Source organism: Psittacula echo (assembly GCF_963264785.1).
Source record: "Psittacula echo genome assembly, chromosome: 2".
NCBI classification, from domain to species: domain Eukaryota; kingdom Metazoa; phylum Chordata; class Aves; order Psittaciformes; family Psittacidae; genus Psittacula; species Psittacula echo.
Window position 1 is genome coordinate 29,487,503 of NC_137737.1, and position 60,948 is coordinate 29,548,450.

Sequence of the window (60,948 nt, forward strand, 5' to 3'; positions counted from 1 at the left end):
GTATTAAATAATAAAATTCTTAATATGTAAAAGTAAAAGCCTCTTTTTTTTTCTCTGTGATTAGTAATTTTAATAGGAGAATGGACTGGGTGTAGTGTCTAACTGTCAAGATCTGGAGAAAACAAAATGGAAAACATATTTTTCAGGCATCATTGACTTGCCTGCACATGCACTTTGAATACATTTTTAAATACAAATGAAAGATAAGTATTAACAAAGTACCATGCAAGGCTTGCTGTTTTTTAGCTCAGCATTCTTAAGGAGAGATAATACTAGAAAGAATAAAACAATTGTTAAATTGCAATATAACATGCAGATTGGGAAACAAATAGCATTGTGTAAGATGGTTCAGTCTGCAAATAAATTATCAATTGAGAACAAATACACACCAAAGTTTTGAAGACAACTTGTCCAGGGTTTTTGGGTTTCTAATGTGGAATGCCAGTTTCCCATAGTTTAAACTCTTAAAAGCATTCCTGAAAAATCATCATAGTTCACGTGTGAAGCCTAAGTGCATTACCCATTTTAATATTTCATTGGTTTATTTAAATTAAATAGGAAGCATAAGATATTTTGCCTGTTAGAGTGGGCTGGCAATTCAAGTAACTTTTAATGATGTAATGCAAACTTGTAAATCATTTTCAGTGAGGGCCTCATAGCTCAGCACAACTTTTCTGTAATGTACCAAATTGCTGGCATAGCTTTAAAATTTGTAATACTTGGAGATCATGAAAATTAGAACAGAATCCATATGTATACGGGAGAAGTAGCTGAAAATATGGATTCAGGCTTAAAGTTTTTATAGATGTGTTGTAGTTTTTAAAGCAAAAATTGTGCCTGATAAGTGTTAAACCATGGCACATGTAAACATTAAAAAGAGTGAAATGGAAGTACACCACAGAAATACAGTGTTAAAGTTATGTGGTACGTGCGGTGGGAGTGACATTTCTCACAAAAAAAGTGGGTTTGATGGCAAAGTACAGGGAAGATACTGGTATACCTTAGGTTTAGGAATGGTAAACGTGACTGCCATCACTCTTCAATAGTCAGGGATTCAGTATTTTTGCCAACAGTCAACAGATTATTCATTTTCTGTGCAAGGATTTTCAGTTAAGGCACTCAAGCATCTTTGAAATGATGCATAATCCCCAAACTTCATTATTGCTTGTATCAGTAGGTTTCCATTGCAGCACAGGTATCAAGAGAAACAAATTATATTGCTTCCGTAGGAGTTAAACAGGCAGAAATTAAGGGAAAAAAAGAAAAGTCTGAAAATAAACATACATCTGTTGTGAATCTGGATTGACTCTAAGGTTAAATAATGATGCCTGCCTTCACCAAATTGCCATGGAAAAATACGAACTGATCATAATTACAGTAGAATAAAAGCTCGTCCTTTTGCTTTGGTAGGCTCTTGAGTACAATAAAATCTTTGGCTAAAATAAACTGAATTCATATTTGTAAGCTTTCTCTTTGACAGTAAGGAGAATACTCTTCAATGGCATAAACTGCCATCTTTCTGCTGACTTCAATGAAGTTATGACAATTTATACCACTCAAAACATGGTCTCCAAGTATTTCTCTTTGTCTGATTTTACTGTAATATGCGTGTTGCAGATATGCAAACCACACATTAGAAATAACTGCTCAAGAATCCTACTTACATTCTGATAAATATTCCGGAAGATGCTTCTTTCAGCGTAAAAAAAATGAGCAAGGCTACAAAAGTCCTGAAGAGCAGGAATTGTACACTGGTTCATTCAGGTCAATTTTATATGATCTCTTTCCCCATAAATCGTAAGCTCAAAAATAAAAACCACCACCAAAAAAGAAAAACACAAAGTCAATGCGAATACTAGCCCGTACATGAAAATATAAATGATGTTCCAAACTGTGTTGGCTCCAGATGTTTTTATGAGTTAAACCGTTTACTGTTTTCATATATTTAAAACATTCTATTTTTTCACTTGATGTTATAAGCTTTGGTCAAACTTGCTGGCATTGATTTAAGTTATGCTTTTGTACCACATGTAGGTCAAACACACATTTTGAAGAGATAGAATGCGAACAAGAATTCAATCGTTAATATTGAGAGGTAATAACTGATTACACTTTCTTCAGTAATTATTTCCCTGGGAAGTTTTGCTCTGAAGCTTTCTTCAGCTGAAAAGTCACAAATTTTTACAAAGGATGGTATCATAGAGCCATAGTTGCTTGATAATTGCACAGCAACTTTCTGAATTGTTTCAGTAGGCTTTTGAAGATGTTTATTCGCATTAACGTTAGTTGCCTATATTTCTATTCTCCTTCTATAGTTTAAAATGAAAGCATAATGCTCTACAGAGATCTATGTTTCCAGTTTTTTGTGCTTGAAACCTCTTATTAAGGAATCAGTAAGAACACTTCATGTAGGACTTGTGTACTCACTAGGGGACTCAGAAGCCCAAGGAAGCCCAGTACCGAATATTCAGACTCGATTACAAAGTTAATGGCAGACTTAACCGTACCATTATAATTTTGTTATTGCCTTCTTCTATTTTTTTATTTCTTCTTCACCTTTTGGAGCCTGTCCTACATCTCCCTAAAAAGTGCTATTTGGCTCCATCTCTTATTTCTCTTGGAAACCTAATCTTTTCTCCCTCCCTCTTGCACCTTCTCACTTTCTTCATTGTGCTTCACTTATTTCACTTTTTAATTTTTTTTTATCCTGTGCGAGAAATTCTGTGCGGCCATCCCCTAGAATTAAAAAAAAAAAAACAACTTTTTTTTTTTTTTTTTTTTTTTAAAAAAAAAAAAAAAAAGGAGGAGGGGAGGCTTTTATTTTACACCGGTTTGGGTTTGGGACTTCCCCGGCCCCTTCGGAGCTGTGGCGGTGTCAGGGCTTAAGCGGCGGCGGCCTTTATAGGAGAGCTCCTGGCATTCCTGCCCCCCACCCCGAGCCCGGCCCCGGCCTCCCGACCCCACGACGGCGTCTGGCCCCCGCGGACTGACAGCAGCAGGTTGGACCTCTGCGGAGGGGAGCGGTGCAATGCGGTGCGGTGGGTAGCGGAGCAGCCGCCGGGGGGTGCCGCGCAGCCGCTCCCTGCGCTCTCACCTGGGGCCGCGCGGCCCGGCCCGGCCCCGCAGCCCGCCCCTGCAGCTCTCGGACCGCTGCCGCTGCCGGCGGGAGCCGGGCTGGGGTCGGCCGCGGCCTCGCAGCTCTCGCTCCATGGCACTGCTGTTTCCCAGGGACCCTCACAGCCCCGCCAGTCAGCGAACCCACGAGGTTCAATCCCGGAGCTTTCTTTGTGCTCCTCTCCTCTAATATTAGAGCACATATTGAAACGATAAACACAATGAAAAGCACAGAATATTTCATCAGTGGTGTAACTGTATATTTCCTTTATTCTGAAGAAATATCAAGTTTTGAACAGTGCACAGAGGCAGCAACTTCTGCTTTGGCCACCACTCGCGTTTTAAATACCACGTTGTTATATGTAAATCTAAAGACAATTTTTAAAAAAGCATTAGATGTCAGAAAAGGGGGGAAAATCTTACCGTCCACAGACTGCTGCAGGTTCCAGCCCAGCCTGAAACTGCAGGGAAAAGTGGAGCAGCTGCTGAACAAAAGTTTTACTTTTTTTTTTTTTTTTTTTTTTTAAGAAAGTCTGCAAAACTAATTTCCCACAAAATAGGAGTCAATTTCCGTTTAAGAAACTAGCTCTTGCAAATCTCATACAATTGCTGATTTTTTCCAATAGCAATTGAAATTCACTTCATCTTTCGCACATGGACCCAAGAATTTAGACTGAAATTGCAGGAGCGCAGTGGTCCTCCTTTCTTTTTTTCTGTTTTCTCTTTTTCCTCCTAACTTTCATTTTTAGAGCAGTCAGTGCATTACCCTCATTCAAATCAGTTAACAGCTGCCTTCGTGGCCACTGTGAATTCCACTACACGCGTGTTAAAAAAGCAAACCGAAAAAAGCCATGCCGGGCTCCCTAGGTTGTCCCTCGTGAGCCGCTAGAGCCCGCAACGAAGAAAGTGAAAATACAAGGAATAAAACTTAGGCTAGTTGTAGTTTTGAATGGGCAGGAGGCAAGAAGGAACACTTGACCTTTCCCTGCCTGACGCGGCCGCCGGTGAGCGCCGGTGGTGCCGCGGCAGAGTGGGCGCGGGCGCTGGCACACCTCGGTGGAGGCCGGGGCAGCGGCGCGCTCGCCCCAGGGACGGGCTGTGGATGCGGTTGGAGGGTCAATTCCCCGCACGAGGCACGGGACCCGCATGGCCGCGCTGCGGCCTCCCACCTGGGCGCGCAGGTGAAGCGCTGCCAGCGCCCTCCAGCCCCCGGGATGGACAGGGAGGCCGCGGTGGTCCCCACACCCCCGCCTGCCGCCCCGGAGGACACCTCGCGGGTGTCGCTTCACGTCTTTATTGCTCTCCCCTGCCTCCGCTTCCCTGGGGGTGGTGGCACCCTGGGCGTCCCCGCCAGCCCCGACGGGGCGGTGATGGCCCCGCGGGCGCCGCGCGACTTGCAGGGGGGCACCGCCGCCACCCGCCCTCCATCTCTTCCCCCCTCCGCAGGTCCGCGGAGGGGGAGGGAAGAGAAGGTGGGCGGCGGCCTGGGGCAGCCCCGCCGGGTTACGCGGCGGGAGGCGTGCTTCCCGCGGCCCGCCCGCGGGCAGGGAGAGGCGGGCTGCGCCCCCACGGAGCCGGCCCTCCCCCCCCCTTCAGATTCCCCCTTCCCCACCCCCCCCGGTGCCGCGGCGCCCGGGGCGCGGGCGAGCAGCGCTGCCGCCCGCTGACGGAGCGGCTCGGCGCGGGGACGGCGCTGGCGTTTTGGAGGGAGTTTGCATGTGGTCAGTGCTGTGTTGCTGAGCCAGCCCCCAGCTCACATTACACACTACTGTATTTATAACCTCTCGGAGCTGTTTCCCTCGTCAAGCAGTTCTCTGGGACCACCTTCTATTGGCTTCAACCTCTCCCACTTCTTGACATCTGAGCAGCTCTGAGAACGGCTCATCTAGGTCCGAGTGTTTATGCAGCGGAGACTGGCCACTAGGGCTAAAGACCTGGATTATCTGAGCTCAGCTGCCTGCTGCAAAGTCTGTCGTTGCCGTTTTGGAAAAAAAAAATCCCAACCCTGATCTGTTTACAGTGAAAGTTGACAAAGGGTGGTGAAGTTGGATCTTTCCTAAACTCTCCTGCGTGGAACCTGAGACTTGCATGCCATGGATCACACACTCTTTGGCTGCCTGCGCAGCCCCCATGCCACTGCACAGAGCTTGCATCCTTTCTCCCAGTCTTCTCTTGCCCTGCATGGAAGATCTGACCACATGTCCTACCCTGATCTGTCTTCTTCTTCTTCCTCTTGCATAATAGCGGGATACCCCAATGAGGAGGGCATGTTTGCCAGCCAGCATCATAGGGGGCACCACCACCATCACCACCACCACCATCATCACCACCAGCAACAGCAGCACCAGGCTTTGCAGACGAACTGGCACATTCCTCAGATGTCGTCTCCTCCCGCCGCGGCCAGGCACAGCCTCTGCCTTCAGCCCGACTCAGGAGGACCCCCGGAGCTGGGCAGCAGCCCCCCCGTCCTGTGTTCAAACTCTTCCAGCCTGGGCACTAACACCCCCACGGGGGCCGCGTGTGCGCCGGGGGACTATGGCAGGCAGGCTCTGTCCCCGGTGGAAACAGAGAAGAGGTCCGGCAAAAGGAAAAGCGACAGCTCAGGTAACGGATCATGCTTTACCCTGCGGGGAGGGAGGAGGGTGCCGGCGGGAGCTGCGCTGCCGGGAGCCGGGTCCCCCACCGCGGTCCGGCTCGGCTGGCCCTGGGCCGCCCGCGGCCGCCGTGGCGCTCTCGCTGCCCACTGACACCCGGCTGCCGGGTGGCTCAAACACGCTCCCGTGATCTCGATCACTAAAGCCAGCTTTAGTAGAGTTACGGGGGAGGGAAGGGGGAATAAGAAGGAAAAATCCAGCATGTGATAGAGCATGAAATCAAGGTGGTGGTGTGTGTGTGAGGAGAGTTTCCTACAGTTGAGGAGAAGTTCTGGTGAGGATTTTAGCATCTGGTCCCGCGACCCCCTCCCCCCTGCCCGACACGCCACCGCTGCTTCAAAATTCGGGATATCGCGCGCTCTTTCCCGCTCGCTCCTCTCCGCGGAGCCGAGTGCAGCTCCCAGGCGATGCCCAGCACCAGAGCTCGGCCTCGGACGTGGGGCTTGGAGAGGTGCCGGAGCCTCGCTGCCCCACAAGGTCTGCATGCGCTGCAGACAATCCCAGAACGCGTGGAAGGGACAACATTACAGGGCTGGAAAGCAAACTGGTGAATGGGAGGCTGAGTAGGCTGCTTCACTTCAGCTTGCTGGTGGCGGGGGCGGAGGGAAGGAAGGATCTGTCTGACTCCTAAAATCACTGCACTTCTTACTTAAAAGGCGAGCACAAAAAACATAGACCCACAGTCATTCCAGGGCGATGATTCGGCATCACTGAGCGTGCAGAAAGACTTGACATAATCTTCACTTTTTAAAACAGCAAAGCCTGTCAAAGTCCCACTCTGACAAAAGGCACTCGGTGAAGGCAGCGCGACTGACCGCACTTCTGTCAGGGCATGCATGAACTGAGGAGTCACCAAAAATATACTGAGACAGGCAGGACACACTTGAAAAAGAGAGGGCTCAACAGCTTGAAAACTCAAGAGCAGGCGTAGCGAATTGTTTGTTATCGAGGAAGAGAAAGTGAAAGGCTTTTCCAGATATATATGAAGTTCACAACTGAAACTGTGACCTCTTTCACTGTAAATGTTGAGCTTGGTAAAGTGGTAAGCAACAGAAGCTATCTTGAAAAATAACTTTCAAAGCTACCATAATTTTCTTAATTGTCTGTTACATTAACAAACACTGAGTAATGCAGCATGGGTTTAACTGAATCTCATTTCACGCAACTTGTGTACAGGCTGAAAACTGTCCCAGGACTGAAAGCCGTATCAAGTTAAAACACTGATGGCAAAATCTATTGTTGCATCTTCACTACATTTTATGATAGAAGGAAGTCTCTGATTTCGTGAGATGTATGAGCAATACTAAAATTTCCCAGTTACTACTGGGAAAAAAACTGGATGCCTGTTGGTGTTGGGATTTATTGTGTTTGTCAGTCTATTTAAAGCTGAAGGAAAAAAGGAAATTGGTCCCTTTCACTGTCAGGGAAGTATCTGTGTCGCTTTCTGGTTATTTCACTTGCAATGCAAACTAAAGAAACACTAGTGGGGAATGTTCCAGCTTCCCCTGGAGCAACTGGAGCTTTCCACTGGATTTAGTGGACCAGTGCTGAAGCCTTTAGCCATGGTTACGCTTATCTTGCATAGTACTCCACACCTCACTTTCTAAGACTTTTTGAAGATCAAGGCAGGTAACTATTTCCTCCTCCCTTACCCTAAGAAAAAAAAGCATTATGGCTGTTCATACAATTATGAATCTCTCAAAGTAAAAATAAGAGTCAGCAACAACACTGGGTAGCTGCTGTATCTTTGGGTTTTATTCAGGAAAAGCTTGAGTTTTGGACTGAACATTTGGACTGACCCCACCCCTTTATTAATCCTGACCTCTGGTGCTTGATATTCAATGCTCCTCTAATGTATGGCAGCAAGAACTACTTTTAAGTCGCTGCATTTCTATATCTGTCATCCATAATTGCCTCTTATTTGATTAAAAAATCATCCCCTTTATTTCTCATTAATCTGTGTTTTTTAAACAACTTACTGCACTTAAAAGAATTTTATCCATGGCTTCGCTACTTTTTGGAGACTTTTTCATCACACTTGGAACTACTTCAATAGGCATTTGTATAAAATCCTAATATTAAATAACTAAGAAGTGAAGAGAGACTGTTTAAGTTTCACTGCCAGCATTCTGAGAGAATTATTAATGCTCTTGCTTATTTACAGATATGTTTCCTCTTCTTAAGCATATCACTTAAAGCCACAGATTGTTCACTGTTTTCTTGAGCACTGAATCTGTTCCACATTTTGGAGCTGAATTAACCTTATGCTGTCCTTTTCCCACACCACTCTGCTTTTATTTCTCAATGTTTAAGATCAGGAGCATTGATTATTAAAGCTGAGTTTATAGATAGTTTAAAGAGAGTAAAACATGAACATGCCTTGTATCATTTGTCTCCCAAATTAGTAACTGTTGCTTAGACTTATAGATACTCTGAAAACTCACCAGCAGAGATATCTCATTTTACTTACTTGTTCCGATGGGCAGGAGTGTAATTTTTGTAGATTATCAAGAAAACTTCAGAGAGTGAACAAAAGTTTGGACGATGGACCATGTGCTTGTCCCTGTGCTTGCTCTTTTTTCCTTGGAATTAACATACTGCAGGGGAATGGGACAATAGATATATTTTGCGCTATGCTCAGTTATATCCTTCTCTTTCGGGATCGAGAAAGCAAGGTGAAATGTGCCTTCATGGTAATTTTCTAAACTGTCTGACTGACTGCTTTCTTTTGCCCTAACCCAGGTTTTAAGGAGTTTGTGAAGTTCCCTTTGAAGGTACTGAATAGGTTGCTACAGAACAGGGTGAAATTGTCAGCTGTTCTTGTTGTAAAGAACTGGGAAATGCTGCTTACTTTGTCATCAACCCCTGCATGATACAGCTGTCAGTGTCTCCAGGTTCAGTAGTTGCTCTCCCATTATCTTCAGAACATTCCTTTCAAGCTGCATAGGCCCAGAAGTGGGTCAGCAAACTAGGCTGTGAGTTGAGAAGCAATGCGCACAAATCTTTAGATGCTAACATTTTATGTTGAATAATGGCATTTGCATCCTTGCCTTTGTAACGCAGCTCGGCTTATGCCGAGGATGTAGGCGTAAAAAGACGATACTAAATTTGAGAAGAGGTTACAAATAAAATTACTTTATTTTAAAATGCACTAATGGTCAGAATTATCTGTGTGCTAATGAGGTGTGGATGAAAACCATGCTGAGTGTATAAAAAAAAATTATTGGAGTGCTTTGTTGCTTTGTGGTGCAAGTTGTTCTATATGGAATATTTTGGATTTTTCTAATGCTTCCCCTTTTCATTACTCGCCTGTGTTTTTTTGGGACTATTTTTTTTCTGTTTTCTTATGGAGTAGGTTTTGATTTTCAGACGATGCAGAATTCATCAAATGCACAATTACTACTGCGATTGCCTAAGTTGGCTTACTCAGGTCCAAAATTCCTCTAAACTTCATTCAGGACAAAAGCAGATTAATGCTTGTATAGAAAGTATAATCTTGGTTTACTGAGAAGTACGAAGAGAAAGTGAATCTGGTAGACTTAAGGAAGCCTGAAATGCTATGGTGAAAAGAATATCTGTACTATGCTGAAGAGAACAGGGGAGGCTGAGTACCATTGAAGTTCTTCTAAGCACTTCAGCTATTAAAACATTCAATTGCGATAGCTAAATATATGTTATAATTAAATTTGATTCCAGTTAAAGCCTAATGGAATTAAGCACATGCCCCCAGGCCTAAGAAGCCTTTATTTATTTTTTCTAATTTTTTTTTTTTTTCAGTTTGACATGGGAAAATGTTTTTATGTGGCACAAATTTCCAAGGCAAGGCTAGCAGGCAGTAACATCTATCCATAATTTTGACTATATTTACAATGGTATCATACAGAAACACTGCTGTTAAATCTACAAAAACATTTCAGGCATCCAGTGTTTCAAAAGCTGTTTTGCTGGGTTTTGTTCATTGGCAAATCACACAAAAAGAAAACGACCCTCTTTTTTTTCCAGTGTTATAGCATCTTTTATAACCTGTCTATTCTCAAAATGCAGCAGTAAAAAGTTAGAGAATTTATTTTAAACACATCTAAATAACATAAATCATACATGCTTGTTTGAAATGGTCTCTAAAAACCAGGTCATTTTGATAAATGATTATAAATACTGAGAAATCATGGGTTTTGAGGACTTCTGATTGGTTTCTGAAACACGTCAGTAAGAAAAATGAGCTGCACACTTGTAGTCAGAAAGAACTGTGTAGCTGATTCATCAATATGTCTGTGCTTTTCAGCGTGGTTGTAAACGGAAGCAAGAGAAAATACATAATAAAGCAGAGTTTTTCTGGGAAGAGTTAATTTGTTTGGTATCCAGAATCAAAGCATCACTTACTATTAAAAGAAAGCAACAAAAAAAACCTCAGTAGATTTCATAAATGAAACAAGTTCAAAATCCAATGAATAATAATCATAGTTTTAGGAGGAAACTTTTAAGGCTGATTGTTTAGCAAATGTTGAGCTACCTCATGGGCAATTTGCTGGATTGTTTAATAGATGAAAATTTGCACTATGTTCACTTTTGCTGTCAGGAAATAAAATCAGGAACTTTTCTAGAACTGTAAATTTTTTAAACAGTGTTTTATAGATACATTCTCAGAATTCCTTGCCCATAGCCAAAGAGTAATTTTGTGTGGACAGAAATAAGTATGGCCTCTAATTATGTATTTCTCTCTGTTTATATATATCATTCAGCAGGATTTACACTTCTTCCCCCCCAGTCGTCTCTCTTAGAAACATGGGGGTCGCAATCCAGACATTCGCTGGAGCACAAATGTTTTTGAGGGAGGGTCTATTGATTCTAGTTGAACTGCTGAAGTGCTCAAGGTTTTTTAAGCTGTTGGAGCTCAATCCTGTTACTCTGTTTTAACTCTTTAGCAGAGAAATGTAATTGCATGCTATTCTTTTATTGTTTGATATTAAGCCCTATCAAGGATCCCAGTCTTCAAAGAAAAGTCACTGATGGGTCTGGATAAATAGGAAGTGTGGTACTAAAACCAAATGCAGAAAGAGATATGGACACATGGGGATTATAGAGCCAAATATCCTTGCAGTATCTGGAGGAAATGTCACTAAAACCTTTCAAAAATGTCATCGTTGTAGTCACCTTTCAGAATTTTTAAAATGTTGTTGTATGGTAGGGAAAGGAAAGTGCTTTATAATTCTTGCAGATGTTGATAAAATATTAGGATTGTCTGATTGTTTGAGCATTGCCAATTCAGCATTATACATACAACTTGAATTTTAATTTCATTGATTTTAACATCCTAGGATAAAATTTGTCCTAACATATCTAGCATAACTTCTCTATTATTTTGCACAGTAAGTGATCAGATTTCAGATTCTTTTTTTTGTCATACTTGTTGCCCTTTTTAGACATGCTAATTATAAGTGTTTTTTAATTGAGCCTGTTAATCTGCATATAGTTTGCTGTTTTGAAATACTCATTCTTTAGTTATGCAATGACACAATATGCTGCATCTTTGAAGTCCTCAAGAGTAGAATAGAGCTCTGTGTCTTGAAATTCAAGGGAAGATGCCAACATTATGTTTGCTGCTGTCTGCTAACAACCTGATATTGCTCACTGGATTATTGCTTTCAGCAAATACAATGTTACACAGCAGTATGCATGGTCACTGTAGCACAGTTCTTTCAGCAGTAAACCGTACTCTACCAAGCAGTTTTGCTAGTCTCCGGAAAGGAAGTGGAATAAATCTGGTTTCATCTGCTAGAAGAAGCAAAGTTTAAATCCATCAGTAAAATGTAGTTACGATGGGGTTGGGTTCAATCCTTATTTTTGCTATTTTATCCAGTGTTCTTGTTCCAATACAGTTAAGAATGTAACTTGAAAGGGCACAAAAGGAAAGTCATATTTTTTAAATATAAATACTTGCATATGTCGCTAATAAGATTTCTAACTAAAGTGGTGTGGTGTTAGAGAAGTTTGATAAACAGTGCTTGGGGCTACTTCATTACATCAGTGCACAGCTGGGCACCGAATCTCGCCTCACGATCTGTCTCGAGCCTGTGCCTTGTCCTTTTATGTCTGTTTCCCCAACCTATACAATGGCAATACCAGTGCCTTCCTTCCATTTGTAAAGTACTGAAAGCTTTTATTAAATGAAAAGCTGTGTGTGCGTGTGTGTGCATGTGAGCTTTTTTTAGTAGGCTTTAAAGACTTACAGATCTGCATCACCATTTCTCAAGTACTGCTGGTGGCAGGATAGGAGCGAGATGGTACACAGTCACATTGCAGGCAAAGCCTTCTTCCCACTACTCAGCAGCGCAACTGCGTCACCTTCACCAGCATGAGCTTGGGTGGCTGCATAGGTGTGCGCAGTAAGAAGTCATTTGACTTCTTGGATGGGTGTCTGAGGTCTTTTCTGACCAGATGTCTGCTTTTCTATTGTATTTAATGAAAGTTTGAATAAAAAAATAGACCAGTGTAATTGTGTTGGATGCACACACTCAAGTCTTGGATGCATTTTAGGTATTGGAATCACTAAAAAAAAAAAAAAAAAAAGTGTTAAAATAAATTACTTTCAAGCATACATGCTGTGGGAAGTTTCACCTGGAAGATACTGATGACAAAACCACTGATTTTTGATAGTACCGGATTTTAAGGTGTGTGCTCTTACTATGAATGTAGCTTAGCTTGGGAGAAGGAGATAGATCAGTGAGCTGTGTTGGACTTATGCTTTTTTGTGATACTCTTCCAGCAGCAAACAAAGCAAAGAAATGCTTGTTTAAAAAGCCACTGCTGCCATCGGTCTTAGTTTTCTAGTGACTGTTCTCCTTTTAGTTTATTAATATATATTACAAAATCTGTGTCCTTTGATAAGTTTATCGAAACTGTGTGCATTTAACATGTTTTAATAGACAAAAATTTAAATCACATTGATGTTATTCAATCTCTGCTAATTTTATACATATATATATAGTTGCAATATCACTAGTGCAGAGTTGCATCATTGTATCCCTAGCATTCGCTCGGTGATGCAAAATGGACAAAAAAATTATTAATATAATGGGATGTACTAGTAGACAGCTCGATGTCGTACATGAAAAGTTGCTTCTGAAGTCTTCTACTAAACATTATAGATAGACAATTTAGGCTGTCAAAATTTTACTTGTTAACATCAATGATATTAAAGATGTAACATTCATTGTAGATTAGGGAGGCTGTATTTCATTTTGACATCTTGGACCTACAGAAGACTGCAACATACCTCATATAGACAGTAACATAACTCATGTCCTATTCAGAACGTGAGTTTATCTTCCATATAGAATTGTGAATTTTCCAAATAGTTTTGGGGGTGAGTTACTTGAATGGAAGTTGTGCATATTACTAAACAGGCATGTGATTATACATCAAAAGACAAAAACAAAAATCACATTTTGAAATTGGCTACTTAATATTTTGTTGCTTAATGATGAATATAATCATTAAATATTACACAGTTTGAAATCACTGGTGCTTCTTGATGAATGCAAAGAGAAACGCAGTCTGAACTTTGCATTAAAAATTACCTGTGCTGAATAAACCCTGCAGTACTGGGAAAAGGGGCCCTTAAAATACATGAACAGAAGAAAATATACATGAAAGCTTAATGGCCATTTGAAAGAAAAGTTATTTTATACTTGAACCTATGTTTCCTTTTATCTTTCAACAAATGAAACAAAATAATTGACCAAGCAGCAGAAGAAACAAGTCTCGAAGGAATGAGTCAAATCTTTCCTTTATGGTGGAAGAGCATAGTTTTACTAAACTAATAAAATCCAGTGGATTATGAAACCCTAACTGGAAGCCAAGTAATCTTTTTTCTCCCTCTCTTTTTTTATTTTTATAAAGCTCCTTCTTGGACTAGAGGAAAAATTGGTTGATTGAACATTATTTTATAGCAAATAGGATATGAAAAACTAAAACTGAAACAGATAACTTCAGGCTTTTAAAAATCCTTCTTCCTTCTGCATTCTCTCAGATCTCTAACAGCTATCTTTTATTTTTAGCAAGTGAGCTTGATTGAATGCTGTCTTACATAAACTGCGTTAGATGCACTTCAGTAGCCTCTGTCACCATTGTGAGTTTAATTCTTAGATTGTGGTCCTATGGTGATGCAAGTATAAGTTTAATTTTGCATGTTAGGAGATGACTGGAATCTTCAGTGTGCTGAAACTAACTACTGAGTGGTGCCAGGTCTTCACAGCAGAAGTAGTCATACTACTTTGATACAAACAAACCTGAAGTTAAGTGTATGTTTACACATTTTGGTAAACTGATGGCATTAGTTACTTTAATTTACCAAATGGAAAAAGTTGTTTCTCACTTTGGTCCTTCTAAAAATAGATACTAAAAAATCTGTTGGACATATGTGGTCTGACAATATACATTCGAAGAGAGTTGAATGAACAGTGGTGTCTTCTACCTGCCAAACCAAAAATGGCATAGTCTAGAAGTATACAGTGTACACTGAGCGTGCATGGGGGCTTCTTTAGAAGGAGGTGTTTTTACAGGGTAAGGCTCCTCAGGCATACTGATCTTCCTAGTTTTTCAAACCTTTCATTTTCTTCCAGCTGGTGCAGAATACCAGAACACTGTAGGCCCCATCCTCATAGGATATGTGGACGAGCAAAACCTACTTGTTAAAATGTGCTTATTACTGTAAAAAGAATGGTAAGAACATTCTTGTGACAAGATGTCTCCTAAATTAATGAAAATTATCAGTTGGTTTAGTGAAAGAACTGAAGTCAGATGAGTTACTAAACTATATGTCAGCACATTTTGAGAGGCTTTGGTACAATGAGCTGGTAAAAACAGTGTAAACGGAAGCCCAGGCAGGTGTGGCGGTGTTGGCTACTCGAAGATGCCGCATAGAGCTTTGTGCTTAGAATGCCAAACAGAATTTTCTGCCAGAAGACAGCAGTCTAATGGGGGCTAAGGTCTGTTCACTGCTTTTGAATTGATACTTTCTGAAATAGGCTTTAAACCTAGTGAAAGTCCACAAGTCCGACTTGCCTTACACAGGGCTTAGGGAGAACTTGAAAACATTGCAAGTCCTTTGCACTTTGGAATTACTGATTTGATTGACTCAGAAGTGACATAGTAGTATTTAGCTCTTGCTCTTTCTTTTCTTCTTTTTTTTTTTTTTTTTCTATATTCTTGTTTTGGGAGTACCACAATGACCTCAAGCTGCAGCTGTGTGTCAAGTCTTTGAGTTCCTGAGGACATTAGAACAATACACACTAATGGTCTCACTCCCGGTTCCCTCTCCCTCCCTCCCTCTCTTTCTTTTTTTATAGAAGTCCATTTCTGAAGGAGTGTATGCCTGTATATCCTTCTAATTTCCATTTACTATTGCAGAATGAGCACTTTCTTTACTGCAAAATAAAAAAAAAAACAAACAAAACAAAACATTCCAAAACCGCAGGATCCTTTACTTTAATCGGATTTCCATTTAGATGTTAACTGACAATAACTTAAGAACCAGAGTGATCCGATAAATAGAACAGTACTGTTAGGTAATGTTGGTTGGTTAAGCAATGCAAGATGCAACAGTTACAGATCAGTGAAGCAGTTTCAGATATGAATAGGAGGCTTCATTAGTAGTTGTCCATAAGGTGTCTGAAATCTGTAGCATTATCTTTTCTTGTATTATCACCACTTCACATGATCTTCTAAGACATTATATTATTGGGCTAATAAAAAGAATGACTATTATGTCTGTATTATTTGTTTTTATGAAACGATATCATTAAACGTAGCAACTAGAAGAACTTCTTTTCTTTTAACTATGTGAATATACACCGGAGAAAGAGCTGGAGGCAAGGGCAAAAATATTTTGGATTGGTTTTCTTATGAAGAGATAAGCTGCCAGACTTTCCTGTAGATTTGATTTAGCTTTGCATTTTAATTTTTTCTTCACTCATTCTGAGCCCTTTACATTTTACATTTTAATACATTGCTACAACTTTACAAGCAAACATCTTTATTCCTTTAATATGAGGGTCTAATAATATTCGAACCCTATAAAGCTATCTTTATTTCAATGGTTTCAGACTGAAATTTAGACATGCAGAGAAGGCACCAATCAAGTTTGCAGTCCACTGGCATGAGAAATATCAGATTTAATATTTTTACATTTGTAAATGCACCGGGAGGTCTTTGCCAGACATGGCACCCAGACAAACACTTTTTTTTTTTGATGGAGATTGTGTGTTTCAAGTACGGTAGCTAAATGCGTCCAGCGATTTTGAAGTATGTTTGGTGAAATGTAACTTAGAGGAGGACCCAATCATTCAAAGATCTTGTGAAAGCAGTTTTCTTCCCTCCTGCAAAAAGTCACTCAGTGCTTTGCCAGTCTGTGTACTGATGCTCTAATCCTGTCGAAGCTTAGGTTACTGCACATAATTCTCTTGGATTTAAGAGCATAATATTGAAAAAGTTAAGCACAGGCATGTCAGTTGCTATTCTGCCATTGATTTCTTCAGCTTGATGGTATGCGACTAAGAAATGTTTGTAATTCCACAGCAAATGGATAGATACCATGATTATATTATTTATGGGGGCTCTGACTTGCTTTGTGTTTTTCAAGCATGTTTCCACAGCTAATTGATAGTCTTAACTCACACACACACAAACTAAAAGCTGAATCCATGTTAACCTTGAAACATATGGTTGGCTTGATTATGTAGATAAGTAGAAAGCTTGATGCTACCCATACAGTGGAGTCTGGTTATATGTGACTGATGGCCTATTAATTAAAAAGACTTTGTTAATGTATCAGCAGAGTTTTACTACAAAAGGCATAGCTGAAATCCACACCAAGCTAGAAATGCAAGAGGTACTGCTTTTACCTGAGGTGTTCAGATGAACCTACATGGGGCCTTTGGAAGTTATTGGTGGAGGAATACGTATACCTTAAAAATCTCTGGAAGAGTATTTCTGCAAGTCTGGGAATTGAAACAAGACCAGGGTATGTGTGTAATGTTGCACAATGAGCACAAAAAGAAGGTCACACTAATCAGCCTTTGCAGCTTCCTTACCATGTCATTTAATGTCTCATATATCTCTGCTCTCTGTAAAGCCTAAGAGGTAGGTTTATGCAGTTAATGTTGGTTTCTTTATAAAAGCAGACAGCATTTCCTTTACTTCCAGGGTAAGAATGCACCGACATAGGAAAAAAAAGTTCACAAAGCATAAAGCACCTTTTTACAAGGGTAAAACAACTTTGTCCTTGGTTTCACCAGTACGAGACCATGGATTGCTGCTGGTTCTGAACAGAATTATAACCATGGTTTAGATCTTATTCTGCAATGAGTTTGCAAGTTGCTCTACCAGTCTCTCTCCAACATGTTTTCAGACTGCTTTGCAAATGACTTAGCACCACTTAGCAGAAATTGAATCCTGTTTTCCTGCTCTGGCCCTCTCTTGGCTCCTATTTTAACCCTGCCAAAACCAAAGCTGATTAAATGATCCCACCTTTCAGTCATGCGCTTTTGAAATTCCCTTCCTACAATCTTTCTGGTTTCAGCTTATCCTCTCAGAGTTAAACTTATTTCCCTTCATGGTGTTGCCCAATGTTTCAGCCAGTGTTTTGGATCCTGGTTCTAATCTACTTCAATGTTTTCTTAGTGCTGTCTTAAGTGTGTTCTTCCTTTTTCCATTCACACTCTTCTCTGTCTTCCATACGGCTCATGTACATGCATGAGACATCTAGAAGCAATATTCTGTTATTGTCCCATTGGCGCCAAACCATCAGTTGTTTTACTGTGAACTTACATTTGGTAACCGTAGGTCAGTCGTTGCTCTCCTACACATTTATGGTGTGTAAGAAAAGAGTGTGAGGCTGAGAGTAAACAGGGAAAAAAAAAAAAAAGAAAGAAAAGATGTTTTGTGTGCTCTTTCTTATCTTCTTGAGGCTTTAACTTCATAAGTGTATGTACCACAGATGTACTGGAAATCAAGCACGACCAAGGCATAGCAATGCTGATGGTTAATATTTAAGACCAGTGATGTACCCAGTGTTGAGCAGAGCCTTATGCAAAAAGGCAACATTTGAAACTAAGCCAAATGGGTGAAAAATAAAAAATATAACTTTCTTAAAATGCACTCTTTTAATTCCAAGATTTTAGGCAATAATTACTCGTGCCAGAAGGAATGTGCTTCAAAGAAAGTTAAGTCTCATTTTGAAGGAGCCTGTAAACTCTTTAACTAGCATTGGCAGTTTGTCCTTTCACTTTAGTCTTCTGTAAGAAGAATTTTGAAAACAGTACAATATTTTATTTGTGATTCCATCCCATTGATATAATAGACATGAACGAACGTGTTGTGTGCATGCATGTGTGTATCAAATCTAAAATAATAGCAGACAGGAACCTAGACAGTCCACTTGATTTGGCTTGACCAGCACTTTGGTTATAGTGTGCTATTTTATTCCTAAATGTGTTTCAAAAACAGTCTGGGGAGGATGACGGAGCTACAGGCAGGGAGAGAAAAGGAAAGGTACAGGAGCCTTGCTGGTAACTTTTGAATGCTTGGGCTTGGGAATTGTGCGGTTACATTCAATATCTATAGGGTTTGAGTGTAATATCAGCAAATAGAGTGCATAGTAAAATTACAGAAGATACTAAATCTGGACACTCTGGAGACATAATTCACATGAGGACCAGATCACAAGATTGGCTGCTCTCTGGCTAGTCTCCACTGGGTTTTTTTCCATATCACAAAAATTGCCATACAGTTTGGCACGACCTTCAGGCTCAATGAAGAGGGTTCTGTTCCAGGACTGAAATAGCCAAAAGCACTAGATGCCAGAACTAAGGTGCATTTGCAGTGTAGGACGGAGACAGTTTTACAGCTTTTGTCTAAACTCTTCTTTCCCCTTGCTGGGAATAAATCTCTTTGGCTTTTGGTAAGAGTCCTATCAGCTTTATAGAGGAAGGGGTAAGGAATGAGATGCTGAGCTTTGTATTTTTGACTTTATAACCAATGAAAACCTAGAAGTGTGTTGTGTCAGTAACTCACATTTCTGCAGCACACACTGGAATCTAATGGGTAGTATTCGAGAAGATTTAAGAAAAATTGGCAAGCAGATACTTTTCTGGTCAAAATTAGAGAAAAATTTAGCAAGAAAGTTGCAGACTTTTGAAAGTGATGGAGTCCCATTCACTTCCCCCACCTTCCACCAGCAAGCCGATGTTTCCAGCAACTTCAAAAACAGAAGACTTCTCTGTAATCCTAAATGTACATAAGGAACAGATTAAAGTCCTGATTTTTGAAAAGTTTTGAGCACATGCTTAAGAACTACTGACTTCAATGGGAGTTAAGCATGTCCTCACACACACTTCTTGAACTGGAGACTAATAAGGATATTAAAGAGGTTCAAGAGGCTGCCCCCCTTCAGGAAATGCTGAAAAAATGTCATACCTGAAAGCTTTTTTTGTCATAATCATACCAACTTTCATCGCTACCTTCCTCACCTCACCTCCAACCCTCATGAAATGGAAAAAACAACTCTTCTCTCTTCTCTTCCGCTCTCTTCTCTCTGCTCTGTGCCAGGCTTAGCTTTTCTCTGGCTCCAAAAAGGAGATGACCTACAGACTGCAGTGTCCATTAGGGATGCCATTATTTCCAGTGTAATGGATGTGAATATGGTCAGATGGTGGAGTGGATGGTGGTTGAACAATGCCCCTGAGAGAATTAGTTACATGATAATTAATTACATTGCAGTCTAGCTGTGCAGACCTAGGAATGATTGGAAGGACATAAAACACTGTACAGGTTAAAAAGAAAAAAGAAAGGAAATCTTGATAAAAAGTCACACATAATTTGCCTAGAGGAACCCTATTTACAGGGAAATGGTACCAGCCTGCCAAACAGCAATCCATATTAATATTCTTTTATTAGACGAGTGACAGATGGAGTGAAGTAGTGGTGACTAAAAGGCTTGAGTGTGGGTTGATTTTTTTCAATTCAGTATGACAAAACGAGTTATGTATATGGTTTGTGAGTGTGGTACTCATTTATTAAGTGCTCATTTGGACTTTAAAAAATAGCTTGCCTTCATTAGCAGTCTCAGGAAACAGACTCTATGGTGTAATAAATCTCACTTGCAGGAATTTTGGCCTGATACTCATCTTAAAATACTCCAAACCTTTTTCTTCCAAATCTTGTCTCAAGCTGTACTGCAATTCTAAGTAATTTATCCCTTCTCTTCACCATCCAGCTTTAGAAGGTAATTCTCATGTATTCTTACACTCAGGAACCGTTTGGGGATGAGCCTTTGTTCTTACCTTCAAGTCATTCTTTCCAAATTTTTCGTTTTATTTTCTTAATGAAAGTTCTTTCTATAGATGGAAGTCAGAGGTAACTTTGGCATAATGGCTGTTTAGACATTATAGTATCACTTATAGAAAATAATTTAAATGAGAATCATAAAGCAGTAGAAACTTTAAACCTAAATATAGTTTGGAAAAGAAAAACTGATGAGAAGAATGCTCATTAGGTGTAGGGAAAGATGAAAATGGACTCTGTTTCTTTCTGTCTCCCATATTTCATTAAATTAGCTCATGTAAATTAGTAAAGATGTTTCCTGCCAACTCTGTTTATGTGCTTCTTGAAGCGGCTTTCTTTCATTCAAGTCTGAAAAAAACAGAGATTTCCATCTGTGGTTTTGTGTTTTCACTAGTCGCTGTTTCTTTTGCTGCTGTGTGTGTTGTAAATCTAAAATGGGATAGTTTTACTTTTGTCCACTGGAGCCTACTTATTCATGAACCTGCTTGAAAGTGTTGAATGTTTCAGGATTCACCGTGATAAGCCTGCAGAATTTTTGTATTCTTAAGTAGAGACTTTCTTAAAATGTTTGAATTCGCACATTTCTGCAGAATGTGTTTTCCCAAAGTGGGAAGAGGACTGGGAACGGACCTTTGCTCTTTCAGGGTCAGTATCAGGTAATGCTGTGTATTTCCTATGTGATCTGTTTTAGCTGCAGAGGTGTGGCAGTACCATGTAGTTATATTTGCAAGTCTGTCTCAGTAGTTGCCCTCTAATGTTTAAATACAAAGTCTTATGACTGCTTAGCACAGCTTTCAATCATCTCAGGATGTATCAGGGTCCAGGCACAATGATGTATCCTGGGTTTTTGCAGAGCTTTGCAGCTCCTGCATCAAGTTCTGCATGACTGCAAGATGGACGTAATTGTCCTGAGCAGCAGGAATTATGTAGCCTTAGCACTTCGTTTAGCATGGTGTGGCACAGCACATGTTCTGCTTCCATATTATGATGTGATCTCCTGTATGTTTTCTTATATAATTTATGTGGTAATTTTCTGACTGTGCTATTGTGTTTTGTTTTATGATGTTCTGTCTGTTCTATCTTCAAATTTGTGAGTTAATCTGTGACCAGTTTTTGATAAACAAGTAAGATAGATTCATATTTTTAAAAATGTATTAAACCAAAAAAAAAAAAAAAAAAAAAGATCTTGTTCCAAAAGATACTGTTTTGAAAGATACATTTTTACAATGACTTTATACCAACATTATGTCTGCTACTAATAAAAAAGAAAATGTTGCAAATAGTCCCTAACAGGGCATTTTGCTAAGTTAGTGTTTTATTCATCTTATTATACTAAGGAATTTAAAAGCTAGAAAAGCTGGCATTAAACTGAAAGGGCAATGGAAAGTTGGTAGCCTAAACATTTGCTTTGATTCATATAGAAGGAAAGAATTTGGACCAGATGCTTGAAAGAGCTCAGAACCCAGCAGCCCCCATTGTTCTTCATTTAGGTGCCTAAATGGTAACAGTTGGATGTACAGCTTTCTTGAAAGCTGATCGTTTTGTGTTGAAGGCTTTAGCCTATCTCTTCCTGGCTGTAGAACTCTAACTGTAAACATTTTATTCCAGAACTGTCTCTCATCTATATCCTGCAAGCATTTGCTTATAGTTAAGAGACCTATTATTAATATTGCAGGGCTGCAATCCCTTTAGTGTGTCCTGAGGTTTAAAAATAACTTGTTCCTCACATTGCTTTCATACTGAGGACTTACTTCTCTGCATCTAATGCCTTGATAATACATTTTTGAAGGAGTTTAACCAATGTGTGGACTCGTAAAAAGCAGTGCATTCATATGCTTTTGCTTGCTTTAGGCTGGCAATCCCTTAAAATACAACATATTTTAAAGAAACCAGGTCTGTGCACTTTCTTCTATAAAGTAAGCTACCAGTCCTAGAAAAACTCTTGAGTGAGGTTAGTGTATAGGATACTTGCAAATCACTTTAAGGTTGATAATATACAGATGATCATAAACATGTAATTGCAGAATTGGGTTATATCAAGATCAAACAAGGCACCTAGTGCACCTTCTTATAGTTAGAAAAAGGTTAGTGAAAATTAGCTGTTGATTTTACACAAGTTCTGTACACACACACACAAATACATCACAGTAAAAATTCCATTTGAATTTTTATTGTGCTTCAGGCTGGATAAAATACTGTATTTGATTCAAAAGCATCTTTGGACTTAATTCTTTGATTATGAGTTTTTAAAATATAGCTATAATTACTAAAAGGAGGGAGGCTATTAGTAAGCGTAAAAGTCAAAGCCTAAATTTTAATAAATAAGCCACAGTGTTACCCTGTACCCCAAAAGTAGAGAAGATGGGTGGCTTTGAAATAAGACAGTGGAAAGAAACTGAGGAGAAAAAAGTTGAGTTTCCAACTCTGCCACAGACATGTATAAATTTATCTACTAGAACATTGCCCAGAAGCACCCAAGCTGTCTCCAGGACTGGAAGTTAGCACATGCAGGTCAATATCATGATTTTGGCAGGCAAACTGCCCCTGCTGAGAAGCAAGTACGTTATTTTGGGCAAATCACCCTGAGTATACTCCCTGCAGGAGTCCCTATGTAGAGCCGCTAGTTTCATTTCCTTCAGAGTTATTTCAATAATCTTTACACAGTGCTGTAGTTATTCTGTATTTCATATCTTCAGTCTGTAAAATGGGCAAAACTGGCTTACAGTTTGTTATGCATAAACAGAGCTAAACCATTCAGGATGTCAGGCTAGACTGGGGAGTAGGAGGAGTCAAAATGCAACGGCAATTCCAGTTACTAAATTCTGGGTGAATTACCAGTCAAGGTATTTTTGAGCAGGTGTGGGGCTCCAAAGAATAAATTATGCCTTTTATTTTATCATCTAAAATAGAGTCATTTTTATCATTTTGATGGTTTTTCGAGCCAGATGTGCTTTATCAAACCATATACAGACGTCCTGTTATATTTCTCTGCCTCAACAAATATTCCAGCTTATATCCAAATGGTGTATTTCTTTGGCTGATGCACGGCCTCAGCCATACATTTTTCTGAAACTGAATTCAGATCAAATGAAATGTCCTGCTGACTGGTTGGATCTCAGTGCTTGCCTTGATCAGTGTTCCTCACCCTTACAGAAAATAAGCAGTTGTCAGGTTATCTGGGATTTTCAGCACAGGTTCCAATATGTTATCCATAAATCTATTTTACCTTCTTTGACAGATGCAATTATCACATTCAGTTAGCATTTGAAGACTATAGCATCACAAATTTGGTAGCACCTTGCTATAGAATGTCTTTATTTTTCACATGGAGACGACGCAGTTGTCTGAGTAAACCTCCATGCTTTGCAAACTTACCAACTGCTGAAAACCCTTGTTGGACTGGGTTTGATCAGTCATATTGTACAATTGATATTGGGTCTCACTAAAGTTTCACATCACTTTCATGTTTTCTTCTTCCGATGTAAAATTCTCCTCCTCTAGGAGCTATTGGAAATTGCCATATTATGAATTGCCTCTCCAGAACCAAGTAATTCCCTTCTATCCTGAGATTTAATTGGGAGAGATTGGACATCCAGCTTTTTCTTGCCTGTCACTGACTGACTTATTGCCAGGAGATATTCTACAGTCTGGCTCCTTTCACTGTGTTTTCAAGTCTAAATGTGGGCCATCAATATACCTGGATATTTTTCAGTACAGTGGTTATTACATTTCTGTACAGAGCTCTCGGAAATTGTGTGAAGGGTGCTGTATAAATGTACATATTAGAGTAGAGTGGATTAAATAGGAATGGATTTCTGGAATGCACATCACCCCTTACTATGAGTTCTTGCAGTGTGGTTAGAGCCAGCCTGTGCTCCATGAAAACTTTTTGTGATGTCCATTTAACCAATAAATCTGTCATCACTGACTGGTCTCCATTTCCTCTGAAATAAACAAATCACTATTAGGTTCTTTGAAGGAGCAGACTGCCAGGAAACACAAAAGTCACTTTTGCTTCATCCGCGGAGATAAAGTAGTTAGTAAGTGGAAATGAGCTGCAACTGAAGGAGCCTCAGTGTTCTCACACCTGCTAGAAAGTACAGTAGATTTCCACGCAGCAGGAATTCAAACAAACCTTCGATCACTGTGTTCAAGTGAAAGTGAGCTCGCCTAGCCAAGAAATGAATTGCAGGCCCTTGGAAACTACTTAAAGAGAGCCTGTTTCACAAGAACAGAGGAAATCTGACAGAGTCCAGGAGTATCTTCTGGGTCCATGATGTCCATTGTGTCAGCTGTTTGCCTGGTGCCATGTTTCTAAAACCTCCACACTTGTATGGTTCCCTTTTTGAACTAGATGGTACTCTGCTTTTTGCACTTGGTGTTTCTTTCCACAGGGCACCTCTCTGTGCCTTGACTGTCTTTAGCATTGTTTTCACATGTAATTTTGCATCTGCTTTTTCTTTGCTGTTGAGCTAGGATTTATTTCACCATAATGTCTGTTTTCCAACAGCCTGTGGCTTAAGTCTTATCTTTTACCTCTCTTCAGCGTGAAAAATTAGTCTTGAAAAAGCTAGTAAAGTCCTTAATTCATTCTGGTTGTTCTCTGCTGAACTACTCCAACTGCTGAAAAAGGTTGTGGAAGTTAAGCTTCTGACAGGTGAGTTTAGTTGTGAAGGGAAAAAAATCCTGGGTTTAGATTCTATAATTCATTTTTAGGTTAAGTTAACTAGGTTAGCTTACTTCATCATAGAAGTGAGGGAAAATGTTCCTGTTAAAAAAGTGTAGTTATTTTCAGCAAAGTAGCTGTAAGTTTTCTTCCATATAAAAACTGACTTTTGACTTGTGCAAATATCTGTGAATATGAAAACTACAAGAAACTGCTAATGGAACCTGAACTCCTGACAGGAACAATCAATAATAGAAGAAAGATGGCTTTTTTAAGAAAATCTAATGAATCTTCATTAGAGGTGGACCCCTGGCCCACAAAAAGCTAATGAAAATTTTTAAATGGACAGCTTTGCAACATAGTTTATATATAATGTTGAAAAGCCTTTCACATTTCTTTATCTATTCAATTTTTTATGCTTGTTTCTGAATAATTTGATGCTTATTAAGAGTTTTAGCATCACTATTTCCAGTGACATTTTTCTTTGTTGGAAAACAGCATTACTACAATTTCAGTAAAAGTTCTACCTTGGATTTAAATCCAGTCATTAATCCTTCTTCTTTTTTTTTTTTTTTTTTTTTTTTTTTTTTTTGGTGTAGTCCTGTAAATGAAATATTTAATTTGCTCTTATCCAAATCCTCTTAAGTGACTTATTTTCAGACTTGTGCTGACATTCCACTCTCTATTATTGCTAGTAAATTTAATACTTCACATTTTGAATTCACAATAGGGTAGAAACTATTCTTACAATTACTGCAAGCATAAACATAGACGTCAGTTGTGTCCTGTCCAAATGCTTATTCTAACCCCTGCATTCATATTGCTTTCTGATGCTTTGTGTATATACTGAGTTTTATAAGTTAATTTGGACTTTAAAAAAAATTTACATGTTTTTACCAGTAGTGACTTAAAGAGACATTTCTGTATCTGTCCCTTTCCTTCCTTGGTCTGCGTGTTTGCACGCTCTCAGCACAGTGCTTTATTTTCCTTTGTGAGAAGATACTGGAAGGTTGAAGGGAACTGGAGAGAAAGACAGCGCTGTGTGGAGCCAGAGGTGTCCTGAGCCAGGAGCTTACCCCATCACACAACCTCACGTGAAGCTGCGATGGGGCTGCCCTTCTTCCTTTCTTTCTTATTCTCTGGATTTATAATTGATTGCAGTAGTGATGAGAAGATGTGAAAACAGACCCATAGTAAAAAGGTATAAAATTAAACCAAAAGGAGTGTGGCACTTGCTGTGGTGCCAGATGCTAGATCTAATATGGAAAACTTCTGGAAACAACTTGAGGCTCCAGTTGACAATACATATTTCCTGGCTCGTGTTTAATCCCACATAGGTAGTGTTTTTGTCAATAACAGAACAAAATTGAGTAAAATAAAGGCATAAATCTATCTGCCATGCATATGACAGTTCAATTCCTATAAAATACACTACTTATTTATAAAACTGGGATTAGTTTCCAAAATATATTTGCTCAAATGTCCTGAAATGAATCCATACACACTCTGAAAAAGTGTTTAAAGATGATTTTTCAAATTAAAAAAAAAATATAATTTTGGTAGCTTCAAATCCTGAAAAAGCATATTTGTTGAAACTACCCAACTGTTTAGGTCCTGATGTATCACAGACATAATCTATGATCATTAGGAACAAATAATAAAATAGTGGAAGAATCAGAGGGAACAGAAGAGTTTAATTTGTCTAAAATACTGTATTCCAAATGGGAATGGAGGAAATATGAAGTAGAAAGTCTGGTGATGCCCTGTGTTTTTCTTTTTCCCTTTTTTATTTTTTCCTATTTTTTTTTTCACCTCCAGTTATCATCTTCCTGTTTGTTTGTTTTGTTTCCCAGAGACTTTTGGCCTGTTATTAAGAATAAAGGCTGATGGTTGTTCACATGAAGAAATATCTGCATACTGGTATCTTTGTATCAGTAAGGTAGTATGTAGCCTTCTGCATGGATGGGAATCCTGGTTTTGCCACTTTCAAGCTGATCTTTAAAAAAGATTAGAGGGGAAAAAATCCACCAGATTAAATAAGCACAGGTATACCTTAAAGGATGTGTGAATAAAATATGCATAAGGGTTATTGGATTATGTCCTTAGGTGATTTATTTACATAACTGCCAAAGCACCTTGTTACAGGAAGAAGGAAAATTTGAGGGCTACTAAACACTTAGCTCTACATTACATGGACTTCAAGGAATTTTAGTTATATGACAACTGTAAAGAATGTTTTTACATTTTACTGAGCAAATAAGGCATTACTTTCCATGTTGAGTCTTTTAATATATCTGAAGTTGTAAAGAATCCAGTGAGGAAGCAGATTTTTTCCAGTTCAAAAATAGTAGGATGAGATAGTGCTAAAATGGGATCCTCAAGTCATTTTTAATCATCCTGGAACTCAAAACTTTGGAACTTCTGTCTTTGGTTTGATAGCTAGTTTTATAACAGATAAATGCTTGGGAGTTTCCTGTTTACTTTATCTTCCAATAAAAAATTGACCCAAACCCCAGTATCCTGCAGAGAGTATAAATCCAGTCAGAAAGATACTTTTTTTCCTAAGAATTAATCTAGTCACATAAAACTAAGTTTAGAATGATTGGGCAAGAAGAATTAATCTAGTCACATATAACTAAGCTTGGAATGATTGGGCAAGCTAATGGCAAGCATCAAAACTTTTCAGGAGCTGTTCAGAGCAGAAGTTGCAGCCAGTTTTTCAAGAATGGGTTACTATTTTTATTTATGCTGGCTCAAGTAATTTTACTGTGTGATGAATTGAAATAATAAACAGAGTTTAAACTACTTTACGAGAACCCAAAGATGTCATGTTTATGAATTCTGTATATTAATATAGCAGAAAAGAATTAACTTCTTCCTCTCTTTACTACACAGCTTTTGTTTGTATTGTGTGCATAACTTATTAAATCAGAGTAAGAGAGCTTTATATCTGCTCTTATAAGCCATGAATTCTGGAGCCATACTTTTCTTATGGGAATGGAGATTCAGTCTTGGTGGGAAAAAAGTCCTGCCTCTGCATTTATGAGCTTCTCACACTCCAAAGTTTTATAATTCTTTCAGTGGGACAGAGTTACTTTGGAAAAGTTGTATCTTGGAAAAGAAAAGCTGCCAGGCTGCTCAAGCTATTCTGGGGAGGGGGAAGGGGGAAGGGTTAAAGAGCTGGAGAGAGACCTTGAGGTATACTCTTTACTACAAGGCAGAGCCAATGCGCCAAGCAGGAGAGGAAAGTGGTATATCATGTGAATCTTCAAGCTAAGCAGACTACTTTTGTGTTTATGTATCAACTCAATCTTTTCTTCAGGATGTGTGACTTAATACCTGCATATGCATTACATCAGTTAGGAAATTCTGCTCATTGGTGCCTGCTTTGTTTCAAGTAGGACAGGGCATCATCTGGAGTGAGAGTTAAGCACAGTGAGAATCAGTCCAGGCAAATACGCGGGGGTTAGGCAATGATAAGGGCATCTTCCTGCACGCCTTCACATCAGGAGGAGGAGAGATGAGGCAGAAGGCATTAGAGAGAAGGAAGCATTTCACACAAGTGCTTTGGTCCTGGCTAGAGTCAGCTATGCTTTGTCCAAGTGATGATTTGTATGGGATATAACACTGCCATGTCCTATGGGTTTTTTTATATTGATTTCAAGTAAATGAGGAGCTAAACATAATTTTTGGCATCTCAGCATTATTGCCTTACTGGTTCTTAACTACTTTTGTAGAAATACCGAATGCTTTGATAAAGGAATGTTATAAATATTTCACCATGTTCACAAGGTTCTGGATCTGAGAGAGAGGTCTACCCTGTAATAATCAGTTAAAAATGGGACAAATAAATTTGATGATCAGTAGCAGCAGAAGATGTAGAGAAATGACTAATACAGAATAGCATTGTAGGTCACTGAAGGTCATTTTTCCTCAGAAAAAAATGGGCATAAAAACTTTTCTAAGCACTTTCCACCACTTCTTTCTTTTAGCACACATATCGCTGGGAGTTGTGAAACAATTTATTGTTCAAATTCTGTATGAGTGCTCTACTGGACTCTGATTTGTAAATAGGTTTTCAGAAGTGTATTTGAGCCAATGATGTTCATACACTATGTGTGTATTTTACCATGTTTTAAAGATTATTTTGCTTTCCCTAAACATCTCCTGTATTCAAAGGGAGTTTTCAGAATGGCTGTTTTCTAAATACACTTAGGAAAATGAAAGTCTAACTAGTGATAAGCCATTTTACCCCTGGGCAACTTGACGTACGAGTTGCTTAAAAATAAATCTCTGAACTTCATAGCTCTCCTACTGATAAATAGTTATCTTGCATTTGCAATGATGCTTCAAAAATTTCAGAAACCGCTTTCACACTGAACCATTTATGGCTGACTATGGCTTGTATTCCTGTTTCCTAACTGTACTTCTGGAGTTATAAGTCAGATTTCTGTGTATGAGGATTTCTTTATCTGTTTGAATTACTCATTTATAAAAGAAATATAACCTACCCACATTGCCTATTACCAATTTATCATGTAGAGAATATGTACAAAACCTGGTGCTTTCAGATGTTAATGCATCTGAATTGCTATGTAGTTCAGGGGACCTGAGTATCTGTTGACCCAGCTCTCACAAAAGATTTGCTTACCTTCTCACCAAAGTTTGAAAGGATTTGCTGAGAACTATATATACATTTTTATGTTGCTTTTGGACTTTCATTCTTGGTTTAGACCTTCTTTTCCCTCAGTTCTACCATTTAAAATGTGAATTTCATGTGATACTATTTATATGCAAAACAATATGTAATTACACACATTTGGTCAGTTATTGCCACACCTTACTCAAATAAGGATCAAAGTCTTGCTCAAGACAGGAACTGTTGTTTTCAGTTAGACAAATTGGTGTCACAGCTGTGATGCTTTCCCTTAGTCTTCTCTTAAAACCTACACACCCAGGATGACAGCTGGGATGCAGCAATCAACATTTTCACTTGTTTGTTATTGCCACAAGGAAGTGAGGTGCAGCATATGATAAACTCATTGTCAGCTATCAGGAACATGAACTTTTGTTTGTTAATATACATTGTCCAGTATAATGGGGAGGCCCTTTAACCAGCACTCGTGCACTAATACTAGAGAATAATATATTTGGAAGTTTCTCTGTGCATATGTGCCTTCATTCAAAGAAAATGCTTCTGGGCTTTTTCTACATTTTTTGAAATAAAAAAATGTCCTCCTAGCTGGGCAAATAGCTTTCCGAGCTGAGGCAGGTATTCTTCAATCTTTGACTGAATTCTAGCCTTTTCCAAGTAGTAGTATAAAAATGTATTTGTTTGTTTGTTTCACTTTAAGGCTTAGTAGGGTCGTCCATTAGTGACTTCACAGTGTCCCTTCTCTGAGAATTAACGATGAATAATTTTGAGTAGTATCAAACTGTCTGAAACGGGCTCCTATTATCTCTCAGTGCAAGTTAAAGCAAATTAAAAAAAATAAAATCAGAATTAGTTCTTAACTAATTAAAAGGCCTTTTTTTTTTTTTTCCTATTAAAATGCACTCAAGCAAGTAAGCAAGTGTGGATCTATTTAGTAGCCTTTAGGGGGAGATCCTATTTACAAATAGCACCATCTACAAATACTTGACATGCATGTTAATATATGCTGATTAATATGTTGAAGGAGGATGGTTAATTTGAGCTTCTTATCTGGTCACCATTGATGCAATCCAGGAAAGAATAACTGGTGATTTTTTAGTGTTCTCAGCTTTGTCTTAATCAATGTCTTCTAATTTTGTTCACAAAACCAAAGGTTAACTTGGATAACAGTTGCTTGAAGACAACTTTTATTATGTCAAGGGCTTGAAGGGCTGACATCATGGAAGTGACTGAAGAGAGAAAGGGATTGATATTGAGGTTTTTGATAGGAACTAGCTCAGCTTGAAAGAGGTGATATTTGTGGACCCAGGAATGGAAGTCATCATTGAAAGAAATGGTTTGTGTATATATTTTTATTGACGTGACTTAAAAGCTAAGGGAAGTGAAAAGAGAACATTCTGTTGTAATTGCATGACTATGAGATTTGTTTCTTCATCTTTAGGTCTGTATAAGAAGCTGAATGATAGAACACCAAATAAGCAAGAGGTCTAAATCTCAAAATAGCATAAGTAGATGATGTAACCAATAAGGTCTTTTATGGTGATAGAAGACCAAAGCCTTTCTTGGAAATAAGGTAAAAACACCCCAACCAAAACAATCCACAAAAGAAAAGACACACTTTAAAAGGAAACTACAACTCCAGGAGCAATATACTGGGATTCTCTGGTAGGTTAGGTAAAACGCATGATACAAAAATAGTTATTTTTTTGGGGGAGTTACATTTTGAAGCATGAGAAGACACAGATTTCCTGCTTTCAGAAAGAAAGTGAAAATATATGGGAGTAGGAAGGCACCAAATTGTGTTTAGAAAAGCTCAGAGTTCAGCTAAATGCACAGATGCATAAACTAAACACTTTTTATGCCTAAACCACTGTTTATATAGTAATGAGGATTTTCCATCAGTTTCGTTAGTTAAACAGTAGCAGTCTTTTTGCTGTTTAATGGAAACAAGGCAGTCTTCCATAAAAACATCAGATATGTTATGCCCTTTTATCTTTTATATGAGTTCAGCATAGTTATAACCCTAACACACCAACATTTTAGCCTCCTTTCCGTTTAAATTTTTTCTAAGAAAGATTTGTGAAATGAACTAGGTCCAATTTGCTTAAGAAGCAAGCTGGTATTTTGGATAATAGAGAAAATCAATATCCAGTTTTTGGTTTTGTTTTCAAAGATGGAGAGAGCTTGTTTATGACTCTAGAAACATCTGCCAAATGCTCTAACACCAGCATAAATTAACTATTTACTCAAGCTCATGTTTACATCTGTGGAAGAAGCTATTGCTCCATGTTTTCAGTGCCCCAGAGGCCTATAAATCCCCTGAAAAACATTGCAACAATGTGCAGTTATTCAAAAAGTACCATTTTTATAGGGCTGCACTCTACCAGAGTATGCTTAGTACAGCATCTACAGTCAATCCAAGCCTTAGTGACATTTGTTCTACTGACTGGAGTCACTAGGGACTGCAGGAAGGGAGGGAGGTGCATGTCATGCTAGCTAGACATTTTAAATAACCAGGCAGCAAGCAGAGGCATCCTGAAAGTGCTGTGTTGCTACAGAGCTCTCAGAAGAGTGGGAAAGAGAGAAAATGAAGTTGTTCAATACTTTACCTTAGTCTCTTGACACTTTTTCACACAGCAGACAGTTCAGATCAGATGGTTCAGGTTTTGTTTTATGTGAACAGAAACTATCAGCCTGTATATTGAAGGGATGGTTATGCAAAGCAAACAGTCCCTTGTTCATAGACTTCCCCTTTGCCTCAAGATCCTGAGCAGGGATAGGAGAGGCTCAAAATCAGGGTGGCTATCAATGGGTAAAAAGATTGGAAAAGCTCCTTTTTTGGCATTAAGTTTTTCAAAGCTGTGCAATTTTAAAATAAGATACCCTTGAAAAAAATAGTATAATGTCCAATCATCTTACTTAATTGGGTGGAAACTCCGTGACTGAGTAGTTTAAAATTAGGTGGAATAAAGTTTTATATTGAAAGGAGTAACACCCAGAGCTCGTGTCTGACTGCTATAACTCATTTTGTTGGAAAGCTGCAGACCTTTATTCCACTTCTTAATATAACTCCTGAATTTGTGCCGTTTCCAAGCTGCCACATACTCTTTTTCAGAGCTGCCAGACCAGAGTTTAAAAGGTATTTTTTGAGGTTCAGAGGAAGATTTTTCTACCTCCCCCTCCTTACCCCATTAACACTTGCAAATGCAGTGTTCATTGTTGTTGCATGATGTCCACCCATGGAATCGCTGGTTACTGGTGTATTCATGCTGCTGATGCTGGCAATTCATTGTTGCTTTAAGTCTCTGCTTTTTAGAGTACACTCTTACCTCCTTCAGTAGGTATGATAATAATTTTATTGCTCTTTTTTCCTCTGTGATCCAATAGTCTCAAGTACTGCATCTACTTTTACTGCAGAGCATCCAGTCTTAGATTATATGGATGGGAAGAAGAGCAGAGAAATGAAACAGTAATTTTCAGCCTTGCAGTAACTGAAGAGGGCCTGTAAGAACGCCAGAGAGGGACTGTTCCTCAGGGACTGTAGTAATAGGATGAGGGGCAATGGGTTCAAACTAAACAGGGTAGATTTAGGTTGTATATAAGGAGAAACTCTTTTCTGTGAAAGTGGTGAGGCACTGGAACAGGTTGCCCAAGGAACTTGCGAATGCTCCATCCCTGGCAGTGCTCAAGGCCAGGTTGGACAGAACTTTGAACAGCCTGGTCTAGTGGGAGCTGTCCCTGCCTGTGGCAATGGGGTTGGAACTAGATGACCTTTCCAACCCAAGCCATTCTATGATTCTATATTTTAATTTCTTAGATAGATGGAGTTCAACGTTTTCAGAGTTGAAAGGGGGAATGATGTTTTACCTTCAGTCTGCCTACCATTACTGGAGGTGACAACTGATCACAATAGAGAATGTGGCAACAGGTGAGGGTTGTTTTACAGAATAATTAAATAACCTTTTTTTATTGGTGATACAACTTTTAGTATGGAGAAGAAGGTTTTACCTATCCAACTTGCATCTTCAATTGTAATGAATTTTTCTTAATTTTCTTATCCCAGTAGAGGCGGGTATTTAAAATGAGCTTTGTTTAAAAGAGTAAAACAAATACTGTTTGGGATTACAGAGCACATATAGGATTTACTTTGCTTTGACATATATTTCAGTAGTATATTACTTTACTAGGAGGGCCTTTCTTCTCCAGCAAGTTGTGTGAGGTGAATGAGGGAAAAGTCAGGCCATACTATTTAACATTTGTGTGCCAAATGGCCTCTCTTATTTGGGAAAATTAAAGTTTCTACTTTTGCATTAGTTTAGCAATCACAGAAAGACTTTCCATTACTGAAAAGGAGTTGGAAATGAAGCTGGGGATAAAATGACCTTTTTATTTGACTAATATACTGTGGACTTGTATTTTAAATATTGGATGGTCTTGAGTTTTGGGGGATTCTTTTCCATCTTTTTATTTTTTTTCCTAAATATATATCTGTTCTAAAAGGGCTGAGACCTGAACTTTATGTACACACTGACGTGTGTTTGCAAAATCAATCACAGAATCATAGAATCATAGAATAGTTAGGGTTGGAAAGGACCTTAAGATCATCTAGTTCTAACCCCCCTGCTATGGGCAGGGACACCTCACACTAAACCATGCCACCCAAGGCCTCATCCAACCTGGCCTTGAACACCGCCAGGGATGGAGCACTCACAGCCTCCCTGGGCAACCCATTCCAGTGTCTCACCACCCTAACGGTAAAGAATTTCTTCCTTACATCCAATCTAAACTTCCCCTGTTTAAGTTTGAACCCATTACCCCTTGTCCCGTCACTACAGTCCCTGATGAATAGTCCATCTCCAGCATCCCTATAGCTCCCCTTCAGATACTGGAAGGCTGCTATGAGGTCTCCATGCAGCTTTCTCTTCTCCAGGCTGAACAGCCCCAACTTTTTCAGCATATCTTCATAGGGGACGTGCTCCAGTCCCCTGATCATCCTCGTGGCCCTCCTCTGGACTTGTTCCAACAGTTCCATGTCCTTTTTATGTTGAGAACACCAGAACTGCACACAATACTCCAAGTGAGGTCTCACAAGAGTAGAGTAGAGGGGCAGGATCACCTCCTTCGACCTGCTGGTCACGCTCCTTTTGATTTTATTACTGTACTTTTTCTTTCCAAATTAAAAATAAAGACAATGCAAGGAACATCAAATACTTTTGAAGTAGCAGTCCATTTTAGATGTTCAAAGGGTGCTTAGACCTCTTAGTTACTTCACTTGTAGTTTCTCTATATCATGTAAAAGGGGACAGTAGAAGTATGGCATAAATGTTTGCCCTCTCTAAAGCTATACTTGAACCCATAGCTGAAGTGACCTCCCCTCTTAGATATGTCGTATTTTCTTGCACTCTAATCTTAAAGTAATAGGAAGTACTCCAAACAATTATGTTACAGCTTTTTGCTAACATCAAAGTTGAAGCCATTTTTTTTATTGTACCCTGCCAAAGTTTTCCATTATGAGTCACAAACTTTAACTGTACAGGTTTGATCGTTAGCAATCAAGAAAATATACTAATTGAAAAGCTCTCCTAGATGTAAATAGTAAAACAGATTTAGCAGCGAACTTAAACCTGCATTGTTAGATTTTATTTCTTTTACAGATCTGTTTCCTTTACCCAATATACTATTTAGAGAACTATTTTGGTTTTCTGTTTAGTTATGTGGCCGTTTCCCATCCCTTAACAATTGTACTATGGTTCAAAAAAGGAAGTTGTGTTAGCTGCAAACATGACAAATCCTTTGGGTGTTTTTAATGGATTCTGCCATTTATGATAATAATTTGAGAAAATGCAAAGAAAGGAAAATGTGGCATGCTGCTAAGGAGGAGAACTTGTAAATCAAAACCAGCTGATAGTCAGGACTTCTAAAGTGGTCATTATGAGGTTTTTAATCTACTATTAACAGACAGTAACAGTTTTAAGTGAAAAATGAAACTTTCATGATTGGTCTGAAAGCCAACGGTATAAATAGTTTAAACATCTGAAAACTTTTCTTTTATAACCCTTTTTATTTTGGTTTCCCGTGAAAGACAGGTAATTCCATTTAATTGTATATGGGAAAGTACTTTCCACTGTTTTTCCATTTTCATAGTTAGTGTTATGCTTTAGCACAATGTTTTAAAGTAAACTGTGAATGAAATTGTAGAATACACCCAGAACAGCAACCCTGTTTAGTAAGTGAGCATGTGTGTGTGTGTTTTTTTGTTCTTAAAAAAGTCTGGATTATCTACTAAGGTATGTTATGAGCACAGCTGAGCCTGTTGGCTTCACTTTAATGCCTTCTTAGGGATAACAAGATTTACAAAACATGACACTAAAACATATGCAGGCATAAGGTATATGCATTTGCAAAGAAATCTACGATATTTCTTAAAAACCTGGAAAGGGATTATATTGTGCCTCACGCTGAAAGCTGTAATGCCACACTAGCTGAGCCACATCCAACAGGAGCAGCCACCAAGGAAGGGAATGACCACATGAAATTCCTTGTGAAGAGCCTGACACTCATCAAGACTGTGAAATAGAACGTGATTTGTGGTTCTGCAATTCTTCAAGATGCTCTGTCTCTGGAGAGGTCAGTTATGAGCTCTTCAAAGGGCAAGTTTTAGAAAGAGTGAAAAGAAGACGAAGGGAGAAAGGGCATGATAACATGGGACTAAGCAGAAACACTGGATGTTTTTTTTCTCCAGACACTGGTGTTTTTCTGTCACATGTTCAACATATATAAAATTTTCACTACATAATTAAGGAGTTCCAAAGAAATCTGTTCCATGATGAACGGAAAAAAAGAAAATTAGCCAGTGTAACACCCATGGAAGAATTACACTGAAAAAATACCACTGTGAAATGGCTGCCTGTTTCCTGTAGCAGCAAAATAATTCTTAGAAAGAGTTAAAGTAGAATTGTTGGTGCCCATTTTTGTTTTCCTTTGTGCAACTGTATCATGAAGAACTGCTTTGGAAAGATGGGTGAGGGAGGCAATACGGAGCCCTAAAGAAACTCCAATTGAATTAAACTTCTGCAAGTGTTTCAACTTTTATTGCTTAGTATGGAAAACTAAAAGCCTGGAATCTTTGGCTCATGCACAAACTGTTTTTTTGTTGAGACAGAAGCTCACGCAATTGCAAGAAAGTTTTTTTTTTTAAAAAAGCAAAATTGGAGTTTGACTCTAAGTTCTGCATGTATATTTTTAGAAAATATATATGTAGCAGCCTAAGAAAATACTTTTATTTAATCAACTCAAGTCTCATGATCATACACAAAGCTGGAACTTAAAATGGGATCAAAATCATCTCTGACAATCCTAGTGACTAAGAAGTGATACCATTGAAATTCTTGAGCTTGCCCCAGCTTTCCCACTGTAATTTGGAGAAGAACTTGGCTTATCCTTAGAAATTGGCTCAGATGGCATACTCTTTTCTAGTTTATTAGCTCTAGGGAAGGTACATACTGTGGCACAATGATGTGGTTTGTTACAAGATCTATAAGAATTACTATAGATTCCGACATTTAATGGATTTTTAATGTAGTGTCTGATTTGTGAGAAGCAGGGCCAATGGCACTGTCTATATAAAGCACATCAGGTAAGGAAGAAAGAGACCTGAAGTCTGGGAATTACACCCCGATGTCCACAAATTTTGGGTAAGGTGTCTATAGTGGCTGCGTAAAAAATTTGAAGTCTATTTGCATAGGGATAAAACATAGCAATTAATTTAAAATAATTAATTTAAAGTAATTTAAAATGAAGATTTATTGTAATGACATCTGAAAACTAAATAATTGAGATCTTTAATGGACTAATGACATTTGAAAACTAAATAATTGAGATCTTTAATGGACTAACCAAGTTTGTAACATCTCATTAAAAGTCTTTTACTCACAGAGTCAAAGAATAATATCCACAAGGCCTGAACCTCTTAAGCAACAGAATTATTAGCAAGAGATGACTGACATTTGGGAAGCAAACATTGCTAGTCCTGCGGTGGAAGGTACTGCTGCTTTAAATGCAGGGGACTCAATGTAAATTTGAAAGCGTATAAAAGGAGTTAATATAGAAACAAGGTTTATAAAATGCATCGCTTGACATATGTTGTCATTCTCACTTGACTTTGGATTCTTAACAGTGGCATTCTGGCTTTACAGAGAAAAAATATAATTATTTTAATTATATTTAAATTCTAGATAGCACATCCAGGATACATCCAGAGTGCATTTTTATCACTGAAGAATTTTAGGTTTTTCTTTCTTTTTTTTCAGACACGAACTAAATAGGGCCTTTTGTTAAACCTGAGTCCCAGGACACTGCATATATGGCTGCTTTAGTATTTTTGGCAGGTCGAGCTCCAAAAAGTTAAAATGAAAAACTAGAACACATCATTTTAGGGAGATAAGACTTGTTGAGAGTTGATTATCTAAGTTCCCTGTGTCATCTGTTTTTTTCACTTCTTAAGCAACCACATCTCTGTAGTTTGTAGTGCTTTAGATCTTTCATGTACCATCTTTGCAGAAAAAATCTATTTTCCCAAGTATTTTTAGACAATAAAGTATAGCCAAAAGGGGTGTTTTAATGCCTCCTTGGAGTTCCAATTCAGCTGCTGTCCAGGGAAGGGCTTTCATCAGACCATTGATGATGACTGAGGCATGCAGTGTTTGGAGTGGATTTGGTCACTCTTCACTAGGAAAGAGCCTCTGTGGAGATGTCTAAAGAGGTGAGACTCAAGAAAGGAAAGATTATATAAACTCCTATCTCAGCTCCTGCTTTCTCCACTTGGATGTTTTCGTTCCAAGAGATTTCTGCATGGAAATATTTTTGGTTTAATTTTGTACGTTAACTCTTACTGAGAAGGACTCACCACTAATCTAAGAGGAGATGGTGCTAACAGCTCTCACCATTTAATAAAACTCTTCTACATGAAAGCAAATTATAAAAGTGGTTTGGTAAATAGGCATACAGTCATGACGTGTGTGTTATTTGACGCTGCATGTAAAAGATGCATCTCCAGAAGTCAAAATGGGAACTACAAGTCCCACTAGTGAAGTCCTATTAAAACACAGCCGGTAAAGATCCTTTACAGGAAAAACTGCACCTCCTTTCCTAACATGAGCTGTAATTGTACAAACATTTGGTACTGAGAGTAGAGCCTCTCACATGAAGATCTACTAAGTAGTGTATTTCATATATAAGTATATTCGTATACGATAATTCATATACTGCCTTCCATATTTGCATGGTTTGAAGAAGAAATGACATATACATGCTATATCGTTAGACGGATCAGATGATATGGTAAAAGCACATCTTTTCCAGCGTAAGTATCTTCAAGAACCTGCAGCATTAGCTATCACAGTCTTATGAATCAGTGTTTCTGATACTGCAGTTTAATTCCTAGACTTGTACTTTCAAGACACAATAATAACAAAATGTTGGCAGCAACCATGAGTAGCTAATGGTTTAGGATGGTATATAGTCTGTTTCAGAATATCCACAGGTTTTGCTATGCCAGTTCATGCTTTTTTGGGGAGTGGATATGAGGCTGTTTTAAATTGTTAATTGTCACAGCTGCATTAGAAAGTATTTACTCAATAAGCAAATGGAAAGAAGGATTCATGTAATTTTGACATTGTATTCATGCTACTGTGCAGCTTTGCCCATTTGCACATGCAGGCTTGTGAATTACAGAAATGACAATGCTGTTTGTTTCAGTTTTCAAAGGTTCTGTAAATACATTTAGTGAATTACACCTCCAGAAATACTTTTAAGGGCATTCTCAAAAGAGGCACTCAGCTTGAATATGTTCAATGATTTGGAAGCGTACTTTTAGTTGAGAACAATCTTTCCAGAATATTACTTAAATGACTGTAAAGTGAAGGAAAATTATGAAACAAATATAGATTAATTAAGTCTAAAGCTTTTGGTTGTGTAGTTTCAACAGGTGCAAATAAGAGTAGTAAGCATAGCTATCTAGATTTAACTAATTTTTTGGCACAAAGATTATACTCAAAAGTAGGGAATAATGATTTAAATTAGGATCCCAAAAAGCAATGGACAATATTTTGGACACAAGGTAAGTAATTAATTATGTATTAATTCTTAGCAACTTTGATTTGAAAATTTAGAAAAAAATGTCATCAAAAAAACTTCATAGTATTCTCTATTACATATCAAAAATGCCTGAAAGTGACTGTTTCTGGGTAAATCTTGCTCTCACATGTAGTTGCTGGAAAAACAGTAATAACCATATGGAGCCCTTTATGCCAGCTTCTTACTGCTGTAAAGTCTCAGGGAATGATTTCATTTTGCCAGAAAATATAATTAACTCTAAAGCATCAGAAACAACTAGTTAGACAATTCAGCTGTATACCAGCAGGTAATTCTGATGATTAAAAATTATAGTGGTCATCTTCATAAGATCCTTTTGCAGCTGTAATAGTACAAGGTTGCTTATTTTCTTTATACGTGTGTTTCAGATTAATGATATTTTTCTAGATTATTGCCCTGATACTAAAGTACTTTTCCTTAAATTTATATTGCTAATATCTTGAAGAAAAAGAAAAAAGATATTTTGCATTGCATCACATATCATTGTGGGTCTTATTGACATGTGGTGATTTAAACAAATGTAGAGGAACAAGGCCAGGTTGGACAGGGCCTTGGGCAACACAGTCTAGTGTGAGGCATCCCTGACCATGGCAGGGGAGTTGGAACTAGATGATCTTAAGGTCCTTTCCAACTCAAACCATTCTGTGATTCTATGAAACGTTGTTTTACATGACATTCAACTACTCAGAAGTAACAAGCATTTTGCATTGATCACTTTGTGTAGATTGCTTTATTTTAAAGTAAATAACCATGTAGTAGTTCTCCGCAAACACTTGAACATCATTTATAGGAAGGTATGCAATTAAAAACATTTAATTTAACTTCACCATAACTTTATAGTGACATAAACTTAGAAATAGGTCATTCATAGTAGGGGCTTTCTGACAGTAAGTGTTGGAAAATGTGAGTGAAAGCTGAAAATCTGCACATCGAATAACATCTCTAGTGGTGAAATTCTGATGGCCTTTTTGTCACAAATCGTTCATGGTTATTGTCAACACGCACTCTCAGTATGAATGTCAGGATGTGAAAAGCATCTGGAACTGCCAATAGAACACTAGCAATATCTGGCTTATTTTTTTTAAGTTTTTGTCTGGGATCTTACATTGCTGGTATTACCTGCAAATTCATTTCTGTCTGAGAAATGAAGGTACATTGGCTGTTGACCTAATCCAAGGAAAAATAGCATGTGGTTCTTGTACATTTTGTCAGTAATTCTGACCCTACCCAGTTAGCAGCAGATTTTTGTATCATGGTTATTCTGACCAGTCTCTTTTCCCTCTCCTGTGACCAATCCTTTTTTTCCTAGGCATGCATGTATCAAAAGCAAAAATACCAAAATGACCAGCTTTCATACTCTACACATAGGAGTTAGATCCTGAGTTTGCTTTGTATGCTTCAATGGTGTGGAGAGAAGGAAATAGGAACTCTGGTGGGACAATACAAACATTTGGTTTAACAGCAATCCTTTCCTTAGAGTAAAGTAGAAGTAACTTTTGAGGGTGGGGAATTGTGCAATTAGTAATGATCTCTTTTCTTTTTTTTTTTGTTAGAAAAATAAGAAGAGCTACTATTAAACTGAGGGAAAATCTAGGCCTCCAAAGATCTGTAGAACAGTCATTTATAGATTTGAATGCCCTTCAAACTGCTACCATCTACATGAGTTACCAATGAGCATTTCTGTCTAACAGGAGATAAAGGTGGTGCTTTTTGAAAACTGATAAAAGCTGTTCAGAGGAAGAAGTATGACCTGCATCCCTCAAAGCAGTGTTTAACTGCCTACATTATTTGACATTCAAAGAACAAAGGTTTGCAAAAAAGAGACTGATAAGGTACTAATACCTGCATGTAGGCTACATCTTCTGAGAGTGTGCCAGAATTTGTCTGGGAGAAGGCAGAAGACAGACAATATAGATTGCTGTATTTTTCATCAAGTGGTTTGTACCATCTGTATATATTTTACATGTGCCTTTTGAGAGGCAAGCAGTGTAACTCAGATCCCCCCAGGCTTTGTTCTCTGCCTCTACACCTACCATTTGGCATCAGATGTAGCCAGTAGAAGAAAACTATGGTTGTTGGGACTTTTTTCTTGTTTTAGTTGCAACAGCTGCAAAACAGATGTAGGCTTACATGAATTCTGCCAAAAATCTCTTCCAAGTCTCCCACCCATTTGCTACTAAAGGAAAGCTAGTCAGGTGATACGAACAGAGACCTTAAGTTCAGAAAGAGATGGGAGCTCCCAGTCCTGGGTCTATAAAGGCTTTTAAAAAGAAACAATCAGAAAACCTAGTTTTACCACTTTGGAATTTAAACCAACCACAATTTCTAAAATTACTGTTCCAAGTAGTATGATGTCAATAGGAAACAAAAGGCAATCTGTACATGAACCAGAGCAACATTGCTGCAGAAACAGTCAGATGACAGCAATAGTTCATAACTGGTGTTCACCTAACTGGCATCCAGATCTCTTTATAGATAACTTTCAATATCTCAAATGCATCAACCAGAATACCATTGTCTTGCTGGCCAGATATTTGCTGAAACAGATTTATTAGGATTTGATTCTCTTGCACGGACCTCAGCATTAAGAGGCAGTTAGATTTCTGTGTAACTGTCTCAGGTTTCTGTGTACCTCTTCAACTTCTGCTTTCAGCAACATTGGAACATATCATGTTGGTTTATTTCAGGGTATCTTGACTATTAAAAATGCATTCAATGACATTCATAGCAAATAAATAAAAATTTGAAACTTTTCCACTGTCTCAGTCTGCTGATGAAATCATACTGCTGACAAAACTGTGGTGGCCAGGCACTTACAGTCCAGTGTTGATTTAAAGGCAGAAAAATGCTACTCATGCAGCTACGTTTCCCTTTCCTTACATCAGTATCCCAGGAATCTGGAATTTAGATATTAACAGTATTTGTAAATTGGGAACTAAGAACCATGAGTATTAACCTGAACAATGACTTGGCTCCTTATGATTTTACTGGCTGTACAGTAATTCTGTTTTCCTTATGGAACCATCTGCTTGCAGAAAAATTGTATTATAAGTCTTAGTAACTTACAGAGATCAGTATCTTCCTGAGTGACGCTTGGATGGGTACTCCTGAAATTTTTCTCTTTGACTATTCATGATAGCAGTAGCTGTCAAGGTTTTACACCCTTGAATCCACTTTCCATTGCATTTCCAGGCTTATGTCTTTGTTTCTAGTATTTAATTTTCAGTAGGGAGTCACTGTCATCTGTAGGTGCTAATGCTTATTTAAGGTCTCAACCTTTACTTTGGAAACTGGTGAGCCATCGATCTTACAGCAAATACTGTCATGGGAAGAGTTCTTGGCTCATGGCCGCACACAGGCACAGGTTTACCAAGACAGTTAGGAGGACTTTAGCAATGACTTTCATGAAATACTTTTCTGTGTTGCATTGCAGATAAGGAGTATCGGCACCCACCTGCTTTCAAACATGTATGAAACATGGTGGTGTAAGAACAGAAAGTCCGAATGCTCAGAAGAATGTTTTATCTCTCTTCAGTGATTCATTGGAATGCTGATATAGGGGCTTAAGTATTTAAGTTCAGATCATATACACAGTATTTGGACCATATAATGAGGGCAGATGAGGAAATTTCAAGGAAGAAAGGTAATGTCCACGTCCCTACAATGGAAAAATGTGGAGAGAAGTCATTGTGACTCTACTTTGCCAACTAATACGAAAGAAAAAATGTGAACTTCTAGATTTAAGATGATTTTGATCTGTAAAGTTTTCTATGTTAAGTTGGATGATAGACCTCGGCTCAGCACTGTAGTCAATGGGTATGCCATCTAATGGGGTCCTATCTGAAATAATCCTACTCCAGTTGTGGCTGAGCATCTCTCAAACCAATCAAGGTGGATGCCTTCAATCATACAACCAGCAGTATGCTGCATGTTTGAAATAAGGTTCTTTGTGTCATGTCAGCAAAATTTAAGAGGTTTGGTGATTTGAAGGCATTATCTAAAACCATTTAAAATTAAGGACTATAGCACTGAGTCAAGCATCAACAGTTCTCACTAAACAAAACAAAGGTTCCCTTCCCAAGCAAGAGAGTGACTGACAGAAAGTGAAAACATTTTATACCTTTATAAAAGTAGATAGTTGACTGTAGTTTTGAAACCAGACTCACTGGCCAGTTGGACAGTCTCAGGCATGTTGATGATTCATCTGACACAGAGTCCCAGGGAATGATTTCTTGTGAGCCTGTTCATTTGGATGTTGATCCAGGTTTCTATTTAAATCAGCACCTGAAGTGTGAATTAATCTCTGACATTTTTAACATGGTTCATGAGGCCAGATTTTGAATAATGATACTCCTACTGATCTCCTGCTAATTTTGGATTGATAGGTGTTGTATCATACCCAAACTTATAAATGTCTGGTCTATTTTTTTTTTTTTCTTTCCACTCTTTCTCTATTTTGGTGGTTTGGGTTTTTGTGGGGTTTTTTGGTGTTTGTTTTTTGTTTGGGGTTTTTTGTTCCCCTGCCCCCCCAATTTCTTGTCTTTTCATTTAACTAAACAGACTTCACTGACACTAGCAGAATGACTGTCTTTGAGTTCAGTAGCTGGTCTCAAGAGCAAATGTACCGATTTCTGAGAGCAAAAGGAATCAGTAGGGTGGTAATGAAACTTGCAGCAAATCTCTGATTTTGGCTAAAGTATTCCTTAAGTAATGAGTTGCAGTGGTAGAAAATTTTCTATACTTATACCAGCTGTGGCATACTATCCCTACCTGCACCGCAGCTTGAGTAAGAGAAGATCCCATTATCACATGGGATGTGCTCACTGATTTCTTTTTGATGTGAACTGAATTTACGATGCTTTGTCTGTTTCCTTTTCCTGAAAGTGTAACTGGACTAAACCTTAAAGTGTATTCTTTGAAAGAGAGCTTTGGTTTAAGTGCTTTGGCACTTTGAAATAGTGCTTTCGCTTAAGCTTCACTAATACTAGTGAAGTGATAAGAGAGAGATTCTTGAAGTATTACTCATTAAGACACTAATCAAATGATACACATCCTGTACTGGTTGGATGCACTGAGAGTTGCCAGAAGTGGGAAATATTTGAAGCTTTGCAGAAATTTGACAGAGAACTGTTAGGAAATGAAACACTGCAAGGTTTTAAGCTAAAGTCTGACATCTGTGAATGAAAGCAGCAGCTCACATCAGTTAAATTACTGCTGCTTTCCTGATTTACAGTAAAGAATCCATAGGTATGAAAGTAAGGGTATGTTTTTGAGAAAGAAAGCTTGAAGAATGTAACTTAAGCGTGTTGTTATCTTTGGGCTTACTGCGTTTCCTATTTAGCTGTAGACTTATCATTAATTCCATTTTTTCTTTCCTTTTTTTTTTTTTTTTTTCAGATTCTCAAGAAGGAAACTACAAGTCAGAGGTCAACAGTAAACCCAGGAAGGAAAGGACAGCTTTCACCAAGGAGCAAATCAGAGAGCTAGAAGCAGAATTTGCTCATCATAACTATTTGACCAGGCTGAGGCGATATGAGATAGCAGTAAACCTTGACCTCACCGAAAGACAGGTACGAAGGCAGAATAATGAACTTTAAATGTTTGCCCAATATGTAGCAGTGGTAGAGCACTTGTCTATGTTACTAATAGGTATATTTGTATATCAGATTGAATGTTCATAGCAAAATGCTATAAACGTATTACGTCTTTGCTATGCAATTTATATTTTCATATGTACCAGCTACTGATTAGTTTCATCTAGTAGGCAAAGATGGAAGATAAAAGCATGAGTAATATATCTGTTTAAACGGTACACATCTTTTCTAATCTGTCCACACTGATGTGGCTGAAGAAGTGGTAGGTCCCAAATACTGCATGCACAAGCAGTTGATTTGCCTGCATGCAACAAATATGAGCATCTTGTTTTAGTCTATTAAATATATGCAGTTGCCATTTGTCCAGAGTTTCTGAACATCCTGTTTCCAGATGGCAGCAAGAATGGGAACACCAGCAAAACTGGAATACAGGCATTTTTAACCACTTTATCTTACCCGGTGCTGTGAAAGCAGAGGAGATGATGGAATTTCTTATCACTGTTATTGGTTTCCTGCTCACCAAACCCTGGTTCGGGAGACACTTCTGCATATGCTCAAGTTTCATCATGCATGTTGTCACATTGGCTTGTAATGGAAATATTCATGTTAGGCATGTACTGAACTGTTTCAGGATCTCATCCCTAACCATTGAATAGGTAGTAAAATCACATTTCAAATCATAATTACACCAACACACAGATTTAAAAAATGTGTTTTAATAAAGACATTTAGAATACTGTGCTCAAGTGCACCAAATCTGATGAAATATTACCTACAGTTTTATCATTACAATTGAAAGCTTTTTGTCGACTGATAGACAGTTATCCTTTCTTCACGAATCAACATTAGATTGAGGGATTGCTTTAGATACAATCAGCAAGATCATAGAGTGATGGTGGTAGAAGATAGTGCTGTATCTGATGATATATTCAAAGGCAGGTATAAAAATAGCACCGTGATTTGTGAACTCTAGATTTGAGTTTTGCAATTTTCTCGCATTTCATTAACACTGACTACAAGTAAACACCTCGGTGAAAATCAGCCTTTTCTGTACATATGAACACACATTTACTCACACAAGCAAATGAAACAGTTTTTTTCTTTGAAGGCTTCCAGAGAATGGCTACCCCTTCCAGCTTGTCAAGAAGCAGCCAGTGATTTCTCTTGTTCTACTTCAACAAGTTGCCAAGTTCCAATGCAGTCATTTTCAGTTACTTAAATGTGTTGTATTTGTAAAAAATTTTGTATCAACAATTGATAAAATTTAGCATTTTTCATTTCCACTGACTAAGGTAATCTGAGATGATTAGATTAACTTTCACACTTTATTTTGACAGCTAAGGAGAGGACGGATGAATTACTATCTCAGTGCAAAAGAATACATTAAAAAAATATATCTACCTGTCAATTCGATGTGAATCAGTCAGCTGAATTCAGAAAATATATCGCCATGTTTAATAATGGTGAATTTGGCCTGGAATTTAACTATTCTCCCTGATAAGTTCTTTATTTTTCAAAGAAGAGAAGTAGTACATTAGTAAAACTAAATAAAGAAACAGTTCACTATGCTAAAAAAACCCAGTTAAACAGCATTTAAGATACTGAAAAGGGTCAGGTGAATATCAAATATTGTCTCTGGAGAAGAAAAGGCAGCCTATGATATGCAAGTGGAAAGAATTCATTTAAGTCATGGGAGCACTTGCTGTTTCCTTGCTGTCACGTCATATCAGTTCTAAGCATTTTGCTGATAATTGTGATAATTTCTATAGAATTATAATTAGTCTAATTATGTAATTCTCTGCTTCCCCAAATTATCACCGAGTGACAGCTGAGCTGCTAGAGATAACTCCCTTCCTTCCTTCCTTCCTTCCTCCTTTCCTTCCTGCTTTGCTTCCTGCTTAAAGCCACCCTTACTTAGTAAAGGAAAGCATTAAGATTTTTAACTTGATAAAGTCCAGTTCTGTATCTTACCACAATAAAATGGTCTGAGGGAAAAAAAAGAAAGGGCAATAAAACCTGCACTGTTAATCGAAAACACAAAGAAAATGGAGAGGAAATTCTGGACATATTTTTCAGTTTCTGAGTCATACTAACGCAAGTGATTATGTCACTTCCAGTGTTGTCAATTAGAAATGCCTCTTTTTTAAAATCAAATATATTGCTTTGATGGAAAAAGGGTGTAAGTAGGCATGGAATCGGGTGTGGGTTTCCATGGTATATGGCAATCTTCAGAAGCTGAATGCAGTAAATTAAAAGGCTTGGCTCTTCTTTCATACTTGTTTTACATCAGTATTTCTTCATTGCCTTAAAAAAAATTGCTTCAGGGTGAACCTGGTGCGACACTAATGTTTTGGGGTGGTTTTTTTTCAGTTAAGGGGCTGAGCTTATGTTAAGGACCTGTCTTTCTATCATTTGCAGATTATTCTTGAGTGGGATAACAGCACTTACTTGTTTGCTCACTATAGTTATTACTTTCTCTTATTAACTGTCTCAACAGAAGAGATCATATTTGATACATATTTTAAGCAGATGTAACAAAACAGTCCTTTCTCTAAAATTATTATGACCAAACTAAAATATATTTTTTGAATTCCAAAAAAAACCCCACTCTCCAGTGGTGTAGCATTTTTTAAGAAAATTGCTATTTCTGAAACAGTTTTCCTTTACTGTTTTCACCCCTGAAGGCTGCATTGCAGAGAATGATACCTCAGACAGTAGTTCCTTTGTTTAAAATAAGTGAACATAGAAGTGATAACCTCGATATCATCACTCTCTTGATCTCTCATGAAGTACTGAATTTGCACACAGAAAACTGAAACTTGCCTCAGATAATACAATGACAATATCCAGCAGTGGGTGTTGGGTGAACTAACATCTGCTCAAAAAATAGGTTTGAAAGCAGATCTACCCCTTGATGGAATTAATTGTTCAGCATAATTGTTTTTACTAGGTTTTTTAAATTTACAAACATCACATTATTCAAAGGGAAAAAAACCAAAAAGTAATCTGGGGAAAGTATTGTTGGGTCATCCTAAATTACAGCTTTCAGTTATATCCCAAGATGTGAGATAAATTACAGAGCCTTGTATCTTAGGACAGCTTGATCTACCTCTTGCCTAGAGTGATAATTTCAATCATACGCTGCAGCTTAGAAGAGGCACTGACCAACTAACACTTCATAATTACCTGTCTGGTATTTAAACAAGCTGAAGAAAAAAACATATGTCTGATCATATTCAAAAAGTATATAAGGGTGTTAAGGTTTTCTACAGGCATCATCTGACTTTTGAAACAACTTACAAGATCAGAGCAAGCATAAATGACTCATGGAAGGCCATTTCACAAAAAATAGTAATGAAAAAAAAACCTCACAACATATGGATAAGAAGGAATTAATCCTATCACTCCCTAAAAAGGAAACCTAAGTTACAAGACAGGAGGATGAAATGAAATAAGTGCCTCAATTGCCCAGATATTGAGAGTGCACTTTGAGAGCATTGTAAGCACATCTGGTGGTAGGATGCGTCTATTATGGCATTGTAAGAATTCCAGCAGTATAGATATATGTAATTCCTGCTCCATCTCCTATTGAGTGTACTCACAATCCCTGTTCAGCCAGCAGTTAATAATTTTCAGCTGGCAGGCCCCTATTTTGGAAAGCCAGTTAGACTAAAAACTGTCTTAGCTCCCTAGATATTTCTAACCTTGACAAGCGCATTCTTGGCTTTTTTGTACATCCAAATAAACCTGGAGAAGGTTCCATGCAGACTTTTTAATATCTCGCTGTGGGATGAGGAGAGGAAGCAGCTGCAGTGGGGTATCAGAGGCGTGGCAAAATGGACATTTTTATGGAGTTGGTCCTGCCAAATATAGAAAGAGTAGGAGATCTTTCGACCTCGCAAGATCTTTTTGCATGGAGCTAATCAAATGAGTAATGTTGCGGTTCTGCAGGCCAGCTAAGGTTACCGGAATAAACAGTCCAAACATGTAATGCTTCTGTTTGCCAACATAAACGGAAAATCCCACCTAGTCAGATTAAATTCTGCTGATGGCAATGAAAAGGTTTATTTCTTTTTTATTTATTTATTAGTATGAGGTGTCCCTGCCCATGGCAGGGGGTTGGAAATTGATGATTTTAAGGTCCTTTCCAACCCTAACTATTCTGTGATTCTGTGATTCTTCTTAACTTTAATTTCCAATACCCACTCAGAAGCCATTTATACAAGCCCTGCAGCCATTGATTTTGCATAGACAAAGAACAAAATTTTGTCAAAATAAAGATTGATTTTGCATCTGTGTTTGGCTTCTGTGTATGTGATACCAACAAAGGATGAGTGACAAAGGACAAAGCTTTGTAATGCCTTTTTCTAACAGAAAGAGAAGCAAGTAGTGTTGTTATTTAAATGTATTTGGGCGATGTTGGCATAGTATCGTAACCCACGCTGTAGCACTGTATTGTTATGACTATACAAGTAATGAATTAAGTTTTCCATTAGAAAAGTTTCCACAATGTTTCATCACCAGTGATGTTATTAAAATCCTTTTCAGTATTGCAGACCTCAGGTGAAGCTAACCACTGCATTTTTCAGACTTGACCTATAAGATAAGAGTAGCATCCCTTAGTCACCCAGGTGAGAAACCAGGGAGTTCAGTGTTCCTTAGTTATTTGTTCTGAATCACCTCTGGAAGAGCAAATGTCTTTCCACGCGTCACAGAGCATGACTAGTTTCCTACTCTAGGAAACCAGATTTCTAAGGTTAAGTGGTGAAATTACTCCCCTGCATACTTTCAAACAAAATCAAACAATGAATTGATAGGATAAGCTTCACCATCTAAGTCTGATTCGTTGTGCTGTCACATCTTCTCTGAAAGACAGCTGCTCATGCCAAGCAGTTATGTGTTAAGCACTCTCTATACACACTGTAATAATGAGCCTGTGTGGCTTGAAATCCTTTGGATTGTTTGTTTTATTTAAAGTAGCACTCTTAATAAAATAAAACTCACTAATACTTTCATATTTGTCTTGAGCAATATAAATACCAGCAGTAAGAGTTCCTGCGCTCAGTTCTTCCTTAGGAAAGAACACTCCTGGCAAACTTAATTACAACTTGTGCATAATTTTGATTTGTACCATAATTCTTCTATAAAAGTGCATGGCAAAACTTCAAACACCATATTTACTTCTGCAGTATTGGCTGAATTCAAACAAGCAATTCCATGTGCAAAGATCCTCAAAGTTGTTAGTTTTCAATGCACTGTACACCTTCAGGAGAAACCCCACGAAGTTCTGGGTGGGAAGAAATCTCTGTCTGTGCCAAGCAGCATATGCAATATAGACAGGAAAAACAGCAGCTCATATGGCTGCTTTTACAAAATGAGTAAGGCTTTGCTGTCCCCTACCCCTACCTTTTCTTGGACACAAGTTGGCGTATTCTACTGTTGCATGTTTAAGAAGATAGGAGCTTTTTAGGTTTGTCATGTATGGTCACTTTAAGAACCACAGAGAAGAACAAATGATATTGGAGAGTTGCAAATAAACACATAGAATTTGCAGGGCACTGGGAAATGTAGAATATCTTCCTGGTTTCTTCTTACCAAAGTAGTAGCAAAATAAAAAAAAAAGCATCAACATACTTAGCTGAAAGCCAGTCGTGATTACCCACCATCCTTTAACTTTCACACTCAGCTGATCTGCATGAAACGGTGCAGAATGATGCATATTAGAATTTTTTTCTTGTGAAATAAAATGCTGTAGATGTAATTCATGCAGGTAAGTGCCTATACAAATAAGAGGCAAAGTTCAGCTAAAGGTGATCTTCCCCACAAATTAGTTTCCACCATGTGTTTCTTTTGTAGATTTTTATATATATGCAAAGGAATTGGATGAAGGTAGATTCTAAAAGGATATATTGTAGAAGAATAATGTAGATGGAGTTCTAGCAGCAGCCCCACAGATTGCCTTTCTTTGCCCCTGGCCAAAAAAAATAGATTAATTTTAATTTAATTAGATTATGTACAACAAGTCAGTAGGTAGAAAGAACCTGAAATAGTGTGTTCCATTCTGCTTAAAGTATGTTAACCTTGAAACTGATTTAAGAGAGGTTCCGAATAGGAAGGGTTAGCTGTTTGATCATGAAATGAATTTTGAAGATCACTGGTGGAAAAGGTGACAGTGCTTTGGATGGAGTAGAGGGAGGTAAACTGAGTACTCTCAAAGACTTATGGAACTGGAATGAAATACTCCTATAACTGCTGTCTGAAATATAATGTCCATTCCAACCCTGTCTAAACGTGGGAGGTAGAAAGGAAAATGTATCACCTAAGCAGTAATCAAACCTCAGCTGACTTCTATGTAACAAAAAACCAGAACATGCTCCTACACCTTCCTGGGTGCCAAAAGCTCCAACTGTCCTTTGTGCACATGCCAAAACCTCCCCTTTTTCTCAACAGCTGCTGCAGCGTACTTGTGCACATTCAGTGCAAAGTCCTGTAACGTAACACGGAACAGTTCACTTTAAATCAGTGAGCAGGTGACTTCAACAGTTATAATCGGAAAGTTCTGGTACCATCCATTAATTTCCGAAGTAATTTTCTACAATTGATGTATTTTAGTACTATTTTATAGTAACTAAGAAGACATTTAATGATAAGACATTTAATACTCTTTAAACTGGTTTAAACTGATGTCTTTAAACTGGTTTTAAGCTCAGAAGAAATTTAAGATTTTTAAGTTTTTTGGTTTTTTTTTTTTTTTTTTTTTGTGTTGTTGTTGTTGTTCCTTTTATTTGATAGAAATTGGAATTCCTTTAAATCATATAGGGAAGAAAGTTAAGTTTAATTGAATAAAGCTACCTTAAATTCTCTCTTATGTATCTAGCATGACTGAAACCCAGCTGAACTATTTAAAATCTTCTGTTATCTTCAGTTAATGAAGTGAACTGATAACTCTATCATTTCTGTAAATACTTTAAATTAATAGATTTGACTTTTCTGACCCCTATATTTAGTCATAACCTAGAATAAGAAAAAAAACAAACCAAAACCTTTTCTGGTTTTACATGCGTATTTGCTTTTATAAGTATGTTGAATAAACTATCATTAAAATAATACCTCTATGTTGGAAAAAGGTAAGTTTCAGCTGTGTAACAGCAGTGATTTCTGTAGAGTTCAGGAGTTTGACTTTCTTTTAAACTTGGCAGAATTAAGTGTTGTGTCTAAAAATAACAGCAATGTTTTTAGAGCCAAAAAAAGTTGAGAAGCAAACTTTTAATTGTATTTTATTTTTTATTTTGAGAAGTCAGGGTTAATTTCTGTTATCCAGACGTTTGTTTGCATTAGAGGAAAGTAAACTGACAGATTATTAAAAAAAAAAAAAAAAAAATTGAAAATGGCCGACTAGGCGCAGAATGCTTAAAAAGCTTGGTGATGTGCTCTTCCTGACACATCATTTAGGTATAATAAAACATGCAATTCGGGGTACTAACTTCAAAGACTCACAAGTATGCATCTTTTATAGCAAAATATCAGTTTCAACCGGCACAGTGCTCTTGTTTCTAATTTTTAAGGTTCGTGAGGTAGAAGGCCTCAAATTTTAATCTCATTTGGGGCTCATGCCACAAAAACCTGGAATAGAAAACCTAATTATAGGAAAGACTTTGTCATTTCAGAAAAGAGCTTTTTAAAAGAGAAATGTCTTTTTTTCTTAAAAGAAGACAGACAGCAGACAGTGCAATTAAGGTAGTCTATAATCATTCACGCTTTAATTTTTCAGACAAGAATGTCTTTATTAAAAAAAAAATTCATTAATTATAGAAGGTATCTGTTTAGCTTTTCTCTGTAAGTACAGAATGCTAAAATCACATGTCAAAAGGAACCATCTGTATTCTACACAGCAGGGTAGAAGTCAATTATTCTCAAAGTGAATGTGACCGAAGTGCTCTCTGCTGGAAAGAGTACTAGATCAGGTGATATCCTCATTTGGAACCAAAATGATGTGTTGATGTCCGCATCATGAAGTTATATTAAAGATATATAATGCAAGACAGAATATAATGTGGCCCTTAAGCCTACTAAGGACTTATATCTCATAAGTATATAAGGATGACTTCAGTATTGTAGGCACTAAGAATGTCAACCTCCTTGTTTTAAATCTCTTCCCATGATTCCTACAGAGTAGACCTAAAAATAAATTGGTCACAGCAAGAACATTTATCTTGTACATCAGGAGATGTGCAATGTGAAATCATTTACTCATATCTTAAGTAACAGTCTAATCATCAGATGTGGAGATGCAGATGCTAAACAACTTGTTGACTAAGGGAAAAGAAACTGCACTTTCATGCCAGAAAGCAGATGTGCTCAATAGACTGGTTCATAAGTGCTGATTTAGAAACAGCTGTTAGTGCTACCATCATCTTTAATATAGTTCATTTCCCTTCACTTCCTTTGTTTTCCTTACGTACAGATGCTTGCTCTATAGTTAAGTTGTGCTATTCAGAGGGAGGAGAAAAGTGAGTGCATTTTAATAAATAATAGGTAATCAGGAAATTATTCTGGGAGGTGATGAGCACTCTCAGCTCCTGTTGGAGCCAACTTAGACTTGAAAAGTAGCATAAAAAGGTTCATCAAACCTACAATATCAAGTTTGTCACAGTAGACCTTTACTTGAAAAAGATACCATTTTTGCCAAAGCTGTAAAAAATGGCACAAGCTAGTTCTTTCATTGGAAAAAAGTTCTAGAGTTTTTCAAGTTCACTTCAGTAAAGGCTTTTTCTCCTTTATATTTCTTTTTTTGTTTTTCTTTCAGTCGTTTTCTCTCTTCACTCTTGCTCTTTTGCCCTTTCTTTTTCTCTCCTGTTTCTTTCTACTCTTTCATTTTTGTTTTTGAAGTTGTTTTGTACTGCTGCATGCTTTGTGCAACACCTCTAAGTTTCAATTGAGTTGTGCATTTGGAAAGCAGTTTTCCATGAATCCAGATAAATTGACACTCTGAAGCACTTCACACAAAGTTTGCTTCACTTCCTTCCCATTACTAAAATATAGATGGATCACATATCAGTAACAACTATACCCTCCATAATTGACTCTTCAGCTCTAAAGGAAGTTCAGAATTCCAATATCTGAATTTGATCTCTAGAGGAAATAACAAGTGAAGTACCTGTCTCATATTATTAGCACATGAGCATTAAAGTCTTCATTTAGAGTCCATTGAGCTCTACAGGAAAATTCACGTTGACATTAGTGCACTTTAGACCAGGTCAAAAGTGGATTTCAGTACTTTATAATGGAGGATATAAAGAAATCTATAGAAAATACCTAACAATCCCTCATATAAGGGTCCTGCAGTACATTAATGCAGAAAATGGTATAAAAATAAACTATTTTTTAATGATAAATTTCACTATAGTGAACTTCTACATTTTGCAAATAAACTTTGACATACCGAATAAAGAAGTTTCTTGTTTTATATTCTTTAAATCAGATACAGATTAATAGAACTAATTAATAAAAAAACTAAAGCTTTCTTGTTAACTTTTTTATTTTTTACATTACTACCATTTTCTCTGTATGTGAAGCCTGACAGGCTATATTCTAGTCAGTAGTAGATATATATTCTCCTGTGGGAGTGTCAGGATTACTGACTTCCTTCTACACTCAAGAGAGTGCATGCAAAGGCAGCTGGTGTCCTTTCAGCCCTGTTTTCCTTAAATGCCATGTTTCTGCCATGTGCAGACACAGCATTGCATGCTGATCCTCTGAGGAATTTATAAATGTGTCTTTCATTTATTCTTGAAAAGGGAAATCATCATCTTTTAATTGATTTATATCAGCTAATATACAGACACTGACCTAGACTCATCCCTGGTGGAGGCATTTCAGGGTATGGTTGGATGAGCTAGTCTGAGGGTAGGTGATCTGAATGAAGAGGTATACCCCAGCTTGACCTTAGCTACTCATTACCTGGAAGCTGGTGCCTATCAGTTCTGCTGGTTTTAATGCTTAAGGAGACAGACTGCCCTCGACTGTGGTTTTGTGAAGTGATCAGAATTACAAAAAGCAGCAGCAACAAAATTTTGTAAGAAAAAATGGAAAACAAAAAAGAATAATTTATAAACTGAAGTAGAAAATGCTCAAAAAAAGTGTCAGGCCAGCAGATGTGAGAGTTTAGCTGTCTGTGAGAGAAGGGCAGAAGTGAACACCTGTATCAGGAGCCAGGCAGTTATCATCCTGCTCATGTCTGTCCCAGCCAGAAGTGTTTCTGACAATGACTGTAGAAGTATTCAGTTTTGCAAGTATACAAAAACGAAATAGGTGCACCCAGAATGTGGTTTGCCTGTATCTCTCCTGTTCCAGTAAGTCAAACTAGATTGAATCCAGGCTGTGCATTCAATTTTTCCTTCAAATACATCATAGTCACTTTTCTTGACAATTTTTGCACACATTATTATTTTGTTTTAGGCTTTCAAAGCTATGACGTACTCTGTGAATGTTCAAGGATATAAAAACAGCTGCAGAATTGCTTATATCTTTTAAATATCACTCCAGTCCTGTAATTTCTTCATAACAAATAAAATTATCTTAGCTCTTATTTCAGAAGAAAAGTGATAATATTCTGTGATACTGGGTTTAATTTAAGTATATGGAATCCAAAGTGTATTATTTTTTGCATTTAGATTATGACTGCAGTTGCATCTACTGCAGTCTGGCACCAGTACAGTAGTGTTTTCTGCAAGAGAAACTGCATTGTCTTAAAAACCAAAAATAAACAAAATGACATCTTAACTTCCCCCAGAAAGTTGCCAGTGCTGTACTAATGCTGTGCCCTTTTGAAGACACTGTTTCCATGATCACCTCTGATACGTGACCTGAGTATAATAATTCCCAACATCACAGCAGCCAGTAAATAAATACCTTCCCCTTTACACTCATTTCACTTTACAAGCCAAATTCTTTGGCTCTGATGAGTTGACTAAAGGAAAGGATGTGCTGTGCTTTGAGGCTGTTAACTAACCTGGAATCATTTTGTTCTGGTCCCAAGTGATTGAATTTAACAGCTCACGTTGGCTTTAACAGGCATATAGAATATAAACAACTAAATATACCTCACTTCTCACATACGTACATACAGACAAGTGACATTATCTATCAGTTCAAATGTAGTAAAATTTTAATGTAAAATTCAAAGTGATAGTAAAGGTTAAACACTGTGATGTTTCCTGGATGTGTAAGACAGATTCAGCAAAACAGCATTTTTGTGGCTCTATTACTCATGTTGTACAATATGTCCTGCTGTGACTGTTCCTTGCTGTTTCTTTTAAAACTCTGAAACACATTCTGCTAAACGCAGCAGAGGATACACCAACATTGCAAGCTTTCTTGCTTTCTTTCCAAGTGAAAAGTTGCAGACATTGTTTATTTTTCTGTGGAACCTCCATGTGAAGAGCTGCACAGGCACACACGCACGAGATATTTTAGCAACATTAAGCGGATCAAACCTCACAATCTCCTATTAATACTGTTTTCAGTGACAATATTTTAAGTTGATTGAAATCAGCCTTTGTTCTGGTTTAATATATTTGACAGATGCTATGCACATATTTTCTTTTTTTGTTTCCTTTTCTTTTGGCTCTTGGAAAAAAAAGTCCTTGTGTTTTGAAGTGCTGGTTATTTAGAACTGTGCAAATAATTTAGGTTTACTTCCCCCCCATATATTTCTATACAGAGAAGGGGAGAAGGGAAAATGAGTTTGAGCTGGAGTAAAATCTTGGGGTTTAATGTGACTTAAATACAGATACATTTTTAATCTTTAATGCTGTGAATCTCTTTTCCATTCTCATCTGAAATTATTTGATGATTTTGACTCAAAATTATAAATGCTTTGCCCTCTGGCTTTGAGGGTGTTTACTTGTATGAAAAATTTGACCAGGGTCTATGGCTAAATGGACTAGAACTGAGGATAGACTCAACTAGAATCACTTAAATACATTTGTGAAATAGGCAAGTTCTAAGTTCCAATAGTAAGAAATGCTCTTCACATACTTCAACGAATAAATAAAAAAGAGCTTTTGAAGTGCTCCATCTGAAACTTACCACAAAGTTTACAGGAATAAACAGGCAGAAAGGAATGCAAACTTTTCAGTGCAAGTTAGTTTCTGAAGTGACTATCCTCTGAAGGTCAATTACAAGCACGGTAAGCGCAAGGGGCAGCAGTATCTGTCCCTGCCACCACAATGGGCTCTCTATTACATGAAATATAGGGGTTTCTGCACAGTTCGTTCATGGGAACCCTTTTCTATCTATTTCTCTACCTGTGAAATGTCATTAATACATTTTTCAAGAATATGTGATTTTTTTTAATGCTTTCTAAAGGGCTCTGAGATCTTCCTGAGAGCTGTCTGCTGCAAATAGCCCCGCTGCCTTCTTGCAGTACCCCTTTTCCTCCTTTGCTGTTGTTATCCTCATATCCTCAGCGTTCACATCCTATCCAAAACTGGATTGCCTGCTCTTCAAGGAAGGCTTGATAAGCATTTTACCATACAGACAGAAAGGAAAAAAAAACCCAAAACAATACAGCCCAGTGCTGTGCTAGAGCTATAAAGATCATTGTTACCTTCAATGACCCCATCTTTATTTTCTTGTTTTGTCTTCTGCAAAGGTTAAAGTTTGGTTCCAGAACAGACGAATGAAGTGGAAGCGGGTAAAAGGGGGCCAGCAAGGGGCAGCAGCCCGGGAGAAGGAACTGGTGAATGTGAAAAAGGGCACACTGCTCCCCTCTGAGCTCTCTGGCATTGGCGCAGCTGGTCTCCAGCACACAGGGGACTCACTAGCAAACGACGACAGCCACGACAGCGATCACAGCTCTGAGCACGCACACTTATGATACACAGAGAGTGTCCCAGCTCCGTTCTCAGGAAAGATGCTTTGCTGGCAAGCCTTACACAGGCATCGTTTACGTATGCAAGTGACTCTGGCAGTGATTTTTAAAGTTGTTTGGAAAATTCAGGCTTATTGTGTCTGGTTTTCTTGATTTTTAGATGGTTTACAGTAAGTGCCATGTCTTAAAGGTGCCTCAAGAGTGGAGAAGTGGAAGATAAACTTACTTTGAACATTCCAGATTTGTTTGTCATGTTTATGACAGCTGGCAGGTATTTTTGCTTTAGCTTGCACTGAAAATTACATTGCTCTCAACAGACGTTATATTCTGAAAACCACAGTGCCACAAAATCACTATCTAGTGGATAAGAAATGTATTTTAACTCTGTATATATTTACCTTACAGCATTTTCCTGTCTTCACTAATTTTAGCAATGCATTCATATTAGCTGATGGCAATAGTCACTCAAGACAATAAATGGCTTTTTGTCTCTTTATTTTTGTTTTGTTTTTCCAAAGACATACAATACATGCAGATACTTTTGTTCAAGTAGAGAACAATACAGTAGTGTCTGCTAGGACACGTATTTGTATGACAGACAAAACAAACCTTATGTTGCATTTACTATCAACTGCTGCTAATAGGGTATTATTAAACTTACCTAGCTCCTCAATTCTTCTATCTTATAACTGCAAAAAAATGATTTTTAGGATCATAAGGATAGTCCAGTAACCTGTCAAAAATGTCATGTTCCACTTACGCTCAGTGGAAACTTCCTATTCATTTCTACTCTGTCATTATTGAGTACATTGATAAATACTGACACTCTGCAGAAATGTTGTCGTATCATCTTCAGTTTAGAAAAACAGCAGTTAAGCTGAAAGTTATCAACTGTTTATGTTGATAGAAACCAAATATGAAGGTAACTCAGTATTGTGTCCCATGCGTAAAATCAAGACACATTTTCTGTTATAAGCTTTTGTGTACATACAGGCAAATACCAAAACACCAAAATTAATGCAAACCATTGATTGTACTTTGTAAAGAAATATGTTTAATAAATAATCCTTTTTAAATAATTCTGGTCTCTCTACAGTGATTTCATGGAATATTTTAAATGTTTTTTTTGTAGAAGTCCTAAGCAGCTCTGCTTTTTTTAGGCTTTTTGGAATGTAGTGGACAACACAAAGCTATGTCTTCAAATTTAGACTTTTAATCTTGTATAAACCTTTTACACTGATCCGTGTGGGAAACTCTTTCCTTTAGCAGGAAGAAGACATCTAGCAGTTAATAATGTCTTCAGCCAAAACCAACAAGAATCTGTTCAACCATTTTTTCCAGATTTAGAGCAAATAGAAAGGATTATTTTATACCTCATGGAAATGGGTGAAAGGGAATAAACATCAGGAAGGGACACATAACATATTGCTGTTGTTCAATAAAGCTGTTCAGAAGAAAAAAAAAGTCCAGAGAGATTTGGAGGTGAATTGGACTGGGCAGTGTGATAGAAAGAGGTAAGTGAAAGAAAGAGCGAGCAAGAAATGTTCATATCCTAGTAAATTCTTGTGAGCATTCACTGCAGCTCTGTTGTGTGGAGCAGTAGGGCATCATAAAACTTAAATGTGATCAAGAACTCTGTATCTGTTTTTCAAATCCTTTTCACTGTAGATTTGATCTTTCTTGCACGTTAATTGTTGTCATGATCGTTTTAGTTTAAAATGTCCAAGCAATGGGTAATTAATTTCTTTAAAGTCTTCAGAGCATTTTATTGATTCAGCAGTTAAGGTGTTTGCTTTTCTTTCTCAGTTCTTTTTCAAATGCTTTTGTCATATAAAATTGCTGTGGATGGGAGTAGGATAGAGAAGTAAGCCAACTTCTTGTGAATACTTGATAGTTTTTATTTCATGGTTGGATGGGAAAGGTTTTTTGGGTGGTGATTTTCAAAACAGGAAAAAACTCCAGTGATTCAGACTAAAGCTTTTTATTCTTTGCTGGTTTTGTTTTTTTGGTGTTTTTTTTTTGGTTTGGTTTTTTTTTTTTTTTTTTTTTTTTTTGGTTTGGGGTTTTTTTCCCCTCTTAAATGAAACAGAACTAAATTTCAAAATGAAAAATTAGAATGAAAATTTGAAAAAATAATCTTGAATTTTTAAATAATGCTTTTTAACAACAGAGATTTATCCAAATATAGCATGACTTGTTTTGCTAGTAGAGAGGGGAGAGATTATTGTCTTTCAAACACTCTGATTGCCAAAAATGCCTTTTTAGGTTTGCAGAACTGTTTGTTGCTGTCTTTCATAAAAAGTTTAAGATTGAATCAGAAAAAGGATCAGCCAAGTTTGAGCTGACATTTTACAAAACAAATGGAAGTGCTTTATTTATATTACCAGAAATGCACCAGCAATGTGTTCCTAGCCCAAGGCATTTTGAGAGGTGTATTATTCTGTTAGAGGCACTGTGATTGGACTGCGTTATTTGCAGAGGAGGAGCAACTAGTATGTGTGATGATGGCAATCTGTGAGCCATAATAATCTCATTACCAGAAAGAATTCTTTCCTACTGAGAGATAGCCTTTTTCCATTTTCCTAGTTTTAACCGAATCTGTTGAGACTTAAAGCACAGGTTGAAGAGAAAGAAACGTGAGAATCAATTTACAGTGCTAGGAAAATTTTTGTTTAGATAATTGAACAAACCTTCAAACAAAGGGCCAAGTTACTTTATATTACAGGGGAAAAAAAAAAAAGACTAACAAAATTCACAATTTCCCATATTTTAAAAGCAGCTCAGACTCTGAATGTGGCTGTAAAGCGCTAACTCTATATAGTAACCTCTGATATTACTTAAAGACCTCTGGTGGCTTTAAACAACTGTTTTGTGGGTACATCATTGGTGAGTGCAATATG

General features: G+C 37.8%; 1 protein-coding gene across 1 annotated transcript; it reads left to right on the top strand.

The window, feature by feature from the left end:
* Positions 1–5,207: 5,207 nt before the first annotated feature.
* MEOX2 (mesenchyme homeobox 2) lies at positions 5,208–58,054 on the top strand (the record flags this gene model as incomplete). Its single annotated transcript, XM_080612025.1, has 3 exons — positions 5,208–5,718; positions 44,978–45,150; positions 57,830–58,054. The coding sequence occupies 3 exons, from the start codon at positions 5,208–5,210 to the stop codon at positions 58,052–58,054; spliced, it is 909 nt and encodes a 302-aa protein (XP_080468151.1).
* Between the last annotated feature and the right edge of the window lie 2,894 nt (positions 58,055–60,948).